General features: G+C 40.1%; 1 protein-coding gene and 5 non-coding genes across 6 annotated transcripts in view; 2 read left to right on the top strand and 4 right to left on the bottom strand.

Moving 5' to 3' along the window:
* Positions 1-24,641, bottom strand: part of LOC135215478 (denticleless protein homolog) — a 43,604-nt gene extending 18,963 nt beyond the window's left edge. Inside the window, exons 1-6 of the mRNA XM_064250226.1 lie at positions 24,487-24,641; positions 20,770-21,015; positions 17,746-17,937; positions 6,762-6,866; positions 6,339-6,465; positions 5,900-6,105 (exon numbers count right to left, since the gene is read on the bottom strand). Coding sequence (XP_064106296.1) covers positions 5,900-6,105; positions 6,339-6,465; positions 6,762-6,866; positions 17,746-17,937; positions 20,770-21,015; positions 24,487-24,550 — 940 coding nt within the window. The 5' untranslated portion in view covers positions 24,551-24,641. The remainder of the gene's footprint in view (positions 1-5,899; positions 6,106-6,338; positions 6,466-6,761; positions 6,867-17,745; positions 17,938-20,769; positions 21,016-24,486) is intronic.
* A 14,936-nt stretch (positions 24,642-39,577) lies between these two features.
* Positions 39,578-39,744, bottom strand: LOC135219354 (U1 spliceosomal RNA). The gene has a single exon (XR_010315420.1). It is a non-coding gene; the product is annotated as a U1 spliceosomal RNA (small nuclear RNA).
* Positions 39,745-40,748: 1,004 nt separating this feature from the next.
* On the top strand, positions 40,749-40,911 carry LOC135219321 (U1 spliceosomal RNA). Its single transcript, XR_010315409.1, has one exon. It is a non-coding gene; the product is annotated as a U1 spliceosomal RNA (small nuclear RNA).
* Positions 40,912-46,153: 5,242 nt separating this feature from the next.
* On the bottom strand, positions 46,154-46,316 carry LOC135219320 (U1 spliceosomal RNA). The gene has a single exon (XR_010315408.1). It is a non-coding gene; the product is annotated as a U1 spliceosomal RNA (small nuclear RNA).
* Positions 46,317-47,516: 1,200 nt separating this feature from the next.
* On the top strand, positions 47,517-47,679 carry LOC135219315 (U1 spliceosomal RNA). The gene has a single exon (XR_010315407.1). It is a non-coding gene; the product is annotated as a U1 spliceosomal RNA (small nuclear RNA).
* Positions 47,680-55,521: 7,842 nt separating this feature from the next.
* On the bottom strand, positions 55,522-55,684 carry LOC135219312 (U1 spliceosomal RNA). Its single transcript, XR_010315405.1, has one exon. It is a non-coding gene; the product is annotated as a U1 spliceosomal RNA (small nuclear RNA).
* Between the last annotated feature and the right edge of the window lie 16,405 nt (positions 55,685-72,089).

Raw genomic sequence — 72,089 nt, 5'->3', positions numbered from 1 at the left:
TACGAGGGGGAAAGACATCCCCAACGGCAGAAGGGAAAAGGGTTGGAGCCGGGTGGTTGGGTGGATCCGTGACCGGGTAAAACCGGTCCGGGTCCGGCCGCGAGCGGCGAGCTCCGCTCGAGAGCGGGAGGGGCCGCAGCGAGGCGAGCTGTAGCGGGGAGAGCCGTAGACGAAGCGGGGAGAGCCGTAGACGAAGCGGGGAGAGCCGAAGCGGGAAGCTCCGCAGAGGGGAGGGACGGGTCCCCCCCCTGCACCGATGCCAAGAGAGAGGACCAGGACGGGGAGCCCTGGAGCTGCAACCGCGACCAGCAGTCCCTCAGCACCGCGGAAGCCTCCGGTACCACCTTGTTGGGGGAAACGACTCCATCGGGACCCCCCCTGTGGGAGACCCGGCAACGGACTCACCTAGGCCCCCTCGCTGGGAGGGGGCAGGAGAAAGAACCTGTAGCAAGGCGGGAGACTTCCTCTCCGACGATACCGAAGGAGAAGGGGCGCCGCCGTCTCTGCTGCTGCTCTCACTCCTCGATCCCCGCGAAATCTTCGCAGAAGAAGATTTAGACTTCTTTCTCTTCTTAGTGGAAGCCAAATCCCACTGATACGATGGCCAAGAAATGCACTCCAAGCACGTGTTGTCTTTAGAGCAAGCGCCCCCCCTACACGAATTACACAAAGAATGAGGATCAATCAGAGGGGGCGAGAGAAAGCTCCACAAGCCCGTCCTTCAGGACCTGGGGCAACGACGTTGAGGCTCCGAGGCCGACATCGCACAAAAACACGATACACGCACACAAAGCACACACACGGACAAAGGATAAGGGCCGGACACCGGACGAGCAGGGGCGTATTCACGCTCCTGCGACCAGAGAAGGACTGACTATAGGTCATTAGGATGGCTTGGTCTTCGACCCCTGGGGCATAGGCCTGACCTGGGTGCGGCATATAACCAGAATTTTCTGGTCGGACCCGGATCGACATCCGGGAATCTCCTATGAAATGGTTCGAGGTAAGTATCTCGCATCGGAACAAATAGATAAACAAACGTAAAATGGAAGAGAATGTCAAGAGGTGAAACTCGAAGGCGTACTCTTTTTTTACAAAGACAATTTAATAAATCATGATTATTATGAATTTCATATTCCATTTTGGGTATTGAAAAACCAAAACTTTGTTATTTATCATAAATGAAGATCTCTTTGCTCAAAGATCGTAGCCTTGGGCATAGTGTGACGTGTGCTGTCAAGCAAGACGGGGGCGTTACTAAGCAACCCTCCCCTCTCTCTTCACTAACTACGCATATATTATGATATTCTGTAATAATACTTGAGCGTTTTTCTTCGTCTGTATGTTACCGAGATGTTTTCCTTGTCTTTTCCTCATTGGCATGATGAAATTCTTGCCGAAACATACATAAACATACATAAAAGCGGGCGAATGGCAGAGGTGAAATGGAACGTGTAGACTACTAGAAGTCTGTGATCGCACTAAATCAGGACTGGACTTGGTACCTGAGCCTGAAGTCTCCTTCTCGACTCGGGGAATGTCTACAGATGCCATTTCTCCCAATTTCTTTGACAATAATTATCAAAATTTACGATAATAGAAGAAATATTGCATTTTCTTGTACGGATCAATGTTTTAGGCTTATTGAGTTACGATAACTAATTACCCTGTAACTACGAAAGTAAGAGGAATTTTGACAAAATATTTCGTATACGTATTCTCAATTGCCATATGAAGCTCCATGAATTTTTTCATGACTTTGCATTTTTCGCCCTATACCACCATATATAGGGGTTCCGGCCGGCCCCCTTAACACTGTTAACGTATAATTTTTTGAAGTCTCACAAGAAGGTGTAACAGGTAAAACGTGTGTCCATATGTACAAGGGTGATTCCTATGAGTAATATTTTCATAGTTAAACCATATACATATCTATTTGAACATCCCTGAAAGTTGTTTTTTATTTTGAAATAATCTAGCCACCTTCCAACTATTGTCTGTTTTAGCATACAGCTTATCTAAAATTATTAAGTATAGGAAAAGAATAGTACTATATGAAAGGTTATGTTATGGTTTAAAAGCATGACTTCATGTAACTCTATGTACGTATATTATTTCTTAATCTGTGAAAGTAGACTGCCATTACAACTTAAAAAAATATTACTAATATTAATATTACTGGCATTTCTAATTGGATTTTGTTACTACCAGATCTGTTGAGTAAGAAAAAAAAAAGTTTTGCAAGTGTGGTCATTTTTTCCTGTATTAAAATTTCTCAATACAGTGTGCCATATGAATACACAACACAATGTAGCTGCTGTACATTGTTAAATTGAGTAAAAAGTAATTTTTTAAAAGTGAATGTCACTTTTGTTAATCTGGCAATCATACCCTTTGAAATTGAGATATTTGGTTAATAAAGTGTAATGACAATTATATAGGTTCTGTACCTGTATTTCAGATTAAGCAATCATACTACTGCAATTCACTGTTAATCAAATGTCAAAAAAGTTCCTAACATGAATTTCATTATAGTAATTTAATTTCATTGCTGAAGCAGAAGCAACACATTTCAGGAAGCAAGTCTCCAACAATAACTTGGAATACTCTACACACATTTTGCAGAGCAAGCAAAATTGAAAGGATATGGAACAACACCCTAAATGGTATTAGAGAATATAAACCTTATCTGACACATGAACAGAAACTTGTGCAAACAAGTCAAGAATTATCATGACCATTTTAAAATGCATTAGGATTTTCCCTTTACAGTCAGACATAAAACATATAATATGCTCTCTCAACTCTTCTGTTGATGGCCCTTTTTTGCTTAAAGTCCATTCTACTTTAATTATTTAACTCGGATCTACCTCTACGATTTTCTTGGCTTTACAACTGGTCCTTGACCTGCTCCTCCAATACCTACAAATTTTCTTAGTACTCTCTCTCTTTCTCATCAGTGCCAAAACAATCTCATGGCAGCCTTGAACACCAACTTCTCAGCAAACCCCCCTTCCCCAACCTACATCATCTGCTGCAGAGTGGCACAAGCCATTAACACATAATTTTTAACTCTGCTTTCAATGAGATATTTTTCAGGAGTTTGGCAAAATTTCAATTTCATCCATGCTGCTGTTATTTTTCCCCCCATTGTACTGCCAAGACCTACTTCATTAAAAAGTATAAAAAGTATCACACTATTCAAAGCCAAACTAAGAATTATCTGCAGTCAACAAAGAATGTTGATAAAACAAACTTTATGAGTGAACACTTATTCCAAAGGCTTCAAAAACCCTCCTTCAAATATCTATGGTTGTGACACTCAAATGAAATTCACTTGACTCAAAATATCAAAGGATGTCTTCATTGCATAATGTAAAAATTTTCAGCATATAAAAATTATAAGCTTAACCCTCTTACGCCGAAGCCCTCAAAATCAAAACCTCTCCTGTATGCCGGCGCCGGTTTGGAGTGAGCGCGGAAGCGGAAAAAATAATTTATTCAAAAAATCACAGCGCTCTTAGTTTTGAAGATTAAGAGTTAATTTTTGGCTCATTTTTTTGTCATTGCCTGAAGTTTAGTATGCAACCATCAGAAATGAAAAATAATATCATTATCATATGTAAATAATGCAATATATGGTAGCGAAAAAAAAAATTCATAGATAATTGTATTCAAATCACGCTGTGCAAAAAACGGTCAAAGCTAACAAGTTACTTTTTTTTCATTGTATTGTACACTAAATTGCAATCATTTTGATATATAATACATTGTAAAACAATAAAAGCAACACCGGAAAAATATTATCACAAAATGATGTACGAATTCGTAACACACGTACGTAAAAAAATGTTATTTTCAAAAATTCACCGTACATCTAAATATTGTTCTAGAGACTTCCAATTTGTTTCAAAATTAAGAAAAATGATTGAATATTACAATACTGTAAGATTAGAATTGCAGATTTCGACCATTTCGGAAGAGTTAAATTTGACCGAATGACGAAATTTTTATATATATTTTTTTTTTATATGCACATATTTCGGAGATGGAAAAAGCTACAACCTTCAATTATTTTTTATTGTATTCTTCATGAATTTGCGCACATTTTGATATATGAAACTCTATAAAAACGGCTAATATGAAAAGGAGCAAATATTAGGATAATGCGATGTACGTATTTCGGAGACTCGCGGCCGCGAATCGGCGCGCGGAGGGAAGTTGAATATATTTTTCAAAAATTCAGCATAAATACACAATATTGTTCTAGAGACTTCAAGTTTGTTTCAAAATGAAGAAAAATGACTGAATATTACTAGGCTGTAAGAGTTTTAGCTTACAATTGCGTTTTTCGACCATTTCGGTAGAGTCAAATTTGACCGAACGTGGTTTTTTTTCTATTTATCGTGATTTATATGCAAATATTTCGAAAAAAGAGAGAAGCTACAACCTTCAATCATTTTTAGTGTATTCTACATGAAATTGCGCACATTTTCATATATAAAACTTTATGTAACTGCTAATTTTAAATGGTGCAAACATTTCGACAATTGCACAAAAAAATTCTGATTTTTTCGGAAGAGTTACCGTGCGGACGTAAGGAAAATGTTTTTTTTTTTTTTTTTTTCATAAATTCACCATAAATCGAAATATTGTGCTAGAGACTTCCAAGTCATTGCAAAATGAAGGTAAATGATTGAATATTACTAGAATATAAGAGTTTTAGCTTACAATTGCGTTTTTCGACCATTTCGGTAGAGTCAAAGTTGACCGAAAGTTGAAATTTTTGCACTTACGCAAATTTAAAAGGGTGCAAAAATTAGGACAATCGCACGAAAAAGTTTATCGGAAGAGTTACCGCACGAACGTAAGGAAAAAGCTTTTTCATAAATTCACCATAAATCTAAATATTGTGCTAGAGACATCCAATTTGTTGCAAAATGAAGGCAAATGATTGAATATTACTATAATATAAGAGTTTTAGCTTACAATTGCGTTTCTCGACCATTTCGGTAGAGTAAAAGTCGACCAAAGATTTAAATTTTTGCACTTATCGTTATTTATATGAAAATATTTCAAAACTGATGAAAGCTACAATCATGAGTATTTTTTTGTTGTATTTTACATGAAATTGCGCACATTTTCATATATAATACTTCATGTAAAGGATAATTTAATATGGTGCAAAAATTATGTCAAAGTGACGAAATAATTTTTTAGATGTGTCACTGATACTTTTTAGTGCGATAAGAAAGAAATTCGTGCTTGCGCGCCTGCTTAGCGATTGTAAACAAAACAACGCCTTGATCCGTGAACTCCCAGCATCCCCCAAGGCGCGTGATTCAAAAGTTTTCGGCTGGTATGCCTATAAGTATTTTTCCGCGAATTTTTAAAAAAACTTTTTTGAGTCAACGTATGATACGTCCATTCGGCATACGGGAGACATTTTGACTCGACGTTTAATACGTCCATTTGGCGTAAGAGGGTTAATAACCAAGTGTAACTTTATCAAAAACATTCCTCCTCTCCTACTATCACTGAATAAAATGTTTATTTACACAAATTACACACCATTACTTTTTTTACCTTTGTGAAAAAATAAAATCATCAAAAACTTTTTCTAATTCTTACACTTTCAAACTAAAGCTTTAGTTTGAAAGTGTAAGAATTAGAAAAAGTTTTTGATGATTTTATTTTTTCACAAAAGTAAAAAAAGTAATGGTGTGTAATTTGTGTAAATAAACATTTTATTCAGTGGTATTAGGAGAGGAGGAATGTTTTTGGTAAAGTTACACTTGGTTATTAAGCTTATAATTTTCATATGCTGAAAATTTTTACATTTTTACATTGTCAAAAAAATCAAGTCCCCCAAAACATACAGTGCAATTAGCAAACTTACCTGGTTTTTGAGTAGGATTAGCTAAATGATACGCATAAATTATGTTATCCATACAGGAAGTGTACAAGACGTCACGACTAGGAGAGATAGACATACAAGTAAAGCCTCTATGTGATGACTTCCCAGAATGCATCAGTACATTCTGACACTGAGGATCACGTTTCACTCCTGAATGTGTCTTGCGCAAATCCCATATTTTTATTAGCCTAGAAGAAGCCAAGTTTTAATGAAAACATTAAAAAATTTTATATAAACTTTCAACATAAAAATATATATCAAGATTTTGGTTATGTATATCATAGTTGGATAGCACTTTGCTGCCTGTTTGCTCTTTAGAATATAAATTTCTTGGATAACTGGAGATTATTAAACATTTATTGTTCATACATGCCAGTGCATTAGAAGATTATTTACACAATTATTGAAAAATAAAACTAACCCATCTGAAGCTCCTGAGGATATCAGTGTGTGCTGCAACTGGAACACAACTCCTGTTACACTGTTGTTCACTGAAGACCCATTCTGTGGAACTTTTCGCACAGTTGGGGAAGCAAAAGTCTTCATAACTGTAAATAGTACAATTTAAATTGTAATATGAGAAGTGATGTGAGTAGCAGTGCATAACATATTTGACACTGCTCAAAAAGTCTTCAGTTAAACAGTGCCCTAATTCAATTTGAACCTCGACATAACTCTTGAAATAAAATTCAAGTAAAACCCAGTTATGAATATATTGATCAAGCGCTGTAAACCAAAAATGCCAGTAACCGGGGGCATACCAACTTTGTCATCCAATGAAATAACCATCACACTTTTTATATATTATAATGTATATGTTCAAAAATCTTAAACAAATAATAACCTTGATTGTAGTGGGCAGGAGCAATATCATCTGCTCGATAATGAGGCTTGCACCTCTTATCCCATATAATGATAGAGCCATCTCGCCCGCCAGTTGCAATCACACCTGTGGAATTGATATAATTATAGTTACATAGTTAATTCTAATAATTATAAAACATGGCTACTCTAAAAACAAAATTTTACAATGATCAGTAAACTTGTTAAGCATATGATTTTCAAATGATCAGATTTGGAAATTTTCTGACTTAAAAAGAAATTCTCAAATAAACTTGATGATCCACTTCAGACCTTTTTTTCCATAAAAGCACCAAACCATCAAACAAAACAATTATATAGTAAAATTATATTTTTATAATAAAATGAGATTTTATATATACTACCCAGCAATTACTTTACATAGAGTTTCTCCTCGATGGCAGCTTAAATTTTGAAAACTAGAGGTAGCGATAGTCTTTTATTTACGTAGGTGAATAGCCCCTCCCACTCCTTGGGTAAGAGAGGAACAACTAAAGCCCAGAGACCAATTTTGTTTATGCCCTAAGCCCTAGTCCATGTGAGGGGTTTGTAATTATTAGACAATTAAATATAAAATCTCATTGTATTATAAAAATATCATTATTATATATAAGAAACTAACCCAGTAATTACTTAGCTGTATCCATATTGACTGGAGGAGGGATTCATGGACAAAATGTATCTCAAACCATTACAGTAATTTAATGTAATCTTAATTTGTAAGAGAATTGAAAAATGGACTAGCATTTAAACAAGATAGTAGTAGTGTGGCGGTATAGCCAGGATCGCCTCTACTGTAGTGGGTACTACGCAGCAAAGGAGTACTTCAAACGCTAACAAAGTATACATGTTCTTGTGACAATGGAATTAATCAATCGTCAACAACACATACAAGATTGAACCTGCCCTAGGTGTGGTACAATCACAAAACCCGATACAAACTATTTACCTACACTAACATTAAAGTAGACAAAAAATTTACCACCACCACCACTAACACTAAGAACTGGTTGGCAACCCTAGTAGTACATCATAACCACACCCCCCCTCCCCAAGGACTCTTAACATCCTTGATAAGGCGAAGAGAAAAATTTAGGAAGGACTGCTTCCTGCACTTCCTCACCAAACACCTCACCAGCGATGGACATCAGTCCTAGTGTACCGCCCTTTTCATAAACTGTCTCTACATCAAGTAAATAATGCCTTGTGAATACAGATCTGCATTTCCAGAACGTGCACTGTAAAATAGATGGAAGGGAGAGATTGCGTTTGAACACTACCGATGTAGCGACTGCTCTAATGTCATGTGCTCGGACCCTCAATACAGGCAAGACATTCTCCCCAATCTGAGAGCGAGTCTCTATTATTAAATCTCTCAAAAAGAATGAAATCAAATTCTTGGATAGAGGTCTTAAAGGGTTTTTTACAGAGCACCATAAATTACTTGTTGGGCCTCTTGTCTGTTCTAATAAGAGATCTGAGAACTCTCACTGGGCATACAGCTCTCTCATCACCTGTCCCCAGAATCTCTGTTAACCTTTTAATGATAAACAACCGAGGCCAGGGGCATGTCTGGTTTTCATTTTTAGCTGGACAGTTAAGACCATGAGAGGAAACTGTATCTCCATTAGATAAAGCAATCCTTTTATTCATTGCATGGATCTCACTCACTCTCTTAGGCGTAGCCAGAGCCACTAAAAATGTTTTTCTAGTACCAACGTCTCTCAGCAAAGATAAGCACATTGGTTCAAAGCGTGCACTCTCTAGTCACTTAAGTAGTACTACATTTAAGTTCCAAGGGCATGGATCTTCCTTGATAACCTCACAAGTGTTGAAAGATTTGACCAAGTCAGAGCTATCATGACCTTCAGAAACATTTGCACCACTATGTCTAAAAAATGACCCGAGCATTGCCCTATAGCCCTTAAGAGTAGATGATGAGAGGCCTTTCAATGATCTTAAATATAACAAAATATACCAATTTAAAAACAAACCACTTAGTCTGATAGACGCTGTCCATTTACTTATGTCTGCATCTTGTGATGGCATTCACTGCTTCTCTAGAAAACCCTTTCGCTCGGACAAGTTTCACAATAGTTGAAACCCTGTCAGGGCCAGAGCGAATAACCCCTCATGGAAACTCCTGAAGTGGGGTTGTCTGAGCAGTCTCGGAATCATGGGAAGGAGTCTTGGAAAGTCCACTAACAGACTGAGAAGTTCTGGGAACCATTTCTTTTATGGCCAGAATGGCACCACCAGGGTCATCCTGACATTTTGATGGGACTGGAATTTCCATAAGACTTCCTGGATGTTGCAAACAGGTCCAACATCAGTCTTCCCCACAACTTCCAGCGTCCACTCCGTGGGAAGAACTTGATTTTGGCGACTCAAATCGTCTGCTATCCTGTTGTATTTCCCCCGAATGAAGTGGGTCATCAACGTGGTATTGTTTCAGTCTGCCCAAAGCAGTTCCTAAGCTGTTTCATACAAGGAAAATGAATGAGCTCCCCCCTGAAGTCTGATATAAGTCAGAGTTGTAGTGTCTGAGAAAATCACTACATTTTTGTTGCAGACTCCATTCGAGAAATGCTGTAAGTCCAGATAAATCACTCTCAATTCCTTTATGTTGATGTGCTGGTTCTTCTCCTGATGAGACACCACACCCGACTCCTCTTCTCTCCAGAAGAGCTCCCCAACTTAGATCCGATGCATCTGAAAAGAACTCTAGGTTGAGGTTCACAATGAAGAGTGCTTTTCCTTCCAAAAGCCTGTCGGCAGAGCTCCACAATCTCACATCTTCTTTTACTATCTCCTCCGTTAATAGAAAAATACTGAGATCTTGGTTCGTTTTCCAATCCCAATTGATTCTTAGAAAGAATTGCTGCAGTCTCAAGTGCAACCTTCCCAACTGTTCTAGAGAGGTTAGCACTGTGCCCAACAGACTCATCCACTGAGTGGCCGAGCAGATTAGTTTGTTTGTTTTTATGTTGCATGGAACCAGTGGTTATTCAGCAACGGGACCAACGGTTTTACTGACTTCCGAACCACACCCGAGCAGACTAGAAGAAAGAAATAAATTCACTTCTTTATGCCATCCTCCACTCCTTTGGGGGAGGGAAAAATCTGAGTATCTATCTTGATCCCCAAACAGATGATCTGTTGAGATGGCGTCAGTTGCGATTTCTCTAGATTCAAAATCAATCCCAGACCTTGAGTCATCCAAAGTCTCTTGCAGGTCCTTCATGCATGTAAATTCTGTAGAGGACCAAAGCAGCCAGTTGTCCAGATAGAGATACTATTTTGATTTCTATCAAATGAAGCCACTTCTTCAAAGGGGCAAGCACTCGTAAATACTTGGGGGCTGTCGTGAGTCGGAAGCAGAGTACTGAACTGAAAAACCTCTTTCTTGAACATAAACCTGCGGTACTTCCTCGATTCCTGATGCGACCCAGGGAGCGATGATGATGACGATAGGGCTCCGCAAGGTGGCAGCATGATAGATCCAATGTAGAGGAGTCCAGGGGGAGGTGGGACTGCTATAGAGGGGGGGACGTGTCTCTAAGAAATGCGATAGCAGTCCATCCAAGGAAGGTGAACCCCGTAGCCCCAGTGACGCCCATATCACCGCCACCTTGGATGACTCTGAATCTGAAAACAAGGCATTAGATACCGTACGTAGCCTCCTCCCTCTCAAGTATAACATAACATTATCCTGTGGAACTCCCTATACTTCCATCGATGAATCAATGGAAGAAAAGGAAGGAGACAGGAACATTCGCACTAGTCACAGGGAAAGTTATCGCTGGAGAGGGAGAAGCCGAATCATCCATCTGAGGAGAAGAAAAATAGTCTCAAAAAGGAAGAGTTGCAACTCTATGATGTTCCCTCTTCTTATAAAACACTCCACAGTGACTTAGGCCAGGCACAACATTCCTGACAAGGATTAGTTATTGTACAATAACTAGCATGGCACCTACTGCATGTTATACATGGATTCGGAAGAATCCACATCCAGAAATACACACACAAGCACTCTCTAAAAAAAAAAAGAAAAATGGGCACAAATCAACCAGCTTAGAAGGAGATCAAAGCGATAGTGTCTTACTCTCCAAGGTGGTTAAGAAAAGACTAAAGACGTCACAAGGTAGTGCACGGTCTCTGACCAGCTATCACCTCGTATGCGCAGGAGTTGCCAGATCTCACAGATTCCTTGCTTATAATCTTTGATGTTTTTAACTGGTTACCAGCTGGCACTTGGAAAATATCCTATTGTTAAGATCGAAGGTTTGTTCCGCATATGAACAAAAAGTATTTAATTTTGGTGAGTCATTATATAGGTGAAAAGGAGTAATAGAAATACCAGGATATTGAAAAATAGGAGTAATACAAATACCAGGATATTGAAAAATAAGAAGTTTTATTTGAAGACAGAAATCCTACAGGGTGATATATACTGTGGCTAATAGTAAGAAAACCATGAGCAAAATGGGTAAGACCATAAATTTGAAAGAAAATTGTGCTATAAAAGAAGTATTAGGGGAAATGAAGGTCAAGTTAAGAGAAGACAAGCAGGGTCATTTAAGATTACTAATAACAAGGAAGGTAAAAGAATTATTACTGGAGGGTTGGAAGCAAAAGTGTCTGGGGGAAATTAAAGGTATACAATGATGAAGTGACATCTACAGTTTGGTCATGCAAGTGGAAATAAAATATGGAAGCTAACAGAGGAAGCACAATTATTGGAAATTGTGAGGTATGTAAAAGATACAAAGAACCCCAGCTAGTGAGGTGTGTAATAGATACATAAGAAACCCAGCTACCCCGTAGTAGGATTTTCTTGGAATAAAACTTCTAGTGAAGTTGTAGCAATGGAAGTGGGAGACAGAAGAGAGGAAGTTCTTGGTAATGGTAGATATGGCAAAGGTATTGTCAGGCTTTTTGAATAAAACATAAGAAACCATAAACTATAATAGGCACTTTTTGATGGTTGATTTGCTATATTTGAAGCACTTTCCAAGATATTGTCAGTCAATGGGGGAGAATTTCAAAACGAAAAAGTAAGGCAGATGGCAGAAAGTTGGAATATTAAGGTATTATCCACAGCATCGGAATCTCCGTGGAGCAAAGGATTATGTGAAAAGACCATAGGCATAACCAAAGAAAGTAAAAGATTCACATTCAGGTGACAAGGGATGGGTTAACTTAAGGGATTATAGTCATGTAGAAAAAATTGAAGATGAAGAGGATGTGTTGCTAGGATTTGAAAACAGAAGCGTAATGGAGTTAAAGATACAGAACTACAAAGTTGGAGAGAAAACAAGGAATATGAGGAGGTAAATGACGCTGGACAAAAGCTATATCTACAAGATGGATGGTAACTGAAAAGGCAAAAGGGAGGGGGAAGGATATATAAAGCAAGATTGGTAGCTAGAGGTTTTGAAGAAGAGATGGCTGAAGAAGAAAAAGACGCTTCTACATGCCATGCTGAAATTTGAAACTTTTGTTTGACAATAATAAAACTGAGATTGGAATTGTTATACATTAGATGTTAAAACTGCATATTCACAAGGAGACAAAATACAAAGAGAAGTATATTTAAAGCCACCTAGGGAAGATGGTTGGAGTGGATTATGGAAACTGAAGAATACTGTTTATGTGTTCAAGGAGGCAGCAAAATATGAAAATGTTTTAATCAATTTGTATTTTTCATAGCTAACTAACCTTTGGTCTTAACAATAGGATAATCTTGTTGCGCCAGCTGGAAACTGGTCAAAAACAATCAAACATTGTAAAGCAAGGAATCTGTGGCATCTGGCAACTCATACATATACGAGGTGGAAGCTGGTCACCCACCAGGCATAGGACCCCGTGATGCATCAGTCTTTCTTTGACTGCCTTGGAGTGTAGTTGCTTGTGCTCTCCTTCCCAATCTGGTTGCTTTGTTTGCCCGTGATTTCTTTGTTTTAGTGTTTGTGTGTGCTTTGTTGATTATCATGGAGTCCTCCAATTCTTCTAGGCCTTGTCAACGCATATGCCTGGGCATTCAAGGATTTCCGTGCTCCAGATATTTGGCTGCTACCATTACAGATCCCCATACTTCATGCAGTAGGTGCCGATCTAAATTCTGTACCATTACTAATCCTTGTCCGGAATGTCATTCCTGGCCTGTATTGCAGTGGAAGGTGTTCTACATGAAGAAGGAGCATCTTAAGGTGGTAAAAGTAGTGGAGCTTAAAGACGAGAGAAGTAGATTAGAACCTAATATATTCTCTTGGAAAAAGACTATAAATTGAATGGTATTTTATGTACAAATGTAGATGATTTTTGCTACAGAGGAACAGAAGGATTTTTAAAGGAAACCATTGGGAAATTGAAAGGGAAATGGCAAGTAGGAGAACAGGAAAGTAAAAGTTTAAGTATACAGGAGTAATAGTAGAGCAGGAGAATAGATTTTGTCTTAATCAATGGCAGTATATAAATTCTATATGAGAACCAGAAGCTAGAAGATTTACAGGTAATAAGTGTGTTAGGACAAAAGTAATTAACAGCGTATAGATCAGTGGTAAGACAGTTGAATTGGGTTTCACTACATACCATGCCAGAAATATCATACGATGTTAGTGAATCAAGTAAAGCCTTTAAAGAAGGAACGACTCAAGATATAAAGAAGCTTATTAAAATTGTGAGAAAAACTAAGACCATAATGGGAGAAGTTACAATAAGTGAACTGGAAGAAGAAAAGATTTATTGGAAAGCCTATGCAGATGTTTCATTTGGGAATATAGACGATGGCCATACTTAACTGGGTTATGTTATATCCTTGACAGATGGTAAGAGGAGAAGTCCCATATGGTGGAAATCTAGGAAATCCTGGAGTAGCAAAATCCACCATTGATGCAGAAGCTCTGAGTATGGGGAAGGCTATAGAAGGATTGATATATTTAAAACATTTGTGGGAAGAGGTAGTAGGAGGGAGAAAATTGTGTTGGCTAATAATGATAGTAAAAAACTAATGACTGCAATAAAATTGAGTATTGGTGTAAGTAGTAAGATTTAAAATAGATATTGCAACAATAAGGGAAACAATAGAATCTGGGGAAATATATAGGAAGCAAGACTGATAAAAGGAAAGGATCAAATAGCTGATGTATTAACTAAAGCAGGAGTTTCAGGGGAAAATATTAAGACATCATGAAAAGGGTAGAGTTGGAGAATAAAGGAATTTAGAGGGGATTAGGTTAGGAAGAGGTTGGAGGCGAAGGAGAAAGAGAGAAGTGTGATTATATATCAGTTTAATCAGTTATTTTATTTTTATTTTCTGAACTGGTGAAATGAGGGCAGTGTTCAGTGTATGGGAAACATGTGTTTGATTTTAGAAAATGTCTTGATGTATTTAAGTTGTGTTGTGACGTCACAAAAGACAAGATGGCGACGGTGTGAGGTGGAAAGGTAAACGGTAACAGAGCATGCAGTAGAGGACACACTGAACTGGTGTTTGGTAGGGTAAGAGAGAGCTCTCTGTCTTATAGGAGTGTGGGTTATAAGTCATGTTGTCGTGTTGTTCAAAGTCTTAAGCTGGAGTACACTGGGACCGAGGAACATGAACAGGTGGGTAGACTGCACATTTGTGGCACAAGGAAATATTATGCTAGGAAAATATTCAAAGTTAACTCACTAAAACAATGCCTGTCCCCTGCAAGCAGTGCATAAGGTATGAATCAACAATCACTAATCCAATTATTTGAATTCCTGACTAAATAATAATCAATGCTGAATGCTACCAAGTTAAAATACTTCACCTAGGTCAAAATTTCCTGCAAAATTCAAAACTTAACTGCAATCTTAAAACCGGGTTGGTCTTAAAACCGGCAAAAACAAAATTGGTCTCTGGGCTGTAGTTGTTCCTCTCATCCCTGAAAGTGGGAGGGGGCTATTCACCTACATAAACACAAGACTATCACTACCGCTAGTCTTCAAAATTTAAGCTGCCATCGAGTAGAAACTCTTAGCTAAGTAATTACTAGGTAAGTTATTTATATAAAATTATAAACTGTTTTGCACCATGAAAACTTCATTGTAAAAGGACATTTTTCATAGGGGATTCTGATGGAATCCAATTTTTCCAGTGAATCACTTATTAGCACCTTTGTCTACCTATTCTTATTCTTTAAAACTAAAGAATAAGAATACTGATAACTTGTCAAAATTATGTCAAATATAATGTCTCATGTCTTGCATCTTAGGTCTACTCAAAACTAACAAATCTATTTCCTATGGTCTTTAGATTAGTCTTACTCTAGTTCGCATTCCTCAATAAAAATCATATCCTCAGGGTTAGCTTTATAAAAGCTAAAAATGAGACTTTCCATGCATGTTTTGGCTAAACTATTTTATCCTGAAAAGTACAGTTTTTGTCTTTTTGTATTTTCCGTTTACATACTATTCAGTTCTGTTTGAAGATACTGCCTCTGCATAGTATCTCCTGAGGTCATTATTATTATGATTCAGAAGAGAGGTTGAGACCTATTTGTATGGAATAAGCCCACAGGGGCCCACTGACTTAACATTAAAGCTTCCAAAGAACATGGTGTTTATTAGGAAGAGGTGGTCAAGGAAAATACTGAAAAGATAGAGATCTTGCTTAAAAAAAAATTTTATTTACATAAAAATGCAAGAATAATAGTATTAGGGTAGTAATGCAATGCATATTCACTGGAACTTCTAAAAGTCCCAATTGCACATCCTCTGGGAGGCCGTTCCACCGTTCAACGTTGTGAGGAATAAAGCTCCTCTGGAACTGAGAAGTTCAACAGCAAGGGACATTTACTGCATATTGGTGCTTAGCCTTTAATCTTTGTTTTCTTTGTTTAAGGTCTTTTAGGTTATTATCTCATTTTTCACATTCTACATAGCATAATTTTCCATTCCTTCTTCTGTAAACATGAAATTTCTTATTTTATTTTAGTAAATTTCTTGGTATGGTTACTGTAGCTCTGTATCTTTTATTCTTTCTTTGCATAGCTCCTAGCATTTATGGGCAGGCAACTACTGATGGTCAATTATAAACTCTATCCTCTCTCATTTCTGTTTCCCATTCCATATAGATTACAAAGGTACTCTTACTGTTTGGCTATACTACCTTCATTTCTGGTTTTTTCTTTAACTTGTTTTCTCATTCTCCTGAGTATACTTTAACCTATTCCTCTGTTAATTTCCTCATCATCTTTCACTTTTCTTACTCACTTTCCAGCAAACCTTTTCTCTCTCTTCTACAATCTTCATAAACTATAGTCTTCCACTTATTATTCTCACTTTAATTTTGGACTTCCAGAAACCACTAGCATTTTCATTACTATACACCATTTTCCTTTTCCCTCCTTTGCAGCTTTCTATCTGTGTCACCAATATTCGTCATTGCAGTACCATATAGTAATGATGGTAGAGGTATTCTTTTCCAATCAGATTTTTCTATCGATATACTGCAGCATTTTGCTATAACTAATTATACCATGTTGGTTAATTTCTCATACATTATCTACCATTAATCCTAGATATTTTAATTTTGTCTCCTATCTCCTCCATATCATGCTTTATATTACATACTATTATACTACTTCTATTAAAAAAAAATTCTTCTCAAAGGATTAAAGAAATGTACATACTTCCTTTCAATGGTTATTGTAGTCACTAAATACATACTGAAACGTTTTTGCTGAAATGACAAATGTTTAATTAATTTGTACTTTTCATAGCTAACAAGCCTGAGGTCTTAAGAGTAGAAAAAATCTTCTGGTGCCAGCTGGAAAAGTTAAAAACAATAAAAAAAAATTGTAAATGCAAGGAATCTGTGGCATCTTCACAACATGTAGTTGAGGTGGAAGTGAGTCAGAGACCGCACCTGAATCCAGTAATGCATGTCTTTCTTCCAACCCAGGATGAAAAATAAGAGGGGTGGCCAGAGGTGGGCGGTTGATGTTAAGACATCAGGTTTCTTAGCCATCAAAAATAAAAATTATTTAAAAATTTGCTATTTATTCATACACGGAACAAACTTTAAGTCTTAACAGTCGGATAGACTTACACTTGGTGGGAGGTATGAGCCCTGAACCGACTGGAGATTCAGCACACCTGATCATTCTTCTTGAAATTGAATTCAAAAGAGGACCTCAGTCTTTGAGATGTTAGATATGTGGATATCTAACAATCAGTCCACTGGGTTTAAATACAATGAAATATGTCCAGATTCACTGCATATATGGAAGTCAAAAAGAACTATATCTGTTCAAGCAACAAACCATGTTAGCCACAAGACAGGCTTGTTACCACTTCTCACTCCCCTTGCTGGAGAAAGAAGTTGAAGCTACAGAGAAGCAGATTTGTATGTTGTATGGAACATGAATAGTGCTGTAACAGTATGGCTGTAATGTTGCATGAAGCCAATTCCAGCATATGATGTGTCTATTCTTCAAACCAGCCTTAGGGCACTGGATGAGTGCATTTGTTGCACAACCCCCACTGGACCCAAGGAAAAAGTGTCCAAGGATCTGTGGGCAACATCCTTCAGGCAGAAAATAAAGTGGTCTGTGCAGTCAGGAACCAGCATTCAAAATCCTATGGACAGATTTCTTCTTAAATGCCTGGGATGAACCTACTCCTCTGGTGTCATGCGCTTCTGCATGCACTTAATTGGTGACAAAACTTGACAATGTAGTTAAACAAAAGGGTATTCTAGGACACCTCTCTCTTGACCTAGCTCGTGTAACAAAGTCTATGACAAATAAGCTCTAGGTGACGAGTCCTTCAGATAACAAAGCAGGGTTTTGACAAGTCAAAGCAGAAGCTCTTGAAGGTTGCTGATAACAAACTCCACACCGCAAGGAACGGTTAAACATCTATAAGTTTTGACATGCATATTACACTACGTGGAACAAAAATAACTTAAATTCATTATAATAAAAAATACATACATGGATCAAATGGATTCACATGAACAGTCTTGACTGAACGAGAATGTCCCTCAAGTGAAAGAACCTTCTCCAGACTTCCATCATCCCTAACTGCTAAGATGGCTGCTGTCTGGTCTCCAGAAGCTGAAACAAACTCTGATGTTCCTGGTATCCAGCACACCTCATAAATGGCATTCCCATGAATATGGTGTCCTGAGAAAATAAACAAATAACTGATTAAAATGCTACCTACGTATAAATAAAACAATAATCCAAATGTCAGCAGTGCAGTTTCCATTTGGAGGTTATGAAATGAATAACTACATATATACTTCATTTGAAACTGGTGGTGTGAATAGTAGTTACTTTTATTCTTAAAAAAGATATTCTCTTATTTTGCAAAATGCAATGTATCTAATTATCCCAAATTATAAACATTAACCCATATCATTGGACAGAGAGAGAGAGAGAGAGAGAGAGGAGAGAGAGAAGAGGAGAGAGAGAGAGAGAGAGGAAGAGAGAGAGAGATAGAGAGAGAGAGAGAGAGAGGAGAGAGAGAGAGAGAGAGAGAGAGAGAAATATATTTAATGAGCTACGAAAAACAGAGTGCAAAGCATTAAAAGATTTGTTGAAGTTTTTTTTTTGCCAATTTCACTGTTTAAAAAACAATGCTATGCTGGGGAGCATTAGACAGGGAACCTTAGACTTACTGAATAACAATCCATGACAGGGGGCAAATGGGTCACACTGCTTACCTTTGCAGGTATATGATTGAGATTTCTTCCTATATATTGCTACAGAAAACTTAGGACTCATGATGTGGCCTAATCCTGGCACCTGGGTCCAAGGTTTGAACCTATTTAAATTTACATCACAAGGGGATAAGAATATTTTGACATACTGCTCTACAGAAAACAATTTTCAAAGATGCTTCCTACATACGTAATGTATTGTGAAACTATGGACCTCTACTGTGTTCACATCCTGGCTATGGGGGTTTGTTTTGAATCAACTTGAACCTACAATTATGATAAAGCTCTCATGCATGCATTGTTATTCCTGGCCCAAAAATTGTAGACAAGTCTTGAATAATCATATCCTGTTTTCCTTATTTTTTTAATCTCCCCCTGGAAGGGCACACTTTCCTACAACATGCCACACCCTACAACCCAATTTTAATCCCATTTACCCAGGGATGCTTTGGCCCAACTTTGGTTGAGTGATGTCAAAAGTTTCATTGCTTCAAAATCTACAATAAAAAGAACATCATGAAACTAAATACAGGCAGTCACCAGTTTACAACGGTTGTGGCTTATGACATTCCAAGTTTATGATGCTTTTCAATTATCTTCATCAGAAATTATTTCCATGATGAAATATGCAGTAAAAATGCAGTTCACATAGTTTTCAATACACCCAAAGCATTAAAAGCAAGTTTTTCTTAGGACTTTTGACGATGTCTCGGCTTGCAACGTGTCTCAATAATGGAAACCCCTTCATAAACCAGGGACTGCCTGTAGCATACTTTGTCTATAGTTGGTTTAAAAAACTTTTATAACTGGATGTATATAAAATGATTCTACCAAATTTCTTTAACTGATCTGCTTCCACAACTCAACTTTTATTGGTGATTATAATTTGGACATTCACATAACAAAATGTTTTAACTTTGTGTTACCATAAAGTGTTCAGAACAGATAAAAGGAGAGAATTCATTCAAGCTAACCTGGCAAAGGAATAGCAATGCATATGTTAATGATGATAAAGATACTGTGTATTCTGTTCTATTTATCCATTTACTTAATTAATGCACATATGGTATATAAACACGGAAGAAAACAGTATCTATAGTGCGTTTACTTTTCCAAGATCGCTCTGGTGGGGCCAGGTAGAAAAGGTAGAGTTGTCATATCTACGGGTATGTACTAAGTCCTATTAAATGCTTCCTGCAGAGATCATCTTTCTTAGGAGGATTAGCTTTAGACCTTGGGAGTCGAGGGAAAGGGTTTGCTCTTCCCTTCAACTTTTTTAAAAATGTTATTTTCATTCCCGATTCTATTATGCTCTTAGAAAAGAGAACCACTCATTTCTTCTTTGCATAACATTTTTATCAAAATCATCCAAGTCTCTTTTCTTTTTTGAAACACTGGAGATTCCACTATATTTCCCGCCTCTCTTGCTTCCTTGTTAAGTCTACGAATAGTCATTTTTGACACTTTTGTTGCTTCAGATGTTCCCTGGATAGCCTTCGAAACATCAGTTATGGACCTTCATGATGTTTTTATAAAATGAAGTATTTCAGGAAATTATAGAATATTTCCTTGGCCTCAGGTGGTGGGTGAAGACGTTTACGGGAGTCACTTGGGCTGGGCTGTCCATACTTATCACAGGTGATCGAGAGCGAGTATCCATTAATGATATTGACCATGACCTTTTAAATCCTCTTAAAAATCATAGGTCCCCTAAACTCAGATCTGGCATCGCCGGGGAAAAAATATACCATATCTCCATTTTCATTAATGAAACTGAGGTTTTAACAAAGAATAAACGAAATATGATATATTCAAAATATGATGCAAACAAAGAACCACATTTCAAGAAATGAAAACTATTTCAATAGACTCCATGAAGCTAATATTACCATCAATTGAAATTTGGCAACGTATGATATCTGTACAAGCCACACCACAGCGATCTTAGAAAAGTAAATGCACTATAGCTCCATAAAACATTTGCAATAGAAAAAGGAAAAACTTTCCACTGTAAAAGTAATTATTGCTATGTTCATAGTAATATGTAAAACCCAGTAACCACAGATAACAATAGAATAAAATAAACAAGGGCCTAACAAGCTTTCCATTCTTAGCAAATCAAAGGTGAGTTATAGAACTATCTTTTACAGATTTACACCATCAATAAATCACTACATTTTACCTTTGTACAAATTGATACAGCACTGTAACAAGCTAATAAAATAGTCATTATTGTAAAGTATATGTGCAACACAAAATGATTTCCTTTGAACCTCTACTTCCATGCACATACCTTCTACTGCTGCTTGACTGCTCCTGTCCCTTGTGTCACGCAAAGCCAATTTCCCATCTTCATTAGCTAAAACCAAAATATGACCATATTTTCCATCACCAAATTTACAAGCATAAATGGGAGCTTCTGATGGTGACTGTCCATTCGTTTCATTTAATTCCACAGCAATTCCATCATATTCATCCTCTTGATAACAACGAAAACTGCGTGCAAACAAACTTTTCAATGCTTTCCTTTCTTGAACTCCTGAAATAATTAAAAGATCCTAAATAATAATTACAATGCACATTGTAGTAAGCAGTCACAAAATTTCAAAGAAATCATAGTATGCACTACAATTTTCAAAGTAATCTGTATTTTCATAGTATTCACTCTACAAATTTCAAAGTAATCTGTATTTTTTTAATGTATACAAACCACAGCCTTTTTTAATGTAAAAGTATTACTCATCCCCAGTGGAAACAACTGATGAAACTTGTAACAAAGTGGTTAATTTGCGGTGGTGGGAGCATTAGATCCCCAACCACCTGCCATAGCCAGCCTTATTTTTGTTCTACTTCTGGGATTATGCAATGTGATCATGATAACAGACTCTGGTTTGTATCTTCAAAGCAACAGCAAAAGTCATGACTGGAGAATCTGATGTTGAATCTGAAACTTCATTTGGGACGCACATGACTAGGATAAGAGCTCTTGGCTGCAGTTAAATGTTCTAAGAAGGCTACCCGGGATGGATACCTGAATATGTAACCCCAAAGCTACATAAGCTTCAGTAAACCTTTAGCCTCAGTAATAAACCTCAAGAGGCATCAGCAATTTGTGGGCCTTTGGAAGTCATGGGTAGAAAGCAAAGAGCTGATAACTGTAAAGAGGCCATCCATCAACATTCCCATTTTGTCTCAAGCAGACTGGATGAATCAGTTGTCAGCGTACCTTTTGGAACCTCCTCTGAACTGGGCTACCAGAGGGGAACATCCTAGAATGGTATTAACTGGCAAAGCATGAGTCACAGAAGTTGGAGACCATAAAAGAGGACAATGGTGAAAAAGGATGGAGATGAACTGAATATATAATTCAAGCCAAAGACCAAGTATTGGGTCCATTAAGGTCATTCAACACTGAAATGAAAATTGACAGTAAGTTTGAAAGGAGTAACAGGAGGAAAACCTCGCAGTTGCACTACGAATCAATTGTTAAGAGAGGGTAGAAAACACGATGGAAGCAAGAAAATATGAAAGGAGGTACGGTAAAATCAACAAAAGGCACACTGCAAAGAACTAAAGTAAAACTTACACTGCACCGCAAGAGATGCACTGCCGGCACTACCTTCCTATGGGGAAGTGAATAAGGAGTATATTACCTTTCAATAACACCTTCTCAACAGCCTACTTTCATATCTTCCACTTTCTCCCATACTTCATGTAAAATACTGAGACCATGACCACTAAGCTCCTTCAGCATGTTACAAGAGAAGAAACCTGACCCCTACAAAAACAATTGATATGGAAACCTATGGTTAACATATATAAGCAGCCATAAACCCTCTTTCCACAAGGGGAACCAACATTCAACATCATTACCACAATCATAACCATGGTCATAAGAAAACGTACAAGTCAGGAAAAGTTAATTCTATGGGGAATAGAATCCTTGTTGCCCACAGAATTTCATGAAAGAAGATACTGCTGTGAATCCCAGTTTGACCACCCAAGTCTATAAATCAGTGAATCTGGCCAACTTTTTGTTAGCATGGTTATATGACTAACTCCCAACTTAACAAGCCTTAGCTCACTGAGTGGATGGAAGGATACTTGTCCACAGAATTTTGAGGAGGGTGAGTTTTCTCATCCCAGATCTCCCCAGCCTCATCAATATCCCTACAATTTTGGCTATCTCCCAATTATGGACTGCTGAATGATGATGACGTTGATAATTCAATGTTTCCAGCATGAATATTGTATGGTGAAGTTGAAAGTGATACAAGTGCACATCATGTTAAGGGATGATGCAGGAAGACTCATCAAAAGAAAGTCTTCAATGATAGGATACTTTTTAGTGCTTCATTGAAGAGGCTACATACTAGGCCTACTCCCAAACTTCTACACAGTAGTTTCACCATTAAGGCCTGACTTAAATGCTATACTGCCCAATCTGGGGGCTAGGCACACAATTTGCCCACAAGTGGTGGTGAAGAATACTGTCCAGCAGCATCTTCACTGCAATACACAAATAAAAAAATATTTCACTAACAGCTAAGTGAATGGGTGACACCTCCACCTCCTCCTTAACCTATGTTCCTGTACCTATCTTGAGAAAGAAAGGTACTAGTACAGTGTATTCCATATAAAGATCAAGGTTTATATTTCTATAAAAATACACATTGTATATCAAACCTCTGAAATTTGTGTTGACTTCAAGAATGACATTTACGTTGCTGAGCATGACAAGGAAGAATAAGTGGGTGTCAGAAAGGAGTAGACTGCATTGCTATGAAAGCCCACCAACAAATGATACATTATCAGCTGCCAACTAATAATTTTCATAATGTAGTGTTTAAAAAAAACAAATGTTTCACCAAGAATGCCCTACTGGATCGACAGAAACTGCAAATAAATCTATGAAAACCATTCTCTTCCTTGCAATATTTTTATAACTAAAATCAATTTACTACACATAAATTATCAATATTCTAAACCTTTACCCTTGTCTAAGAATATTAAGTTCAACATTTATAGCCTAGACATCAGATGCTGGGCTGATGTGAATCTACTACAGTATAACAATTGTTCATAGACAAAGGAATAGCATAAGTTCATGAAACCCTAAAAGAAAGAGACTGAGGATGTGCTTTGTAGCCTAATATGACCACAACTTTGACACAATCTAAGCTGGTTTGCTGCGGAATACGGGCTTAAATCAACCAAAATTTGGAAATAGTACCTAGTACCTAGGTAGTATAATCTTTATTACATTAACTTGCATACTAGGTAGGCTATCTCACACTCATTAGGTAATACTAACTTGCCCCTCCTTTTCTTTCAATAAATAGCCTAATAGGTAGGCTATTGCAGTCATCATCACTGGCATTACTAGCTATCTTTTTCATAGCCTTATTAAAAAAAAAATTGGTAACAATTGCTCCAGACTTCAGCATAAAGTACTAGGTAGGCTATAATAGAATTAGATAAGCAAAAAAAATAGAACATAGGCCTACCTACCTATAGTAAAGTAGCTAGCCTATTCCCGACTTAGCCTAGGCCTAGCTTAATAAGCCTTACTCCTATCTGGTAGCTTACCACACTATCTACTACTAAGCAATAGAAAAAGATACGGCGAGTAAAACCACACGACTATGATGAATTCTTAGGTCTATGCATTTCTGAAAATTCACCATTTTCTCTAGAGCAATGCTCAGCTGATGATCGCTTACTAGCTGGGTACTGCTACGCATAGGCGATCATAAAGTGTCTTTGCAATGGACTCGGACAGGACAAAAGAAATTTCTTTGATAACTTGGGCCTAGATTGTCACAGGATTCTAAATTACGCTAAAGCCTAATTCTATCAACTCTTGAAAGAACGTAACCCGCGAGACTGGGCCTAAGCTCCCTCATGCCTATGACAACATAAAACATTTAGGTTTACGATAATTTCCGACTCTAACGTTACCAAGATAACATTTTTTCAAATTTCGGCATCTCCCACATCCTTTACTTACGTGAATATAATATATCTCTGGAGAAAAGTTCTTGAATAACGTGACTTCTGGATTCTACAGGCATCGCGATTCACCAAAAATACATTAGTGACGATACGTAGTTCCCGGGAACTGATGAAAGCAGCGAACTCTTCTTCTTCTTCTTATTTGCTCGACCTCTTCTGCGTTATTTTGAACAACATTTACAGCTACCAAAACAGTTTTCAAACCAAATACCTCTAGTGTTGACTAAGATATATATATATATATATTATATATATATATAGATATATATATATATATATATATATCATATAAAGACCAAAGGAAAAGTTTAAGAAACTACAGGCCCTAGTACTTTTGTGTCATTAACACGAAGCGCTGATACTCTAATATTTGTAAATATTAAAATATTTTGTTTTGTGCATAAGTGATGTTTTTAATATTCATGGTCTGTAATTTTCCAGCCTTGAGGATAATAATAAACTTGATACTTGTGAATGACATGCCTTTACCTTTTCAACCTGATACATACATACATACATACATACACATCATACATACATACATACATACATACATACTACATACATACACACACACACACACACACACACACACACACATATATATATATATAGATATATATATATATATATAATACATACATATATATATATATATATATATATATATATATAACAATAAACTAAAACTTCACCATTTGCTGTTTCATACACCAACACAGAAGACTCATCAGCATCATGTTATGCCCAACTATCAGCACACGAGATATCCACTCGATTTTGCATTCACCCCATCACTTCAGTAAGAGGTATTCAAGGTCCCTCTTTTCCAGTGCCTCTTTACAGTATCCATCCTACACTTTCTAAGTTCCTCTCAGCCTCCTTTCCCAGACCACCTCAAGTCACTCTGACCTGTCCTTTAATCAACGTGAACCTTTAACCACATTTATTGACATATCTTCATATTTCTTCCCTGTAGTACTACCTTTCGAGTTTTTCATATATCACATAATACACAACAGTTTCCACTTTCTTTCTCCTCATCCACACTTCACTTCAATAGTGGAGAGATGGGCCAACAATCCATACATTCAAACATTCAAACCTTGACTATCATACCTACCACAAACTTTACCCAAATCTTTTACCAGCATTGTGGTATCCTCATTGCTTCACCAATTTTGGAACTTCCCTCTTCTAATATTTATCTCTCCGATATACTTATCGAAATTCTTAAGAATCTACTAGTTCCACTCTTAAAACATCCATTCAAACATTAATTGCACGTTTTTCTTGATTTCCATTTGCCCTTATAAACTTTGTTTTGCTTACACTAGCACTCAACCTTTTCGTCCTGCAAACACTTTCAAACTATTTCATTAGTCTATGCGGTTTTCTTCGCTATACCCAATCAACCCTGTGTTAATGTTATCTACAGACATCAGTCATACCACAATGCCACGAGCATACTTTCCTTACTCTGACTTATTGCACCCATATCTAAAACTTTCTTTACTTCCATCATAAAAACTTTATTTTAACACCTTACTTTCTATTCTGTACATCCTCAACACCCTCCAAATTGCTTCCCTATTAGTACTACCACTAGATTATTCTGTGTGCATGCTAAATACTGCTTTGTAACCTTTAATTTAAGAGCTTTTCACGTGACTGTTTCACAACAAATACCAGATCCACATTCCCCCTTCTATGTCTAAAACAACCATGGTCATGTTTTCTACCTACCAATCGTACCGTCATACTTTTCTCAATGTGTTTTTGTAGAAAGGGCTCTTATGTTGTATGTAGTTCATAGGTTTTACCCCTTTTTAAGGAGGGAAGGGTGGGGAGTTATTTATCTTGTACAGTACTACTTATGATTAATGCTGAAAAAGAATATTATAGGTTAATGAAGGGTAGTAAATTCAGGCAACAAACAAGTTTATTTAGTGTACAAGATATGCAAAAATCGGATAATACTGTATTATACCAGTAACCAAGTACGTACTTCATACACAACATACATAGGTGAAAAATACTTATCTTTTCTTTTAAATACCAAGCAAAAGTTGAATAAATATGATCACTAGCACTTGAAAAAGTTCATCACCTGAAACACCAATGGTGTTGTGTGGCCTACCCTCCACAGCCACAAAGGATTTAATTGATGAGGAAGGTTGCAGGCAATCATGGAGTACTCTGTTGATCACAAGCATGTGGATCACTGACATCACCTGAAAAACATAACTTGAGACACTATGTTACCATTCACACACTTTCAAAAGCTGATCAAATCTTGACAACAAACAAGTATATTTAAGGCAACCTGTGTGTGTCACTTACCTTTACTTTGATGACCCCTTGACGCAAGCAGGGAGACAATTTGGTTCCCATCCATTTCCTACTTGGCAATAACAGCCGCGAATGGCCTAATTACAACACTTTTACTCTGGCCTGCTTTCCCCGAAGAGCTCTTGGTAGTCCTCCAAATCAAACAAAATCATGGTAGCACTCGCAAAACACTCCTGGAGACTAACAGACTAAAATATTCCTGTCTATTGAAACAGTCATTGAGTCTAAATATGGTGCTCAAATCCTGGCTAGCTCTCCCTCACGAACGTTAAAAAGATTATTTCTATAGCATGGTAGATATGAAACTCAGTTCTCACACCAAACCCTAAGTACTAATGAACTACATACAAGTGACTCTATATTGCTCAGAAATAGTCCCATAAATCACACACGAGACATCATCGGACAAAGTGTGTGCAAACATAAATGCATAAAGTTTCTGTCTGCCCTCTTTCTCAAGTGACTAAACCACCTTTTTGATTCCTGAGGGCAGAGACACAATTCTACCCATTCCTAGAGTCACTCCCAGACACACTGGTTTGATGCTTAAAGAGCAAAGGCTCGCCTCCAGAATAATTCGCCAATTTTTAATCAATGAGCTCTCCTTCCTGCTGCCTACCTGTGCTATCAAGCTCATTATTTCGTCAACACCAATGGGAGACATATCAAGCAAGGGCATTCTGGGACGAGGCATGAGACCCTCCTTACACTACCAAAGCTCAACATGGAAGCAAGCCTTATAAGATTGACCTCACCACGGAGATTTGGCTGACCCATCTCCCTACCAATGTCTGAGCCGCACTTCCCAATGCTGAAGGGACATCCATTGTAGACGGCCGCTGGAAGCCTCAGGCCATGCAATATACTGCCGATGAAATTTATGAAACTAGAGCGGCCAACATAGCAAAACAAACGTGGCTGCACAAAACCTGAAATAGGGGGCAACCCCAGCCCATGTATTGTGATTTTAGAACCATAAGTCTGGAAAGACTGCCAAGAGCTGCACGTCTGGATGCATACAGGGACATTCAAATAGACATTATTATTAAATTTAAAATAAAACCATCAATGCCCATCAGACACTACTCACCTTATGCAGATTTTGGCAAAACCATCAGTGACCAAGTTATTACTTCTCACCAACGATGGCAGTCATCCAAACAAAGAATTAGTAAGGCTTATACCTGTGGGATGAGGAAACTCCTCCCCACACACCAGATTTGGCCGGCAAATTCTATAACTAACTACATCGAACCTGCAACAAAGAATGAGTGGATTTTACAATTAAAAGTGAAAAATGCATATGTAGCAAATTATTTAATTCAAAATCACATGTGCATTTTTGTAACCTGCCCATTGAAAAATGTGTACATTCATATTTTTCCAAACCACATTACAAGAAAGACATAAAACTGACCACTGCAACAGAAACCTAACAATAACAACACTTATCAAACCATGCGAGTAATAACGCACGACTTTACAATACAATGTTCATAGACAACGATTTACATGACTATGTCTGATCAGTGGTATACAAATTCTGTTAAATTGTTGCATGCACATGCACCTTTGCTCATCGAAATCCTAATTGCTACTGGATTTGGGATTTTTTTTTTTTTACCTGAATATGAGTTTTATTTTTTAACCACTCGCCTGCATACAGTTTCTTACTTTGTATAATTTTTACATCGTTTTCAAACATTTTCACCAATGTTGACTCGAATAATTTAAATATGCACTTATGTTTATGTCCCTTACTATTATTTGAACATAGTCGACAAAACCTTCTGCAGGGATTTTGCTACCATATACCTCTTATATAGTAATTTTAAAATAAGATATCAGTAGAAAAAGCAGCCACACGAACAATTGGGTGTCTAGCTGGGCTGACGTGGAAGTTACGAGATGGTTCTGAATTATTGAAAAGTGCTATTGTTGTTTCTTTTATTACATGTTCTTTATTCCTGGAAAGTGTACTTTAAGTTGCACTTAGTTAACTAGAGTTTTGGATATGAGAAACTTGCTTGTAGTGATGTGATTGTAAATTTGGAAATTTGTAAATTTCTGGAAAGAATGCTCGTATCAACGCTGGAGCGCGAGCGCACACGGCCGGCACACCATGCGGCATGCTCAGTGCTCACTCTTCTTTTAGTGATAACAAATGCCAACATGTAACACGTGTGTTCTTGATTAGAAGGCAGGACACTGGCTAGATCTGCTTGAAACAACAGGTATTTGTATCATAATTTTATTCAACTTATTCGAGGTCGATCGTTGCTTTCTATCGACACGTAGTAAGTACCATGTCCAATGGTCACGCTACATTCGAGCCAGAATTTACGTCATTTTTGTATCTTGATTGCCGGACTGCAGGTGGTCCAGAATTCGTTTTCGTCTCTTGATTAACGTTAGCATAAATTTAGATAGCTTTGAAATTAACACAAGTTTAGGTAACTCAGTAAGTTTTTGTGTTAGTCTTTCTTTGTATTAAAATTTAGAATATATACTTCTCTTAGTGTAGCTACCACCTGTTTGTGCTGGTGTCTTTTAAATTATGTATTAGGCCTAGAACATCGGGCAAGAGCCCATTAACTGAGTTATCATCGAGAAATTCTTGACAATTTAAAAGGAAGATATACTCATCCTTGTTTCTGCCCTCATCTCTCATGACCTGGCACCATATCAGCAATGAGAACACACAGCTTGGTAACTGAGTGGAATTGCGAATACGTCATTGTCAAAACAACACGTAATGACCTCCATGACCTATCACCATTTTTTCTCATTCTCACAGTTGTTATTTACCTACATATTACAAATTCAGACACTTACAGAATCGTAAAAACTGTCCATGTTGCATAGAAGCAGGTGTACCTTACAAGTAAACCCTATTCTTTGCCTTTTTTTTTGAAACCTTCATATCCTCCTTGGCGGTGCATTTTCAAATCGGCAAATATTCCAAAATCAGTGAGCTGATCTTGTGTGGTTTCCAATTATTCATAGTATATCCACCAGTTACGAATTGTCCAAATTACGGTCGCACTATTCCCAGAAACAAACCTGACTCTGAAAATCCTTGAGCTTCGGAAAAGGTAGAAGAATGATGATTGACAGATGACAGTGTGTTTACGCACCCCGGGGCCCTGGGGACCAGTGGTCTGAGTTAAGAACCCAGCTCTTTCAGCTGCCTACCTCCCTGCTGTGTGCTCGGCTAGAATTGTCCCTTGGCAATGCTTCCAGCTTTTGATTTACAAGTATTCATATTCACAAGGTTCTTTCTTTCAGCAGTTATGTTCTTTTTGCTTTATCAAGGTTAATTAAACTTTTTCCTAAACTTTGAGTAATTAAAAGACGCTATTTTACAGGAAGTTGCTTTTGCTGGGCCCTGTAAATATAATCGTATTCACAGTCATTGCTATGTTGTCATTTTCAATTTTATAATGCTAAATTATTTTTTACTGTACAGCATATGCTTACCTGTCACAATGGATTTAATTGGTAAGGGCAGCAGGCAATCTTGGAGCGCCCTGTCGATAATATATTTTTGCAACCGCAGCATCAGTCACCTGAACCAATTTGTCTGAGACACCCCTCTTCCATCTATACGCTGTATGAAAGTAGATAAAATCGTATCGAAAGTAGCTCAAATCTTGACAATAAATCAATATACTTCAGGCATCTCCTGTATGACTTCCCCTTCCCTCATTCGAGACCACATGGATCAAGTGACATTGGTGATCTCAAGTAATGTCCAAAAGGGTGTTAAGCGACTGCCTATCAACCTTACGAATTAACCGGCCGGTGGTGCATGGAGAGCATGGGCTGCACAGTAAAAAGTTAAACACTTTACTGAATTAATCACACGGTAGTGAATGAAAATGGGAATTAAGACAACTAAAGCACAGTGACAAGGGATTACCTGGCGCGTTATATGGCCCTATGAGCAAACTGCCTGCACATCATAAACAAACGGCCAGTATGATAATGCCCCTTATTACTTACTTCAAAGAAAAAAGTTTAAGGTGATAAAGGAAAAAGAACAAAAGCAGTGAAAGAAAGAAGCATATGAAATACATGTAAATTGAAAGTTGGAAGTACAGCTGGCAGGTAATTCTAGGTTCTTACTTATGACCACTGGTCCTCAGGAATGCATGCACACCCTGTCAATCATCACTCTGTAACCTCTTCTGTAGCTTAAAATGTCAGAATGAGAGAGCCTGGCAACACTGCAACTGGAATATGGATTATTCAAGACTAGTGGATTTGCCATGAAGAAATGAAAACCACACAAAATCATCCTATTAATTTTGCCAATTTTCAAAATGCAAGTTTCATAGGACGGTGGTCAGACCAGCAATGTTATATGGAACAGAAACAGCAAGTATGAGGAAAACAGAGGAGAAAGTGGATGTAGCAGAAATGAGAATGTTGAGATGGATGTCGGGAGTAACAAGGGAAGATAGGATTAGAATGAGTATATAAGAGGATCAACAAAGGTAGTTGAAATATCAAAGAAAATACAGGAGGGAAGGCTTCGATGGTATGGGCACCTGTTATGAAGAGAGGAACATCATGTTGAAAGACATACGATGGAAATGGAAGTGCAGGGTAGAAGGAAGAAGGGAAGACCAAGAAAGAGATGGCATGATTGTGTAGGGGAAGATATATTATGGAAAGGTATTATCGAGAACGATGCCCAGGACAGAAATCGATGGAGACGACTCATGCTAACAGGATGCTAACAGGAGAAAGGCCAACTACTGGCAAATGAAAAAAAAAATGGGGTTTGTTAAACCTAATCATTTTTTGAGGCACTGATTGCAAGAATGCCGTGCAATGAGAGATCATATTCAATTGGAAATACCAGTAATACTGTACAGAACATTTTTTTTGCAGGACTAACAATCTAGTGTCGGTGGAAAGCTCTATAATATGTAGAAAGTACAGTGGTACCTCAACATACGAAATTAATCCATTCCGAGGCGGCCTTCGTAACATGAGCTTTTCATATCTTGAACCGCATTTTACATGTAATTGCCTAATTCGTTCCAAGCCCTACAAAAACAACCCCAGTAAAATTATATTTCCAGGCTTACAACACGTTCTAGGGTTACGAACTTACACACGTTCTAGGGTTACGAACTTACAACACGTTCTAGGGTTACGACTTACAACGCCGATCCGACGGAAGAAATATGACTCCAAAAAGGCAAAATACTGACATACTGAGTAATATTCAACTGCATGTAATGTTCAACCCCTTTTTACTGCATATGTCCCTTAGCAATAAGCCTAGCCTATGTTAGCAGTTGCTACTGTAGCCTAGTCTATGATTCTGACATCTAAACCTAAGAAGCTAAAAGCTTAGAATATGCCAATAAAATGTATAAATAATCAGTATGTACTCATTTCAAATAATTATTAATTAATCAATAACTATAATACACAAAAAAAAGCTTCCAACCTTTTGTTTACATTCAGCACTTACAAGTATCGAACGATTGCCAAGCAGCCACTTTTCCTAGCGCACACTAAGTCATAAATTTTCATTATCTCTCTTCAACTAATGAAACTACAAAACAGTGTAATAACCATTCATTTCTATTTTTTATTCTATCTTTACCTAATGGAGATACTGAGTTACTGACAGCTATAATGAAACATATATTAAACAGAAGAAGAATTCTAGAAAATATTTGTTGGCTTCGATGATAGCAGTCTGATTTATTTTATAGTTTATGATATCTAATTTACAATTTTTTTTTAAATGTATTGCATGTACTCATTTCAAATAATTATTAAGTAACCATTAACTAAAAAAAAAAAAAAAGCTTCCAACCTTCTGTTTACGTTCAGCACTTACGAGTACCAAATGATCGCCAAGCAACCACTTTCACCTAGCACACAGTACGTACAGTAATCAAATTTTCATTATCTCTCTTCAACTACTGAAACTACCAAACAGTATAATAAACATTCATTTCTTCATCTTTATTCTATCTTTACCTAATGTTTTTTTTATTAAATGTGCATGAATAAGTTTTTCAATTTACAGCATCCTTTTACCAATAGAATACATAGAGCACATGGGGTAGATGCTGACCAATAGGAGAGCAGGATCTTACGGCGGTGACTAGCATCAGGAACCAATGGGAGAGCGGGAGGATGGTGGCGAGTCTACTCAGTTGGCGGCACGCGAGTTTTAAGATTGTTCGGGTGGTTCGGGCGAATCTCGGGACTTTACAGCATCAACCTTTCGATACTTGAACTATTTTCATATATAGAGCCAAAAAAATCTTTGTATTTGCTTTCATGACTCGAATTATTTGTAAGTTGAGCCTTTAGTATGTCGAGATACCACTGTATATTAAAAGTTACCTTCTTCTAGGATAGTACTGTGAGGACAATCAGACAAGGAGAGAGCTCTAACTTTTAGCATATAATAAGAAAAGGACATATACAGAGATAAAAAGGTATTTATGAGAAAGGGCGGACATTCAGTACGAATGTCGTCCTTACAAATACTCCCCCACCCCACACCCAAGACAGTGATTGAGTGGTAATCGTTGGCTGATGGTCAGTGGAATCTTGCAGGGGGCTGGAGGATTCTGTGGGTCCGTGATGACATTTGTCGGGGAACATTTTCCGGGTCTTTGTCATATGGCAAGTCAGGAGGCAGGATGCCGCCCCTGGTGGTGGACCTGGGGGTTCAACTACTTTCCTTGGGCGGCCCTGGCGACGTCTAGGGGCACTGGAGGGCTCTGGCAGTGCTGTGTTACGAAGTGGAGTTCTGCGAGGGCCTTCTGCGGGGTCTCTTCATCAGGAATGAAGGCGGGTTTGAGGCGGTCAATTGAGATCCAGTCTTCGCAGCCACCGATCGAAACAAGGAACGCCTTCTCCTCCCGGCGGACGACGTGATGTGGTCCCTGGTAGGGCCTCGTCAAGGGCGGGCGAGTGGGATTGTTTCTAATGAAGATGAATTTGCAGGAGTCCAAGCCACTCGGACAGAACTGCTTCCTCCTGTCGGTATAGGGCTCCCGGCAGGGGACAAACTTCTGGGCGGCTGCCTGGAGTCTTGCCAGGGGGAATGTCGGGGTCGTGGCTGTCAGCAGGGAAGAATTTGCCTGGCACTGTCAGGGCCTCACTGTACACTTTCTCTGCCAAAGACGGGTCACTGTTGTCTCTTGAGGCGGTGCAGAGGCTGGGGAGGACCCACGGTAGTTGTGCCTTCCAGTTGGGGCCTACTCAGCGTGCCATCAGGGAGGCCTTGAGGGAGCGGTGGATTCTCTCAAACATGCCGTTGGTCGCGGGGTTGTAGGACGTGGTGGTGTGGTACTTTAGTCCCATTAGGCGTGCCAGGGCGGTCCAGAGTTCTGAAGGTGAAGGCGGGCGTCCCCCGGTCTGTCGTGATGTTGTCTGGGCACTCTGAAGCGGCTTGGATCCAGACTGGACAGGAGGGCTTCGGTGCAGGCGTCTGCAGTGGCCTCTGACATCGGAGTGGCCTCAGGCCACCTGGTAGACCGGTCGATCACTGTCAGGAGGTATCTGGCACCATCGGATGGGGGGAGGGGCCCGATGATGTCAACATGAATGTGTTCGAATCTTCGCCTGGGCTGAGGGAAGGAGTCTATCCCTGATTCGGTGTGCCTTCCCATCTTGCTGCTTTGGCATGCGATGCAGTTCCTGGCCCACTCCCGGGAGTCCCTCCTGATGCCATGCCACACGAACTTCTCAGTCATGAGACTGGTTGTTGTGCAGGGCGACGGGTGAGAGATCGTGGATCATGTCAAACACCTGCTTCCTACGGGAGGCAGGTATCAGGGGGCAAGGGCAGCCATTGCTAGTGTTGCAGAGGAGTGTCGTTATGGAGGGGCCGACAGGGATTTCCTCCCAACAAAGGGCAGTAATGGTGGTCCAGTAGGCTGGTACTTTGGGGTTGGAGGCTTGTTCATGGGCTAGGTCCTCGTAGACTATGCCAAGGTGAAGGGAGTTTATCTTGGCCCTCGAGAGGGCATCGGCTACAGGGTTTCTTCCGCCGGGGACGTATTCAATGGAGCACCCGAACTCGGAGACGGCCGCGAGGTGACGTTGCTGTCTTGCAGACAAAGCGTCACTCGCCTTGACAGAAGGCGTGGACCAGTGGCTGTGGTCCGTCCTTATGGTGAATGGGACGCCTTCCAGAAGATACTTGAAGTGGCGGACAGCCTGGTATACAGCAAGGAACTCACGGTTGAAGGTGCTGTAGCGGGTCTCAGTGGGTTTCAGCTTCCTACTGAAGAAGGCTAGCAGTGTGGGTACCCCGTTGACCTGATGTTCCATGCAATGTTGCTGGCATCGGTAGTGAGTGTCGGGTGCGTCTGGGTCCTGGTGAGCCAGGGTGGTGGCTCTGCTGAGGGAAGACTTGGTGTGGTCAAAGGAGTGCTGCTGGTCTTCTCCCCACGCCAGCTTCTTCGGACCTCTGCCAAAAGGCGCATGGTGCGGGCGATGTCCGGGATGAACTTTCGGTATAGTTCACCATCCCAATGAACTCCTGGAAGGCCTAAACGGTTGTCGGTGTCAGGAACTCAACTGAAGCCATCTTGATGCCAAGGGGCGAACTCCTCCTGGAGTGATCTTGTGGCTAAGGAAATCCACCTTCTCTGCACCAAAGGTGCTCTTATAAAAGATGACAAGTCTGTTCTCCTGCAGGCACTTGAGGATTGCCCGGACGTGGTTCAGGTGCTCCTCTGGCGATCTGGAAAATATAAGGTATATTCTCCACATAGTGGTTGAAGAAAGGTAAATCACCGAAATGCTGTCCATGAGGCATTGGAAGGTGGCTCTGGTGTTCCCCAGAGAAAGGTGGAGAAGGGGAAACAAAGGATCTGAAGGGAGTAATGATCGCTGTCTTCAGGATGTCACTGGGATGGACGGGAACTCGAAAGTATGATTTTAAGAGATAAAGTTTTTGGAGAAGATCTTGACTCTGTGGAGAGGCCCAGTGAGGTCCTGCATGTTTGGCAGGGGATAGCTATTGAGCGTGGTGACGAGGTTCAGGTGACAGTAGCCATCGCAGAGCCTCCACATACCGTCTCCCTTCTTCACCATGTGGAGGGGGGACGCTCATGGGCTCGTGGCTTTTCTGCAGAAACCCATCTTCTCTATTTCTGTGAATGTAGTCTTGGCTTCCTGCAGGAGATTCGGCAGAGGCGGTGGAACTTGGGGTGCATCGGGTGCCCTTGGTGTCGATGTAGTGATATACACCGTGCTTGGGCATGGCCCCAGCCACCTGGCAAAGCTTGGGACGGAAGAGTCTGGGAACTCTTGTAGGAGGGAGGCATATTTGTGGGAGAAAATGGAACAGATGGTGGGCGCCCTGGTCCTGTAGCGAGTGGGCAGGAGAGGCAGGTCTCAGTGCCGAGGAGGCATTGGTGGGCCACGTCTACTAAGAGCCCATGGTGGGCTAGGGAGTCGGCCCCATGAGAGGAATCCATACGTGGGTGATGATGAAGGGCCAGGTGTAGGTCCAGCCAGGAAGGTGATGGTCTTGGTTCTGGTGCCGTAGGAGCGGGCGGATGGGGGTTCCGTTGACAGCTACAAAGGTGGTTGGGGCATCCGGGGCACGGCTGCAATCCTCTGCCAACGGAGGGAACACGACTGCATGGCACCAGTATTGATCAACATCCTGTGGCAGGAGATGGTGTCCGTGATGTAAAATCCTCAGTGGCAGGAATTCATTACTGCCCCTGCCAGGGCAAGCAGCATTGGGCGCTGCCTCCTTCGTTTTCTTGAAGGCATGAAGGAGCAGGTTTGCTGGCACTGCTTCTCCTCACTCCCGAATTTGCAGTGGAAGTGGCACCAGCTGATATCCTGGCAGGGCTGTGGGGTTCTCCTCAGGAGAGCTGTGTTGTTCCTGGCCTCCTCAGACTTCTCCTGCTGCAGGCTTTTGGCTGACAAGGGAAGGCGAGTCTCGCAGCCCGGGTGGTGGTGTACTGGCAGTGGGCCCACTCCACCAGGCTCTCCATGTCCCGGTCATCCATGTTGAGAGCTGGCGGAGGAAGGTCTACCTCCTTCCTGCGGCCTTGGGGGTCCACCTCCGGCAGGAGTGCCAAGTCCTGGAGCTTATGCCAGGCTAGTCTTGGGTGCCTCGGTGGCCATTGGGCTTGACCACCAGGTCAAGATGGGGGCGGCCCTCTTGGGGACCGGGAGGGAGAAGGCCTGATGAACTGGGTCTTCAGCCTTCATAGGCAGCTCACCGGGTTGGCTGACCATCCATGGGGCGAGGTGGTTAAATATGTCTTCTGGGAAGGCTGCGGTGATCCTGTGGATTCGGAACTGGATCTCTGTGTGGTGTAGCCAGGCTGCGACGTTCTGTCTGCAGAAGGGCAGCAGCTGGATGGAGTGGGGCTCCGACGGCGCGGCAGCAGCAAGCAAGGAACCACTTGAGGAGGGCATGGATCGAGCGGTGGGTTGGGACATCAAGGAACCTGAGAGGAGGGCAACAGGCAGCTCCCGATTTCGAGGAGAGTTCTCCAAGTCTGACATCTCACATTTACAATCAACAGATGTCGTAAATGGCGGGCCAAACCGTGAAGACAAACGGTTGGGTACAGTTACGCACTTAAGTACGTTACACTCAATCACAGACAATCTTAACTGAGTGGTTAACTTAACATCTTGATAAGATGAAAAACCAATTCAGTATTCGAGTCCACCAATTTCCATGGGTACTGTCATAAATTTTAAATGGAAGTTTTTCATCTTTACCTGAATGTGAACAGGGGTTGTCCCGGGGAGAGCAAACACACTCACCTTAACTTATATGGAAGCTATCCAGAGGGGAGCAAGTCCATTCACGTGAATATGAGGGTGGACTGCCCCTTGGAGAACATTTGCACACTCTCCGGGCAAGAGTGTGGGCTGTCCTGACACATGCTGCAATCTTCTTCAAGGCCGTGGTCTCTACATGCAAAGAAGCCTGAATGGGGAACCTCCTCGATGGTTGTCCAGATGAGCGAACTTGAGAGTTGGCATCATCATCACAATTAATTAGCAAATGGAAAAATGGGGGTGTTTTGAACTTCTCTCATTGTGTTCTACATATCTATGGGGGTTTCATAGTTGGGTTGCAGACCAAGTGGAAACTAATTATACAAAAACCTGACCCTCCACTCTACATGCAAAAGCACATGGCTAGCCTAGGCTATAATTCCCCACATACCTGTGACATTAAACACCTTCCTCGTTATTGCAGACTAACCTACCACTTTACATGCAAATGGCCACATTATGCATGTACCGATGTGCCCATTATGGAGAATATAGATCTTGTTCAAACATATGCTTCGGCACTGGCTGTGATCTAACCAAAACAAGGCAAAATGTAACTTACCTAGCACATCGTGTCCTGACCTAAACTAACCAAACCAACGTAACTTACTTAGGGCACCGTGCCCTTACCTGGCCCTAGACACCCCAAAGTTGAAACAGTAACCAGAAAAATCATGCATGTCCCGACATTTAGCTGGCTGGGACTAAAGATCTGTTCGAACATGTGCTTTGGCACTGGCTACAGCCTAACTAAACAAACTCACAGCACAGTTCCATATTCATAAAAGTTGGGAGAGGATGACATGAATTGGTTACACTAGGTTATCATCTTATTGTTTTCGGCTAGGAAAGTAAATAAAAAACAAAACGGGGGATTCTGGGCAGCTTGATTAGATCCAGAAACGCCCAAAATTGACACAGAAATCTTCTATCCAAATTAAAATTGTTTTGCGGGCACTAGATTGGGGTCAAAAACTTTCAAGACTCAACATCGTGGCAGTTAAAGCACTGAAAGAAAGTGTGTATTTAAGTCAGGGCATAGGTGTGTGAATCATATCCATCAGACAAAATTTTTATTGGTCCAATGTATTTAATCCAAGCCTTTAGGGAATGACCTAGGACAACCGACGCACGACTGGTTGGATTTGAAACTCCCATGATGAGGCCGGGGTAGCATACAGTGCCTCACTGTGGCCATCTTAAGAACTATGGGAGCACCATGGTCCGAGTAACTATTCATATCAAGCTATGTTCTGTAAGAAAAATTGGCGGATGGCAAATTAGTGTATTTTGGGCGAGTGACTTCAGATAAATTTCAGCATGCTGAACAACTTTGATTTTGAGCAATTTATCATTTGCAGTCATATTTTAGGAGCTGTAGGCACATACCAAGGATATACAAACTCCACCTAATTTTCAATATGGTAACCAATTAAACTGATTAGGGTCAAATATTATCTATCTCTTTTAAGAATTTGTCCATACAATCATTTGCTTCACCTAGAAATATTTCTAACATTTCACAGGATGTCTAACTTGATTTAAGTATATATTTAATGTATTTTTAGACTTCTGGTGTAATACAGGATAAATGTACACTACATAACACATGGTTTGGTTGTTTCATTTTCTATTAAATCTACAAGATTATTATCATTTACTTATCTCCCATCCATGTGAATTTACTCGTGTACCATACATCTACCAGTATTGTGGAAGTAAAATAACAAATCTAGATCAAAATAGTAAAATTTTCTGAACAGTTTAAAATGGTTTTCATATATTTCATAAAACAGTATTTTTTAAACTGCTAACATTTTCATTGTAGGTACCACCAATATTTGTCCAGTACCTCATGGGTATATATTTCATTAATCTTACACTCATTTGCCTGTTCAGTTTCCTTTAATCAAAGTATTTGTAGGGGGATAGCGCGAACGCAGTCCCCGCTACCAACAAAAAATTGCGCACCCGAGTTGACCACATTTGGGTCAATCGCAAGGGTCAGCACCGCCGGAGTGCAATGGTTGAGCCTCACCTTGGGGGAACCACCTTCGTGATCATGGTGTCCCCTGTGCCAGGTAAGTATGCTTCTCACCCACCCAACTGAACCCTAGCTAACATGTCTGAGGACAAGTAGCTAGCAAATAAAGTGTTTATGCAAAGAAATTCATTTGAATCGCATGCAGTAAAGCTTTGCCTTCATAATTAATTATTAACCATTTGAAACTTAGCTAAAAATCATTAGGTATTGGAAAACTGCATTAGAAAATTAAAATCAGTCTTATCACAGTGCTTCCTAATGTTGTGATTACTTCAGGCAGCTACTTATGGAACTGCCCAAACTGTTTTAATTTTTTTATGTTAAAGTCTAGACTGCCGAAAAGCTCTCTCATGTTTTGAAGTCTTGCAAGTCTTCCGATTTTTCCAATAGCAGTGAATAATTTTGCTCTTAGTATCATCTTGGTCATATGTCAGAGTCGTTTTTTATAAAAGTGCCAGTAGCAAAGGGCAAACTACAGCAAATAAATTCTTTCTGATAATAATAAATAAAAATACACCAGTGCTAACTGAAACATCAAACTAACACTGAAACGCGAGAAAGTGAGATTTAGCTGTAGTACTGTTATATGTATGTGATCTGTGACTAACATTGGTAATTCTAACTAATCACTTCCTGCTTACCATTAGATAAAGTTCTGGGGGAAGTGCTCTCGCTCGGAGCTATGACTTAGTTCTACCCTAAACTTAACATGCATTGAAAACATTTAAAACAACCTGAACAATATCTGATATGAAATACATTCAACATTAACTGTTTTGGATGAACCCAGCCTTGTGTTAGCAGCTCGTTCTTATAACAGGCCTTATATCTCAAAGAAGTAACTGCAGTATAGGCAAGTATGATGTTCTAATAAGCTTTTCCAGTTATTCTAATTTGATACTTTGAATACAAAGTTAGCTAAATATTGGGCATTAAGTTAATGCTGTATTGTACACCAGTAAAAAGTATTCACTTGTATAAAACCTTCATTCGCAGGCCACTTGTCCTCAGAACATGTTACCTAGGGTTCAGTTGGGTGAGCAAGAAGCATACTTACCTGGCACAGGGGACACCATGATCACGAAGGTGGTTCCCCCAAGGTGAGGCTCACCATTGCACTCCGGTGGTGCTGACCCTTGCGATTGACCCAAATGTGGTCAACTCGGGTGCGCAATTTTTGGTAGCGGGGGACTGCGTTCGCGCTATCCCCCTTCAAAGACTTTATTCTACTGAAAATCATTATTCTACTAAAAATGAACTTTTACAGAAATTTGCATAGTCAGTTAGAATTACTGAAAACAGTGGGTGGTTGCCAATGACTTGAATTATTGGTTAATTATCCATTTGATGAAAATTAAATATTTGTTTCACAAAAGAAGGATACACACTATATACATCAGAAATAAATTCTGCAACATATGGAGTGAATAGGTCTGCCTAGATAGTAAGAATCCCAGATTTCCATGACAGTTGTAACAAATCTGAGTTTCGTGATAACAACAACAGTTAGTCCTGATCTTTATACTAATTTCTGAAATATTAACCACATTTCTTGGGCCTCTCACGCAATTATCATTTTTTTCTTTCCAACCTTTCGTACCTAAGGCTGTAATTAGCTAAAGTTCCAGTGAAATCATCCAAAAACAGAAAATTGATACTTGTGATATCCAAGAAAATTAAGGAAATTTCGATACTATTAACAACATTCTGACCTTAACATAGCATCCTATAATGTGAAAAACTAGTTCGGAGTCACCTTGCACTTTTAAGAGAAATTATACAGCAACCCATCAATTATAACAATCTGAATAAAAATATTCAAAGCAGATATTCTAAAAGTTCATGAAAAAAAGTTAATCAAATATGACGTCCTGTGAAATGTATTGTACAAAAAGCATTACCCTTTTATGTTGAGAAGATGAATGTATTAACCCATTGTTAATGAGAAAACTTATCCCTTGATGCCAATCAGTTACACAAGTGACTATTATCTATTATATTAATTTCCTTTTGCGTCTGTGTGTGTCCACCTTGGCTGCATTTCTGTGTCTGTGTGTGTGTGCCTTTCTGCGTTGCTGTGTCCACCTTGACTATTTTTCTGTGTCTCGTGTGTGTCCATCTGGGCTTGTTTCTTTACATCTGTGTGTGTGTCTGCCTTGGTGCCTTTCTACATCTGTGTGTGTCCACCTTGGCTGCCTTTCTACGTCTGCGTGTGACCACCTTGGCTGCCTTTCTACGTCTGAGTGTGTCCACCTTGGCTGCCTTTCTACGTCTGCGTTTGTCCGCCTTGGATGTCTTTCTGCATCTGCGTGTGTCCGTCCACCTTGGCTGCTTTTCTAAGTCTGCGTGTGTCCACCTTGACTGCCTTTCTATGTCTGTGTGTGTCTGCCTTGGATGCCTTTCTACGTCTGTGTGTGTCCGCCTTGGATGCCTCTCTGCGTCTGCATGTGCCCACCTTGGCTGCCTTTCTACATCTGCGTGTGTCTGCCTTGGCTGCCTTTCTGCGTTCTCCCAGGTTGTGTTGGGTCCAGAGGCTTCTGGGAATTTGGAAGGCTCCATGATCATGGCATCTTCAAGATTTAAGACGACATTATAATCCAATGGTGTTTTTTTCCAGGAGATGGAAGAAATGAGATTCTGGATTTCTTCTCTGAAGGGAAGTGGTTCTGACAGGAATCCATTTAGAAGCTGAGGACGCTTCACTGGACCTGGAGTCTTTAAAGAATTTAAGATGATGTTATAATCCAATGAGCGTTTCTCCAGGAATGCTTCAAGAGCTGAAGACTGCTTCAAAGGATCCTGGAAAATAAATTTATGTACAGTTTTTAACTTTCGATGATGTGACCATAGTGACCAAACACTTCAAAACATTCTGTTTTGTTTATTTTGACAAAGTTGGGGTCTACCTACACATCCCTGTCTTCACACATGGGCAATCTCCAGGCTCTTTAAAGCCTTACGTCTCCTATTATTTCTACATAAAACTATGATCTTTAGTATTGTGTGAGAACAGAGGAAGCCCATGTTCTTGAAGATGAATTCAAGAGGCTTTGGTCCTTCCTGGAGATGAAAGGTTTCTAAGAATTCTTAGGGGGAAGCCAGCGTTCTTGAGATGTAGATCTAATGGGTGTTTCTCCAGGAATGCTTCAGGAGTTGAAGAGGACGTCTTCAAGAAGATGTTATAGTCCGATGGGAGTTTCTCCAGGAGTCCTTCAGGAGGTGGAAAAATTCTAGGTGGAATGATTCTGACGTCAGATTCAGGATTTCTCCATGAAACATTTGCTTTTTATTTTTTTTTAATGCACACGAGATTCGCGAAGTTGCAACAGAAGGAGCCGAAAGACGTCTTCAAGAAGGCATTATAAACCAATGGGTAGTTCTCCAAAAATTCTATAGGAGCTGATGACAGCTCCACATGATCCTGGAGTCCTTGAAAATTCAAGAAGACGCTCAACTAGGATTGCCGTTTTGAGGAATTTCATCTACTACTGTGACTTTCTGGTGACATAATGGCAACCCTCCGTGGGCTGTCCCGACCACAGGCCAAGGCACTGAGGAATAAAATTCTTCACTTTGCCATTTTATGTTTTATTATAAAAATAAAGTTATAAAACATATCCTGCTTACTTCTGCATGTGACAGGTCTAAAATCAATGACAAAATGGATAATTTACTCTATATCAAGCTACAATATAAGTGACGTCATAAGTATGTGACAAAAAAAATCGTTTGTTGAAAGTTTGTGAAGCACTCGCCTAAAAAGTGCCTTCATGTGCCGAGATGAACAGCTTAATTGAAGTTCACGAACGTTCACTTCCAACTATGATTTCTTTGAAAATCATAACTGCGTATGGTAACACTACTAAAAGCCACTGATGTGAAGAAAAAACGGCGACGCTGCGCTCAACACTAAGTGACCCAAAGGTAGATATTAAAGGTTGCAGATTTTTGGCTGAGCTTTGTTATTTTAATTTCGAAATGGATTCAGCAGGTAATTCCAGAAATTCGGACAAAATTTTGGAACAGCAGGAGGCACTACTGGTGATGGTCTAGTGATTTTTGTAGCAAGGGAAAACTGAAGACCATACTGTAACTGACAACATCGTTATTAAAGAGCTCCTGTAGATATTTCATTTTGATTTGGCCATATATGTGTGCGTTTTCTTGCTTTGAAGTTTCCATGTTTTATGATAAAATATGTTAAGATTAAGTATATTAAAAGAATGTGTCTAGACTTGTAAGGACATGCATTATGAGGACCACAGTAAATACACAGTTATTCAACTTCAATAGTACATCATTTAACAAGAAACTGGCAAATGTGAGCATCTGCCAGTATCAAAGTTAATTTGATGAAAATTAGTGACCAGTCATGAATCAGACTGTAGGTAATAAAGTACTCTAGGTTGAATTTCTGCATTAGATGGCATAAATTAGACAACCCTTTTTCATGTATGGTTCAGCTTACTCTAGGAATATATTAAAATATATAAGTATAAACTATAAGCCAATCACACTGAGTATTAGAGCATAATTCACAATGCAAAATCAACTGGATGTAAATGAAATAAACTAGTTCAAGTTTAATTTAAAAAATATGCTGAGAATAAATAAATTACAATAACTGAATAGTTTGCTTTGCGTGAATTTCTTACCTTGGGATAAAAATGACTAATTGCACAAATACAAGAGTAACAGGAATAAAAACTAAATCACCATAACGAGTGTAGTTTCTAGTTACATAATAAACTGTGGCTGGAATAACGCTTTTCGTTTGGACAGAATAAAGTTGAGGAATCTTCCTCTGCACCAATTTCCTCATTATACAACACCTGAAACTAGAGCTTATACAGGAGTGCCTCAGAAATGATTCCCCATGCTGTTGATTTTTCTTTAAAAAAAAAAAAAAAAAAAAGCAACTGCAAGATTCCTCAACTTGATTCTGTCCAAAAGAAAAACGTTAATTCCAGCCACAGTTATTTTGAAACTAGAATTACATTTGTTATGGGGATTTAGTTTTTATTTCCTTTCCAGCCCTCTATATGTCTAAATAATCGATACATACAAGGTAAGATTTTGTTACATTTAATTAATGGATGTGTCACCAAATTTTCTAGTCCTCACAGTAAGTGAAATGTGGTAGTTTATCCTGCAGAGTTTTGAGCTTTTGCTCCTTACTCTTACTTTCCCTTCTCTCTCTCTTCCCCTTATTCCCACTTCTTTTCTTCAACCCACTTCTTTTCTTCAATCTCGTTATCAAGGCTCTCTCAACTAGAACTTCTTAATGCAACTGTGGGGGTTTCTCCCAATTCCACTTTCAGGTCCTTGAACTTCATCCCTTCTGGATTTCTATCTTGCTGTCTAACCACTCCAACTCTCTCTTTTTAGTGTCATAAAATCTAATCACATCAAACCAAGATTCTTCTCTTAAGAATTTCTCTCACTGAGTGATTTGTTGTAATCCCACTTTTCCTTCTTCATTTTCCTCTTCAATAACAGCTATTTTTCCTCTTGGCAGAAATATCCTCGCTTACAGGCTGTTCTAGCACAGCTTAACAACAGCAACAAATATCACCTGGGCCACAAAACACCTCAAGTGTAGTATACCTTTGGTCATTTAATGTTTCCGACTGGAAACATCATTGGGTCAGGAACATGATTTGTTTATAGCAATTTATGACAATGTAAACAGTTGCAATAAGTTTAATGAAAAAGAATTATAGAAACAATAAGCATCGGTTCCTTAATGTAATAAATTATATGGCAGTGATATAAACTACTGTTAAAGAATAGAATATCTGTACATTATAACAAAGACTCTTGTTCAGTTCATTTCAGAAAAGCTGCTTTCTCTTGATTTGCCACCCAACCGACATAAAAGACAAACAACGGGAAAATCATAATAATGGTTTTGACTGGATATTGTTCCCAGAGTATTGAGATGTTTGTGTAAGCGACGATCATGCCGGCAAAGAGGAAAAAAATGTTATAAAAAAGGAAAGGAAAGGTCAAAAGGGGTTACAAACCCCTTATAACCTTATGGTACCTGTTACAACGTAAGTAAGATTTATTTTCACAGTAGGGTTGCTGGAGTAAGAAAAGACCGGGAAAGACATAAAGACAAAAAGCACGAGAATAAAGGCATATTTCCCGAGAATAAAGGCATATTTCCCGAGAATAAAGGCATATTTCCCCTTGGTTGATTATTAAATAAACTGCTCCGAGAAAGAACAGTGGTTATTGAAGTTTACAGCCCTGGACAGTACCTAGCTGAGATATCTTGGAGCTCTATTTACTGTTTTTTTATTTTTTAATAAGGGCTCCTCCATTTCTGATATTTGTCATAACTGTCACTATGCCATTCTCTCATGCATACTCTTATAACGTCATATGCATCAATTCAAGCATATGAAACTTCTTGTGTATCAAATTCCTACATGATTGAAGTCTTAGAAGGGGGATAGCGCGAACGCAGTCCCCCGCTACCAAAAATTGCGCACCCGAGTTGACCACATTTGGGTCAATCGCAAGGGTCAGCACCACCGGAGTGCAATGGTGAGCCTCACCTTGGGGGAACCACCTTCGTGATCATGGTGTCCCCTGTGCCAGGTAAGTATGATTCTCGCTCACCCAATTGAACCCTAGCTAACATGTTCTGAGGACATGTAACCTGCAAATGAAGGTTTTATACAAGGAAATTCGATTCAGTAAGACTGCACCTTCGTTTTACCTCGAGATTAGATTTCTGAAACAATTTACAATTCAGAAAAAAACCAGATGAATTGGAAAATCGCATTAGAAAATTAAATGTAACCTTATTAAAAAGATGCATCCGTGATTTCTTCAGTAGTTACTGTTCTTAGATGTTCTTCAGATTTCTTTTTATCACTATTTATAAAATCTTGATAGTCATAGAACTCTCTTTCTCTCCTGTTTTGGACAGGGTTGCGAGAATTCTTTTTGTTGCCCAGTTGATTTTTTCCTTGGTGCTGAAATAATTTCAGTAACTAAAATTCCTTTGCTTTGTGGTATCATCATTGTCTTATGCTAGTGTGCCTTTTATAATTAAGAGATTCTCTGATAGACGAAGATATATATATATATATATATATATATAGATATATATATATATATATATAGTTTTACTATCTGGAGTAAAAATCATGTCTTCTTGTTCTTGCAACAATCTCTTGTCACAGCAGAGACAATTAGACTTTTAATTCAACACGTATTACTAATGAACAACGAAGCAACACCAAATTTTAGCAAAATAATTCTTTACAATAAACAAAACTGTACCATTGATAACGGAAATATCAACTTGAAATAATGTTACTATAAAAGCCTATGGCTATCATCTAAAATGTGAGATAAAGAGGGCTTTGAGTATTTTTAAACATACGTGTATGTGACATATGATTAAAATTCTTAAAAAAATTTGGAAACAACTTAAACTAAAAGCCAATCCATTTATATAAATATGCTTTTATAAAAGTCAAAATAACCCAAAACTATAGAAATTGTTAATTATTTTGGATTAACCCAGCCTTGGATTAGCAAAGGCTCTCTTGCTCTTAGAGCTGCCAAAAAGTCGCTTGGATCTCTGTAGTTTAGAGAAGTTTGAATTTTAAATACAATTGCTTTATAATTCCATATTCTTTTGTAAATACAAAATAGTATAAATATCATTCACTAGGATAATGACTGTAGTCTATATTCTGCACCAATAAAGAGAATTTCCTTGCATAAAAAGTTCATTTGTAGGCTACTTGTCCTCAGAACATGTTAGCTAGGGTTCAGTTGGGTGAGCAAGAAGCATACTTACCTGGCACAGGGGACACCATGATCACGAAGGTGGTTCCCCCAAGGTGAGGCTCACCATTGCACTCCGGTGGTGCTGACCCTTGCGATTGACCCAAATGTGGTCAACTCGGGTGCGCAATTTTTGGTAGCGGGGGACTGCGTTCGCGCTATCCCCCTTAAAATTTCACTCATACAAGTAATACTGATTAGTCTGCTCAATGTAGTAGATGGGAGAAGTGATGACAATGTCTGAAGCAGAGTATTCCTCGAGAAAATATCAGTAGTTTATCTTGACTCCAACCTGTTGTATATGTAGGAAACGTTAAATTGTCTTAGTGTTCAGAAACTGGCACGAGTTTGTTATTTAACTGGATGTTTGTTTGTATAGTGTTATGTTGCATGGAACCAGTGGTTATTCAGCAACAGGACCAATGGTGGCTTTACGTGACTTCTGAACCACGTCGAGAGTGAACTTCTCTCACCAGAAATACACATCTCTAACTCCTCAATGGAATGCCTGAGAATCGAACTCGCGGCCACAGAGGTGGCAGGTCAAGACCATACCGATCATGCCACTGAGGGGCTCCATACTGGATGGGTATACAGGTATAATAACGGTGTTATAGTAATGCATAATATTCTTATTTACAGATGTTTACAAACTGCCGTTATGTTTACTGTATTTAATATCTGCCTTTCTGTGACATTCTAGTTCTGTGAGCCATGAAAGCAAATGTAGAATCATATTCAGGAATAAATGACTTATGTAATTCTTGAGTATTTATTTTACCCCTGATTAGTATATTACATGGTGCAGTGACTTATGGAGTCATTGCAAGATAAAAAGGGCCTTCAGCAGTACAGTTACACATGGGCAGGAAAGGACTTTGATGGATGATTTACATAATGAAGCTTTGACTTTTAGTGAGGATGATACATGAAGCCTGACCCATGACGGAGTCAACGACAGCACGACCAGCTTGATCAGATTACTCAAAGCTGCTATTGACAAAGCTAAGACAGCAGAGTTACACAGGGAACAAATGGTTAGAAACTCCTACATTTCTGACTGCTGGGAAGCTAAAGGAAAACCACTTGTACAGGTTATCCTGTGTTGGTTATTGTATAAATGTTACAACACCAAGAAGAGCAATTCTGACTCGAACAGTAACAACTAAGAATTGGATGAAAATGAAGACAGATGACTTTGCAGAGGGGCCAATATTAATGCAAGCAAAACCTAAATTCTGTGAGAGAAGTCAGAGCAGGAACAGAAGCAGAAACTGCAATACCCTAAAACAGGAAACAGAAAAGAAAATGTGGTAGATGTGGATTCAATATTCATTTAAATGTATATCTTTTCCAGCTGAGGGCATGTGTGTTACAAAATGGATGCCGTGGACACTATAGTAGGGTTTGTGGAAAAACTAAATAAAGGTTTTGTAACCCATGCAGAGAAGTCTGGAAATGCAAGTACGATTACTGATTATTCAAGTTACTTGGATAGACATCTATTATTACTTACTGATTTTTACCTTCCAGGAAAGGAATATTTAACAAATAAATTTATTGCTAACACAAGAGCTGAAATGACAGTTGTTGGCATACAGGTGATGTCTGACCTAATGCTAAAGGAGGAGGATCTTTGAGACTTTGATGAGAAACTGCAAAGTATTATTGGAAGTTATTAGCTGTAATGGGCCAGATTGAATTGATCCTGAAATGCAATGGATATGAATGCACTGAAAATGTAATTTTTTGTAATGACATAAGAAGTGATGACATTTATATCCCCCTCAGCAATGTATAAATCTTGGTACTGCATGAGACTTCCTATTTCCTTTCAAAGAAAATCACCTGGGAATAAAGTATCTGAAGTTAAAGAATCAGTAGGAGTAACAGAAACTGCTTACAGTACAGAGCAGGAAAAGTGTTTCTTTAAGAAAGAGTATCCAGAAGTTTTCCAATGCAATGGGAAACTAAAAGTGATGAAAGGTGCACTGATGAAGATAGAACTCAAGGGCTATGCAAAACCTTTTGCTAACCCACTGTGACAGCCAGTGAACAGGGAGCTCGATGAGAGGATCCAACAAAACGTCATTGTACAAGTTGAGGATAGGCATACAAAATGGTTTCATCCAATTGAAGTTGTACATAAACCTGAAGAAGGTATCAGAGTGACAATTGATTTGAAGAAGCTAAACTCACAGGTACACAGACCTGTACATAATTCAAAGATGCCACAGGATGCTATAAATGAGACTGACCATGGTGCTAAATACTTTACATTTTGTGATGGTGTTTAAGGATACTGGCAAGTAGAATTACATGAAGAAGCAAGGGATTTAAGAGAGCACCAATGGGTTTTAGCACTGGTGATAGCTGTAACTTTATAGGGAACTTTGCTACTGGTGCTTTAGAAAGGGCCCATAAGGTTGTAAATAATGTATTACTGTAATACACAGTTGCACACACAAGGAACATATAAGAGACGTCAAGGCATTTTTAAAACAATGTGTTATTACTTTGAAACCCATAGCAATTTAAATTGCCCAAGTGCTGTGCAGTATGCTGGATTTGTTTTTTCTTAGAAAGGCATGGAAGTAGACCCAAGAAAACTGAAGGCTATTGCAGAGTTAGAAACTCCGATTAATACATGCACATGGCGAAAGAAAAAAAATGCTAAAAATTTTTCTGTAAGAAAATGAAAAAACTATTTTCAACCCTGTAACCCTCTTTTACAAGACTCATAAAAACATACTAAGTTTCAATGTTATACATGCTTTTTTCTAATAACTTTTTTTTATTTTACTTTTTTTGCCCTTTTCTTTGCAAAATTACAATTATAGCTGATAATCATGAAAGATAAGAACGTGAACCAACCGCAATTCCTGGGTATATTTACGAGCAAGTAACTAAAAAGACGTTATGGGAAAGAGATGGGCACTACAATCCCCATCAAGTGCCAAGGCACACTGAACCCCCCGCTGTCCTGTGCTGAGCTGCTACAAATGCCAGAAGTAATTTATGGACCACTGAAGTGAAATGAACATCTTTCACACTAAATTCATCCAAATCATACGGTGTGTAATATTATTACTCATATTAGCTAGCCTGTCCATCGCTCAAAACCTATTATAGATCATCATATGAGCATGCCCGTCCATTAAGGGTTAATCCTCTATTGGTGCAGAAGCAATGCCACTGAAAGACCTTCTTAAAAGTAGAAATAAATTATTATAGTTGCCAGTTCATGAAAGTCTTTGCTAAAGTGAAAAACTTCTTACAAACCCCCCAATACTTGCAAATGGTAAACCAATGGGATCCTGTAGTTCTCATATTAGCGCAGAAGCAATGCCACTGAGAGACTTTCTTAAAGTAAAAATATTTTTTATTGTTACCAGTTCATGACAGAGCATTTGCTAAAGTGAAGAAACTTCTTACGAACCCATAATTCTTGCACAGTCTGATGAATTAGGGAGACTTGACTTTATATGGATGCAAAGCAGACTAAAAGAGCTAGGTTTTCAGCCTAATGCAAAAACGGCATGATGAAGTATGGAAACTTATCACATGTGGAAGTTGATTCTTGGATGATGTGGAGACAAGGTATCCAATGATTGAGTTGGAGGCATTAGTAATTATGCTATTACAAAGCGCAGACTTATTCATCAGGGCTCCCACACTTCATAGTTTATCACAAAATCACCGACCTTATTACCACTTTTTAACAGTTATTCGATGACTCAAACAGAAAATGTTAAGGTACAGAATTGGAAAGCACAACATCAAAGTAAATTTCAATTTAAAGTCGAATGGAAAAAAGGGTAGGAGCATGCCACTGCTGTCTGTCTTAGCCATGCACCAGTTGTGGACCCAGAACAAGCTGAGCATGGTATACAACTGTGCAGTATTTTGATAACGAGAATTTGTACACTGAATGATAGCAATTATATGAAGCTTGTTGATGCTGTAAAGCATAATTCTGTTGGATCTGAAAATGCATCAGCTTTTGCGAACCAGTTAAAAGCTATCCAACATGAATAAGCAGCCGATGATGACATTGTTCTGTACAGACACCTCTTGTAATTTGTAGTTAGAACGTTTGCATACAGTCCATCAAGGAACCACAAGGACCAAACAACGCTCTTGGATGTGTGTATATTGGCCAGGAATTGCAAATGATGTAACATACCTGACAGACAAATGTGAAGCATGCCAATTAACACTATTTTCCATGTTTAGGAAAAAAAAAACCTCTGGAATCAAATCCATTTCCCAGTAGACCTTTTGAAAGTGTTTCAGCTGAGCTATTTTATTGCAAAGGCAGACATTTTCTAATTTATGTTAATTGCCTGAGTGGATGTCCATTGGTGCATGAATGGAGAGATGATCCCTCAGCGAAACAAGTCATAGATAGTATGATAAAGATGATAGCTATTATGGGTAATCCACTAAGAATACATACTTCTGGCAGACCACAATTCAAAGCAGTGGAATTTCAAAGGTGCCTAGAGAGAAAAGGTATTGTATGGGGAAACCAAGTTCATTCCATTTTCCATGCAACAGACATGCAGAGGTGTGCATGACGAAAGTAAAAACTATGCTGAAAAAAGTTGACAACTCAATGGGGGATGGAATATTTTCATGAGGCTACTACGAGAAATACACCACGCATGGATAGAAGAACGCTGAACCAAGGTTGTTTTCAGAAGAAACCTCAGATCTACAGTCCTGACTCATACCATCACATAGGAATTCCAGGCAACGAGAGGGCTGATGAGCTAGCCAAAAGTACAAAACACATTGACAGAGTGCAAATACATATACAACCTGCACTGCAACAAATCAAGAATGCAATGAAACCACTCTGCAAAGAAAACTTGCTAAAAGACCATCGTGAGTGGGTAGAAAAGAACTCACCGTCTGACAGATGGTATAAGACATTGACTGATCTAGTGCCTCCTCCCATAGACAGGCACACACCAAGAAAACTTGCTGTGATCATCCACAGACTCAGGCTAGGATATAAAGCCTGCTGGGAAATCGTGGAAAACAGTGTCAGACCATGTGAAAACTGTCAAGAAGAAACACAGCAACCACTCCTTCACTACCTGCTGGAATGCAGAGAAACAGCACAGCTAAGAGGTGCAGCACAAATTGAATTACTTGCACAAGATGCTGAGCATGCAGCTGCCACAGTCACAAAGACAATCATTGAAAACTTAGAAGAGCATGCCCAGATGCTCTACAGCCTACCTCCACCAAAGTAAATAAACTAAAAGTGAAATCAACCACCCTCATCACATCCCCTCACTGTAAGGCTCTATCCACATCATCCAATATCATTCTTTTAAACTTTACCTACCACTGAAATCCTCCTGCAGGGACCCAAGGGAGTAAAGGGTTGGACGGTTAACCCCACCTGCACCATTTCTCTAATGTTCGAAAGCCTTAAATTCTTTCAAACTTCTACTATAATATGACATGATGGCCCTCTCTTACTGACACCATCATCCTTCCCCTGTTCACTCCTATCTCTACAACTAAAAATATTTCCAATTTCATAAAACTAACCATGAACCTAACGAATCTTTTCAGATCACCTACAGGCCGAACAAGGAAAAGGCCCATGCCAACAAGAAGTGTTGGCTTAATACAACAACAACAACATAATAAGGCACTGATTTCTGATGAAGAACCAGTAAGGAGAAATATTGTTGAGAAGGTTAACACAAGATATTAAAACTTCAAGCAATAGTGAAAATGCCAAAGACCTGAAACACTTTGCTGTAGATCAAGTCAACCATCCAAAAAACCCAAATTATGAGAGAATGGGAAATAACGAGCAAAAAACCGTTATGGTATGACTAGGGAACAAAAGCTAGTTACAGTAACTCCAACCAGAGAGTTATAGTGGAGAAATTGTCAATTTCTTCGTAAGCATGATGGACGATCAGAGGAGGAGGGTGTTTCCTTACTGCATGATATAAATACAGAACCTTTACAAAGGCAAAGCCAGAGATAGAGGAAGACCACAGTACCTTTTGTACCCTAAGTCATGGAAACTTTTATATATATATATATATATATATATATATATATATATGTGTGTGTGTGTGTGTGTGTGTGTGTGTGTGTGTGTGTGTGTGTGTGTTTTAACATACATCGTCGAGACTGACAATTTAGTAATATATATATATATATATACTGTTATATTAATGATAATAGTTATTTAGAGATATTCATAAACTCTATTTTACTTTAGTACCTGCCTTTCTGTCTCATTCTAGTTCAGTGAGACGTGAGGACAGCAATTTTAGTGTACACCTTAAGTACAGTTTTGGGAAACATTGGTGTATACCTTAAGCACAGTTTGGGAAACATATCTCGTATATAAAATGACTGTTTTTAAATGAAATCAATGAATTTGTAATACAAAGTCCAAACCAGGGATATTTACAATTAATTCATTTATAAATGCAACAACATTACAAGACAAACTATAGTCATTTTGTTTTCATTACTACCATGTCCATAGCCAGAGGCAATAAAGTAATATTTAAGTTTGGACCAATCAACAAAACACACCACTAAGAAAAAGCAACTTGCATAAGTCTGATATAGATGCCAACAGGAAAGATTTTGCAAATTAACTCATCCTGCCAAACCTCACCTAGGAGTCAAGGTGATGTAAAACGAGGCTGGAAAAAAAGTAAGCTTGAGGACACAAAGCTCAGATAACTGTGGATAAACCACCACATTTCACTTAACATGAAGACACTAAAAGATTTAGTGAGAAATCTAGTAATAGAATCTATGCAAAACTGGATTAAACTGGATTAACTTAAATTCTGTCACTTTATTTTCTACACACATTGTCTTTTACTCTATCAACATGAAAACATATGAGAGTTCCCACAGTAAAATCAACAGCATGTGGAATCAGGTCTGAGCCAATTCTACTTAGTATTGCGTAACTGTTATTTGAAGAAATTGTTGAATACCTTAACATTGTCAAGGATCTGTTAATCTTTTATTTGTGGAACTAGCAATCATTTTGGTCCCAAAGTAAATACTGTTAACGTATTTCTATCATGTGTTTTCAATGATAAACTTGAAACAGTACATTTACATCCTATTCACATCACTTTGGAAGTTATATTCACATGAAGCATATAGTCACAGCAATCAATTAATGTATTCTTATGATAATCTGAACCAGGCGTGAAGCATCAGAACTCAACCAGAGAGTACTTTCAGAAATTAAATACCATCTGATTCATGTGCCACAGGTGACTACTCAAAATTTTGAAGCAAAATGAATTCTTTCACTCATCTTTCAGATATTAATTTTGATATAACAATCATCCGTGTAAACTGATTTATCTTCTTTAAAACTCATCCCATACAGTTAATTCACTCCAAAGAAGGGGCTAATGATTTTCACAATATGTTTTAGAAGTTGTCTTACTTGATTTAATACTTATGACAGTGAACTTTTAAGACTATTTTCTATGAATTAATATATCTGACTTGATGGGTTGTTACTTTCTCTTAAAAGTACAAGATGACCATCAACTACTTTTTCCTGTTTATAGGATGTTATTTTGGGGTCATAACATCTTTAAAGGTATTGGAATTGCCATACTTTTCTTGGCTACCATTCACATCAATTTTTCTGTTCTTGGGCCATTTACTGAAAATGTAACTAATGACAACCTTCAGTATGGAAGAAAGAATGATAAAAACGTGAAACATCCTTGAAATATGGTTACAGCATATTTCAAAATTAATATAAGGACAACATTAACTGTTGATTATAGTACCATGGATGATTGGAGTTTATCTTATTTTGGTACCCGACTAGTTGCCACTATACAGTGAAAGAAAGGAGGGCAATGGGGACTTTCATCCTAAGAAGACTTCTCGTTCACTTCTTGAGACTTACACATAATATGGAATGTTACTGTACCTAGTATCATTATTCATCAACATGTTACGTTAATTGTGTTTTGTAGGGGGATAGCGCGAACGCAGTCCCCCGCTACCAAAAATTGCGCACCCGAGTTGACCACATTTGGGTCAATCGCAAGGGTCAGCACCACCGGAGTGCAATGGTGAGCCTCACCTTGGGGGAACCACCTTCGTGATCATGGTGTCCCCTGTGCCAGGTAAGTATGCTTCTCACCCATCCAACTGAACCCTAGCTAACATGTTCTGAGGACATGTAGCCTGCAAATGAAGTTTCTATACAAGGAAATCCTCCTCATTAGTGCACAGTGTAAACTACAGCCATTATCTTGACCATTTGTATTGAAACTAATTGTTATTTATGAAAGAAATTTAGAACCATCAGAAAACTGTATTATAAAATCAAACTTCTCAATAATACAGAGATTCTGGGCAGCTCCGAGCAAGAGAAACTGCCAATACAAGGCGCTGGGTTAAGAGAAAGAAAGAAAAAAATAAATTATCTTTGGTTCTCTTGAGTTTCATAAAAGCATATGAATTGGTTTTAAATTTTAATGAAACTTTTCCAATTCAAAATGTTTATCACATGCCATAGGATTAACAACAATCAAAAATAGGAAACAGGATGTAGGTACTAATTGAATTATACTAAAACTTCAAGCAATAAGTATTAGATCTGCTTTAAGAAAAGCAGATAACAAATCTACGAAAATGTGCCGTTATTATTCCATAAAAAAATTTCTGATCACAAAAAAATATGATTGATTATGCAATATAAACAACTTCCTCTGCAACTTCTAGACAAAGAAAACGGATTTCAAAACAGTAAAGTTATGGGTAACTATCAAGAAAAATGATCCAAACACTTATCCTTCTCTATGTCCTTGCTTGATTTCAATTCTTGATTGACAATGGAACATTGTACAGAAGAAAAATATACAGTATATGATTGTCAGGTAGCTATCAGATCAAATTATTCATCATTGTCTGAGCTACTGAGGTGAATAATGAGCTACATGATACTGAGGTCACATGGGTGATACTAATAATGATATAGGTTATACTGAGGTTAACACGGGTGATACTGAGACTAATATGGAGGTTATTGACGCTATATGGAGGATACTTATACAGATAATATTATGGGGGATATAATGAGGATGTGGATCATGAGGTGAATAACTGGTTAGTGGAGGATTGTGAGTATAATAGCCAGGGTTACAATATGTGTGTGTGTATATATATATATATATATATATATATATATATGTATATATATATATATATATATATATATATATATATATATATACACACACACATATTGTAACCCTGGCTATTATACTCACAATCCTCCACTAACCAGTTATTCTCATGATCCACATCCTCATTATATCCCCCATATATTATCTGTATAAGTATCCTCCATATAGCGTCAATAACCTCCATATATATATATATATATATATATATATATATATATATATATATATATATATATATATATATATATGTGTGTGTGTGTGTATGTATATATATATATATATATATATATATATATATATATATATATATATATATATTATTATATATATATATATGTGAATAACTTGATCACGAAGTATATAAAACATGATGCTATGTATAAATAAAGGTTTTTTGCCACGAAGGAAAAAATGAAAAGCGAGATAACCAAGTACTTTCGGTCCTATTCGGACCCTTTACTGAGGGTCCGAACGGGACCGAAAGTACTTGGCTATCTTGCTTTTCCATTTTTTCCTTCGTGGCAAAAAACCTTTATATATATATATATATATATATATATATATATATATATACATGTATATATATATATATATATATATATATATATATATATATATATATATATATATATATATATTATATATATTTACGTATGAGCCCGGCCTTGAAAGAGCTCCGATACGTAAACAGGAATAGTTGAAGAAAAAAAACAATAAATTACTTGAACTTACCGTAAAAAGGATTTATAGTGATAATTTACTCTAGAGGAAAGGTCGCCAGAAACTCAGCCAATTACTTTACAGCTATTTATTTACAAGAGGCCCTTACTGGCCTGGAGAAAAGTAAATGCAGCGTCCACACGTTGGGACCCATATATCTCTCACAAATAGATAGCTGGCTAAAATGTGATTAAAGTAATGAAAGCTAGGTTTCATAATTTTGCGGTAATGCAACACTTGCGGGCAGATAGACTTGACACGTGGCTCAGGGTATCTGGAAAAGAATCCCAGATTAGACAAGATAAAAGAAAAAGGATTTATTGCCCAATTTCAATTGTTTAGTTCTCTAACACTGGGGAAAAGGAACTTTAATGTTTCACTGAGGTATGCAATGACTTCATTTGTCTGGGACGATCACACAAGGGGAAGCATGCGGCCATGAGGCAGTGAGAGGAAACAAAGGGATGAGTTCTTCTGATATAAAGTTTGAATTGGGAAAATGGGGATCAAATAGATAATAGGATGTAAGGGACTGGCAATATGCTGTTTCTCAAGACGTACCTGGATGCCGTGTTCAGTGGATCTTTGTAGAAAATGTGGCGCCCGGCTTTGTCTTAGGTCTGGGTCTCTTGGCGCGCCAGTACGCCATGGATAGGCCTAAATGTGGGAAGGCTGGCTGCGGACATCCGTCCGAGGTCACGTCTGGAGACGACTGGGACAGTTCGCAGGTGTCTTGCCTGGGTGTTGGGGGTCAGCTTAACCCCCCACGAGCAGGGCAAATCCTGGAAACAGAACATACAGCCAGCAGAGGGTTCACAGGAAAAAGAGCTTAAGATATAGGCCTAAGAAGTACCAGTCTGCCTACATCCTTCCCTTCAAGATACGTCCCTAAAGCTGACAAAAGACTATATTCTCCCTTCTCACAGGAAATTCTTAACCCTGGATGGCTAGCGTTGGTTTCCCGCCGAAATCAGCTGATATTTGGAGGAAGATGGCTGCCGTTTTACAAAGCAAAATAATGAATTAATTACTGGTAGACGAAGAGATCTATAAACTGTAACCAAATATATATATATATATATAATATATAGATATATATATATATATATATATATATATATATATATATATATATAACTGAATCATGAAAGTTAGGAACGATATATGCCACGAAGGAAAATAAACGACGGAGTATCCGCGAGACCTTTCGACATGCAAACGTCCTTTACTAAGCAGATGAACTGACATACACGAGGAAAAAGACAAAAACTCCAAGAAGATTCGTGAAAAAGACAAAAACTCCAAGAAGATTCGTATAACTGACAGATAGGGATTATAAAGAGATTAGTATCTAGAATCCGACACACCTGGAAGATGAGTAATCTTCCCAAACAAGCATAAACAATGTGTGCAATTAAAAGTTTAAGACAATCATCTCAGATACAAGGACAAAACAATTAAAGGATTATAGGTGACAGCTATTCAGAACTTTGGTAAACAAAACCATATTCACAATATATATTCACAATACATGTTAGGCATACATTACAACGAAGATAACTCTAAGGCAACTAATTTTTATTTAAGTCTGTAATTATACCTTTGAAGTCATTCTTAAACATGTTACAAATACAAGGGTCTAAATAAAAAAGGCCACGACTAACACTGAAATTACAATGAAAAGTAAGTTGTATTAAAGCAGATCCTAAAAGATTTCGTGATAAGACATCTCTTGACCTTGCAATTACTGAACTACCAACCCAATTTATTCGGTGGTTGTTTTCACTTAAATGAATGAATATTGCATTAGATGTTTGCCAAGTTTTTACAGAATATTTATGCTGGCTTAGCCTTACTTCTAGGCCCTTGCTAAACTATCCGAAATAAAATGAGGGACAATCCATACATGGAATTTTATATATTATGTTGTTGCTTTCTCTGGGGCCATTTTTTATTAACATTCTTTTATAGTGTTACTATAGGAAAAAACAAGGTAGACATTAAAAGCTTTTAACAATGATTTAATGGTTTCAAATCCATTAAAATAAGGCATTCTAGATACTAATCTCTTTATAATACCCTATCTGTCAGTTATAAGAATCTTCTTGTTTTGTCTTTTTCCTCATGTATGTCAGTTCATCTGCGCTTATTTTTTTTTTTTGTTAAAAAGGACGTTTGGACGTCGAAAGGTCTTGCGGATACTCCGTTGTTTATTTTCCTCGTGGCATAAATCTTTATATATATATATATATATATATATATATATATATATATATATATATATATATATATATATTAAGGGCAGGAACACAAAGAATTCACATTATTCTTAATCCTACGTTTTGTGACAACATCGCCACATCTTCAGGGATTTTCTTCAAAACAAAATATAATGTATTAACATAAAATAAAGAGCTGTTACAAGATCCAATAGTTGAAAATGTTAAAACAGTTTAATGGTAAAATTACAACTCTCACACTTAAATTACATGCACACTTGACTAAAACTGAGACTAGAAATACAAAACAACTTACAAATGACGAGAAGAACATTAAAAGATTTCAGCTAAATTACATATATACATAAAAAGAACAACCCATACAATCAAAAGCAAAGTCATATATTCATGAAACTGCAGCCACAAACAGCTCAACAAAACTTAAACCAACCTTTCAGCATTCAAAGATAAAAACACACTAAAAGTAAAACAACGTCAGAGGCACAAGGAATGACAGAAAATCTAGGCTAAAAACAAGGGGACAGCAGAGGAATGTTGTTTAAGGTTGGAACTCGTAGTTTGATGTTCAGAGTTTCCAAAATCATGGTTTGTTGAGTTCCCTTGTTTGGCCAATAATTTTAAATCTTCGTATTTGATTGTATTTTTACATTTACTGGTGTGATCCCTTGTATAAAATGTTTCTGGGTTAGATAGCTTACACCCAGTTCTATAACTAACGCCCCAATGGGAATCAGCCCTGACCCTGAGAAGACGCTGGGTAGATTCCACATATTTCTCCCCTGAAGATGTGGCGATGTTGTCACGAAACGTAGGATTAAAGCATAATGTGAATCTCTTTGTGTTCCTGCCCTTAAGCAACCTTGGTATTTATTAAACTGTAAATGCGTGTCCAATTAAAGGGACAGCTGTGAGTGGTGTTAAAAATTATATCAATATCACAGAATAAACACCTTTTTGTTTGGGCCATTTTACTGTCAAAAAGAAAGTTATTCTAAAACTGTCTTACTCGACTAGTACTAATTTTACCAGTGCATTAAGATTTAATATAGAACTGAATAAGGTGCCTTCAATCGCCTTGCTCTCTGTAAGCTTACCAGCAAAAACTTGAGCGACAACTGTAGCCAAATAAGAATTTCAAATCTATGGTTTGTAACTAAAATTTAATGTTTTCAGTCTGTCCGGCAAAAACCGTGAAACCCATAAGACTAGATAAGAACAGATGTAATAAATATATTATAACAATTCCCAGTATCAGTCTCTACAGCATAAATCATGACATCTTACTTGGCTATGTAAAGTTTCCTTGGGAACTCGGGCATAGACGCTCTCGAGCTGCGATGGTTTATCTGAAAGTAAACGAGATAACTTAATTTCTTACACTTATATTCTGCAAATGACTATTTTAAGAGAGAGAGAGAGAGAGACAGATTTGTTAACAGTTCAGTTATTTCATCGAAATATAAGCCATAGAGTATTTAAGCAAAGATGCAAGGAAAGGGCAAAATTGAACAGTAGTAGACAGTGATTTAAGGTAGACTATATCTGGGAATAATAAAAAAAAAATACCTTTAATTTTTCTGATCATAACCAATTTTTAAATTTCTGTACAAATGTAGTTACTGGTTTTGTCTGGGTTGAAATAGTAAAGAAAACAAAGTGTGCAGCTGATCCAATGACAATATCTGAATTGGCTGGTATGGAAAATTCCTCATGTATAGTTGAAATAATGTTGTAAATTCCATTTGCTCATGTGCATTGCATGCGACTGAACTGCATCCTACACTTTCTGAGTCAGCTAAACTACGCTTTATAAGAAGGCTTGCTTTTTCTCACCTTTTTCATAAACAGTCATTTAGCCACGTGCAGTATTTCGTAAAGTTGCATCAGCCATTCATGTCCAGAACGTAAGTGTTGGTTGCATCGTGTTTCGTCATAACTTCTAGAATGTTCGATGGCCAGGACATTTTGCGTAGTTACTAATGACGTCACTATCTCGGAAGTGATGTCACTCTTATTTCGATAGTTATTTATAATAATTTCTTTCATGTTTAGAGAATTATGAATAAAGGTATAAGCCACGAGGGAAAAATAAACAACGGAGTTTCCGCAAGATCTTTCGACGTTCAAACATCCTTTACTTAGCAGATGAACTGACTTACACGAGGAATTGACAATATGTTCTGAATTCATGTAGCTGACTATAATCATAATCTCACTCTCTCTCCCACTTGTTTTTGAAGTGACTTAATCGTAAGATTGAAGAATGCCAAGTTCTCAAAATGTTTTGATGTCATCCATCCATTTTGGGGTCAAGTTTCCCTGATCTATTGCTCCCATAGGAACAGTTTTACTCTTAAACTTAATCACGTGCTGTAGAGATATACTAAAGTTATCTCTCTCTCTCTCTCTCTCTTACCGACCGAGGGAAATATAATTTTTTACAAGTAATTGCATAAAGAGATAAATGGTCACTTGTACTTTGAAAAATTTCGTAATGGCATAGTGGTAATTTGTGGAATTTAAAATGATGTTGTAAAAGTGGGTAACAGGCCAATTTCAAGTGGATTTGGAATTTGGAAGCTGCAGCAAAAAGGAAAAACTGATACCAGGTAAAGTGAGTTTATTTTTTAACCATTGTTAAAAGGATTTTTTGAAGACTGAATAAGGGATATTCAAACTAGTGTACTTGGCATATTGTTTTTCATGTGTGGGTTTTTTTTTTTTTATTGTGTGTGTTTATCTTAGTGTTAAAATTGGTACTTTTCCACATTGTGTGTTTTCATGTTTTTGCAATAATTTGTTTGGTTAACTTAGGAATTTCCTAATAATTTAAATTGCATACTTAATTTCCTTATATTTCTTTTCATTTCTTAATTATTTCTTGACAGTTTGAATTCTATTTGATCAATTGAATAATTCAATTTCTTGATTAATTAATTTTCTTGCTAAATTAATTTTGATTGGATTTTGTTTAATAATTCAAGAATTAATCAAACTTTGTGTTATTTGCAAGTAACAGTAAATTTTCCTGAGTTTGGGAATTTCACTTATAAATTTTAAGTGAAAAAATCTTAAAATAAGTAATGCATATTTGGAAATAAGGGGGAACATTAAAATTGCTAATAACAACGGTTTTAGTTGACCCGGTGAAAATAAACCCTAGAAAAACATCAAACGGTAAAGGGGGACCCAGTGGGAAAATGATATTGTTATGATACAATAAAGTTTCATACATACTTACCTGGCAGATATATACATAGCTGGGACGACGGAGTCTTAGCTATGTATATATCTGACAGGTATGTTGATTGTATGAAACTGGGGTTTTTGAGAGGGGGAAAACGGCCTCGGACTTTCACGGTGGCCGGAACTCTCAATTCCCGGTTTCAAGACATAAATGTATATATTTACGGTTTTGTTACGGTTGACCCTTTACTCTGAATACAAAAGTTTGACCAGCCCTTACTCTGCATGCAAGTTTGACCTAGGCTAGCCTAGGACCCCTTAGGCTAAGGCCCCACCGAATCCGTCGAGGCGTGTCGCGTGAGTCCAACACGGCTATCCGTCTACAAGCGTGTCCGTCTTCTGCGGGTGTGGCCCAACCAGACAAACGAGTGACGGTTATAAGACGGACAATTAAAACTTCAGCAGTACTTGCCGTTATGAAGGGAGAGCGCAAGGTTTTCCTCTGACTCGGTGCTGTCAACCAAATTAGAGGCGTTGAACAATAGGAAAATCTGGACTTATGACATAACTTGAGATGAGGAAAGAGTGGAGAATATGCAAAACTCTTTCATAAGTTACGATAGCGTCCAGAAAAGTTTTTTTTAATATTGTCGGATGCCCCCGAAAACCTTTGACTTAATTCACGAGGGCATTATATCTCGAATATCAAAATTTGATACCAATTACAGAAGATCTGTATCAACGTAAGAAACTTGTAGTAACTCTGAGAGAAGGATTACTGATTTCGAAATTAAAGTTGCACTTCATTTTATTTAATACAAAAATTAAGATACGTAGAATTGTGTGTGAACTGAACACTTTGCTACAGAAACTTCTGCAACAAAGATATTTACATAAATGTATCCATTAGAATATAATAAAAAAATACTTTAATCCTTTATCATAACCACAAATCATCACATTTGATTATAACTCAAAGTTGGGTAGGTGGTTCAAATGCAGGTTGTTGTAGGCCTACCACAATTTCTTCCTTCATGCGGACCCCAGCTCGGAGATGCACGTCCACGTGCGGCTAAAAACAAAATGTTTTGTTCCTTGCGCGTCCAGTCCGGTAACGCACCTGACGACACGCACACTCATGCGCCGTGTGGGGCCACTCGTGTTTGAACTATGACAGTTGATCGAAACGCACAAAACGCGTAGCCGTGTTGGACGCACGCGACGCGCCGCGACGGATTCGGTGGGGCCTTAGCCTAACTTTGCAGAACTTTGAACCACTAGCCTACATGTAAAACAGCAGACTAGCCTAGGCTACCACAAACCGACATTAAATTAGATGCTAGGACCTCTTACTTTGCATACATAACTTTGAACCACTACTTTACATGTAACAACAACTAGCCTAGGCAACCACTAACAGGCATTACTGATAAATTAGTTGTTAACGCTGAATATGTTTATGTGTGCTGTCAGTAAGGCCGTGGCGGAACGACGCTTTGTGCCTTATCCACATATTTAAAGATTCTTGGCAAGGTCCTATGTTCTGGCAAGAGGTAATGTTGCGCTGTGCGCGCTAGCCACAGGGGTTACAGTAAGGCCGTGACGGAACAGCGCTTCGCGCCTTATCCGCATATTTAAAGATTATTGGCAAGCTCGGTATGTTCTGGCAAGAGGTAATGTTGCGCTGCGCGCGCTAGCCACAGGGGTTACAGAGAATTAGCCACAGTACATACAAAAAAACACAACTAGCCTAGGCTATAAATCCCCTCATAACTGTAACATTAAACACCTTACTCGTTCCGCCACGGCCTTACTGTTCGAACACGAGCTTCAGTACTGGTTTCGAACTAACTGAAAAACTAATGTACATACAAATGGTGGCATCATGCATGTTCCTACGTGCCCAATGTCAGGCTGATAGATCTGTTCGAACACGTGCTTCGGTACTGGCTTTGAACTAACCGAAACACTAGTTTAGGATAACAAAAATTAATATACAACTTACCTTATTTAATTTTCAAAGTCACAGCTGTCCGACGACCATAAAGGGGTACATGAAGGCATCAGTCTCGGCCTCTTTGAAACGGGTGGGGGATCACGTGCCTCGCTAGTAGAAGGTCCTGGTATTATTGTTTCGGACCGGGAAATCAAATCTGAGATGGGGGATGTCAGGCAGCTTTTGAGCGGATAGACACGTTTGATCAAATTCAGAAATGCCTGAAATGGACACGGAACATTTTGAAGATACCGCTTCTGGATACAGTTCATAGAAAAATAGCTTTCGTAAAGTTCTTTCTGCATACCGTGTCTCGGTAGCACGCTCTGTTTAAGAACACGCCACTGCAATTCCGCCACTGTGATTCCATAGTGTTCGTGTGTACATTCGGGTCGTCTGGGCTAACGAAGTTAACGCTGTGGTTCACGACATTATGCGCAAAATAATGATCCCGGACTTTGCTGTACGCCTTCCAGCAATCAGATACGATTGTGGTTTCTGGAAGTACGTTATCAAGCAACACTGGGAGCAGAGTTTCAGCAGAACTGTCAGGAACCACCTTGAAAAAGGTCTCACGTGTCTGTCGGTCAATGCCACCGAACACCCAAGATCCTTCCACCTTTCGGCCACGGTTGTACTTCCGTTTCCCAAATTTAGATTCGTCGATCTCAACAATGTGACCAGGACCACTGATTTTCTTATTATCAGCACACAGGATTTGGCAACATATATCCCTACAAAAATTATACCTATCCACCATGGCGTTAGGTGCTAGAGGCATAACAAAATCCCTTACAACACACTGTGGGGTTTTCTTAGTGAAACAAAATATTAATATAATAATTGTTTCTAGGGACAAACGCGACTTTTCAAAAAATGACCCGTGCCGAATTGATACCTTCTTCCCGCACTTGCTGTTTGTACAGCGCCACATGTGTATGGGTTGGCCTGTGGCCTTGCTGGTCCCATCTTTCATGAACCGTCGGCTTCCTATGTTGCACGTTGTACATAACCCCGAATTAATAGTTCGCAAGTAAACCTTCTCTATACAACCACTTCATAAATTTGTCGGTGTTGCGTACAAACTCGATCACAATACTAAAATGACAATTTGTCTAAAATTGCATTTTTCCTAACTATACAAACCTGAGGTCCTTTTACAATAGGAAGATACTAGCGGCAGCTGGATAGGTCGTAAGCTTTCGAACAAGGGGTTCGGTAGTTAACTGCTTGTCCGACAGGCGCGCGCGCGCGACTGGGAGGTAAACAAATCACTTTTGCTTTGGCCCAAGCAAAAACTGCAGAGTGAGGGGTGGCATGAGGTGGGGCTATGTGTAAAAGGACCTCAGGTTTGTATAGTTAGGAAAAATGCAATTTTAGACAAATTGTCATTTGTTCCGACACGGCATACAAACCTTCGGTCCTTTACAATAGGAAGACTCACTTCTTGGTGGTGGAATCTGAGTCTTTTGTGAACAGACTGGTGTTCGCCCTACCTTGGAAGCTTCCCTGGTCGTAAGAGCGAGGGAGGGATCCAAGCCTCTGTCCGATTGATCGGGGTGTGCACCGCAGGATCAATGGTCAGACCTCTGGACCGAGTACTAAGAGAGGGGCATGCGCATCTCTTAGTACCAGCAATGCAAGAACTTGTTCCTGTACAGGAGCAAATATAAAGTCATGGGTTTGACTCTTGTAGGCATCCACTTCCCCCCCTTGTAGAAGGAAGTGGTGGATATTCTGCTCCTATCCCTAGTGAAAGGGATAGGATGGGGCTCTGTCATATAGCTCACCTGCATCTCGTCCTCATCCAGCGTAGTGACGACCATGGCCCTCTGCCCACAGGTAGAGGGGAAGGAAAAGAGTGGGAAAGAGAGAGCCAGTCACTCACTCACTCACACATCCATCCACACAGTCACACCAGGACTCGATGCTGTTCAGCCTGCGAGGGTCTGGGTTAGCTACACAACTTGTTGAGCAGCCACCACGGGTCCCAAGGAAAAGGTATCCAAGGACCTGTGGGCAATATCCCGAAGGAGGTAGAAGGACGTAAAGGTAGTCTGGTTAGACCAGACCCCTGCCTTCAGGACCTGCGCCACGGAGAAGTTCTTGCGAAACGCCAACGAGGGGCCAATACTTCTGACTTCGTGAGCTCTCGGACGGGACGTACGGATGTCGTCACTACCATCAGCCTCATACGCCCTCCTGATGACCTCACGCAGCCAGAATGAAAGAGTGTTCTTGGATACTTCTTTCTTGGTGACCCCCGGTGCTAACGAAGAGGCGTCGACACTCACAGGCCTGAGGTGACGAGTTCTCTTCAGATAGCGCCGTAGCGCCCTCACAGGACAAAGCAGCATCTCATCCGCATCATTATCGGTGAAGTCCAATAGGGAGGGAATCGTGAATGACTCGAACCTGTCATCAGGGACTGACGGTTTCTGAGTCTTCGCAACGAAGTTCGGGACGAAATCGAGCGTCACGGATCCCCATCCCCTGGGATGTCGTACATCATAGGAAAGACCATGAAGTTCCCCTACTCTCTTCGCCGATGCAGGGCCAGCAAGAAGAGGGTCTTGAGGGTCAGATCCCTGTCTGACGACTCTCGGAGTGGCTCGAACGGTGTTCGAGTCAGACTCCTAAGGACGAGAGTCACGTCCCACGCAGGGGGCCTGAGTTCCCTGGGTGGGCAAGACCTCTCGAAGCTCCTCATCAGCAAGGAGATCTCGAACGAGTTTCGAGATGTCCAACCCCCTCAGTTTCAGGACGAGCGCCAAGGCGGCTCTGTATCCTTTCACTGTGGGGACTGATAGGAGCTTCTCCTCGGCGAAGAAAAACGAGGAAATCCGCTACCTGCTGAAGAGTGGCTCTGAGAGGAGATAGACCCCGTCTACGACACCAACCACAGAAGACTGCCCACTTCCCCTGGTACACAGCTGCAGAGGACTGACGGACGTTTCCAGCCATCTCTGTTGCTGCGCTACGAGAAAAGCCTCTCGTTCGCAAGAGATGGTGGATAACAGCCAGCCGTGAAGACGTAGGGACTGGACTGCTCGGTGGTACCGCTCGACGTGTGGCTGGGCGAGAAGGTGCCAAGGGGGAATCTCTCTCGGTTCTCCTGCGAGAAGAGCCAGCAGGTCCGGATACCAAATGGCCTGTGGCCATTTGGGAGCCACCAGGATCATCCTGAGATTCGGGGTGACCAGCGCTCGACTGATCACCTTGCGAATCAGGCTGAACGGGGGGGGGGGGAAAGGCATAGACGAAGAGGTTGTCCCACGGGTGTTGAAGAGCGTCCTCTGCAGCTGCCCATGGGTCCGGCACGGCCGAGAAGAACACCTGGAGCTTCCTGTTGTGCCGGGTGGCGAACAGATCCACGACTGGTCGCCCCCACAGGTCGAAGAGCCTTTCCGCCACGTCCTGGTGTAGAGACCATTCGGTCCCATATCAACCTGATCCCGACGGCTGAGCGTGTCTGCTACTACATTCCTCTTCCCTGGAATGTAGCGTGCCGACAGCTCTATTGAGTGTGCCTGAGCCCACTCGTGCACCTGCCGTGTCAACTGGTACAACGGGAGAGACACTAGGCCCCCCTGTTGTTGACGTAAGCCACCACCGTGGTGTTGTCGCACATCAACACCACTGAGTGTCCCATCAAGCGGTCCTGAAACTCTTGGAGAGCGAGGAACGCTGCCTTGAGTTCCAGTACATTGATGTGAAGATGCTTGTCGTTCTCGTCCCACACTCCTGAAGTCAGCAACTCCTCCAGGTGTGCGCCCCATCCCTCGGTCGATGCGTCTGAGAACAGCTGCATGTCCGGGGGGGGAGTGCGCAGAGGCACTCCTCTTAAGAGGTTCCTGTCGTCGAGCCACCAGGCTAGGTCCTGCTCACCTCCTGTGTCAGTGACACTGGAAAGCTTGGGGATCCGTCGCCTGTGACCAACTCTCCTTTAGTCTCCATTGAAGAGACCGCAGGTGGGAAGACGCCCGTGAGGGTACTAACTTCTCGAGTGACGACAGGTGTCCCGATCACGACTTGCCATCGCTGAGCTACCTGTTCCTGCCGAGACAGGAACTGGTTGGCTGCCTCTCTGAATCTGCTGATCCGCGAGTCCGCGGGGAAGACTCGCCCTGCTACCGTGTCGATCAGCATACCCAGGTACTTCATCCTCTGCTTGGGCTCGAGATCGGACTTCTCGAAGTTCACAACGATCCCCAGATCGCGACAGAACTCGAGCAGCCGATCCCTGTCCTGTAGCAACTGCGAGCGGGAGCTCGCCAGGACTAACCAAGCGTCGAGATACCATTCAATCATGACGTATCCCGTGCGAATGGGCCCAAGCAGGACACCAGAGTGAACACTCGCGTGAACACCTGTGGGGCGGTTGAGAGACCGAAGCACAGTGCCCTGAACTGGTACACCGTCCCGTCGAGGATGAATGCGGAGGTACTTTCTGGAGGACTGATGAATGGGTATTTGGAAATACGCATCCTTCAAGTCCACTGAAAGCATGAAATCGTTCTCCCTGATGGAGTCGAGCACTGAGCGTGCCGTCTCCATCGTGAACCGGGTCTGGGCGAACAAACCGTTTCAGGGGAGAGAGATCTATCACCGGGCGCCAGCCTCCCGTAGACTTTTCCACCAGGAAGAGTCGACTGTAAAAGCCCGGTGACTGATCCGTGACGATCTCTACAGCTCTCTTGCTCAGCATGGTCTTGATCTCCTGTCTGAGTGCTACGTCCTTCGGTGACCCGCCCGGGACGTACGACTGCTGTTGGACCGGGTTGGAGGTGAGGGGTGGCCGAGATTCGAAGGGTAATAGATATCCCTCCCGAAGGACATCTACAATCCAGGTCTCGGCGCCGTAGCGCTGCCAAGTTGCCCAATGGCTGGCCAGGCACCCCCCACTTCCGGCAGCAGGTGAGGGGGAACGCCGTCCCTAGCGTTTCCCCCCTTTCTTCGACTTCTTCCCAGAGCTCCACGGGATGAGGAGGGCTGGGAGGAGGGCTGGTTACGGCCCCCCTTGCCAGAAGTTGAAGAAGACAGAGTCATTCCTCGGGGCTTCGACGCAGCAACCGTCTTAGCAGCCGAGGAAGCGCTAGCCGAGCTCTTAGACTTGGCCGCAGTCCGAGGCTGCCCAGAAGCCTTCGAGACTGCCTGGTGAACCAGACGGTCACTGTCTTCAGTGCGCCGTCTGTCCACCGCAGCGTCGACCATCTCTCCTGGGAAGAGAGACGTGGAACTCCGTAGAGGTCCGTTTCGAAGCCCCAACGCCGCCTCACGCCCGGCCGCCCTGGAAACCCGAGTAAGGACAGCGTCCCTTCGTCGGAGAACCAGGTTGGCCCACAGGTTCACCGTCTGGTGGGCAAGGAAGGAGATGGCTCTTCCCCCAGACTGGCAAAGTCTCCTGAAGGCCGAGTCCTCTTCGGGAGAAATTCCCCCGGAGTTGGCTGCGACCTTTAGATACTGTGAGGGACCACAGATCTAGCCAGGAGACGGCCTGGAAAGCTGCCATGGCGGTAGATTCCAGGCCGAGTGCCTCTTGCTGCGAGAACCACAGGTTCTCGGACAGGAGCTGTTGCAGAGACACACCCGGAGTCAGCCTAGTAACTCCGGATTCACCTGTTTGGGCGGCATCGGGTCTTCAGATGGCACGTAAAACCGCCGCTGTCGTAGCAGAGGAGGTGGAAGCAGCTTGCTCGACCTGCCAGACTTGAGCGAACCGTCTTGTCCGGAGACAAGCGATTCAACCTGGTCTAGCACTGAGGTCCGCAAGCTCGGAACGCGGCAAACCCACCGTCGGTCTGGGTTCCCTCTTCGGGCCCCAGAACGACTCGAGCCGGGACGTGGGCTCGGATGGTGGGAGCGGCGATCCTTCCCCGAGGTCGTTGTGCTGACGGATCAGCGCAATAACCTCGGCAAAGTTCCTCTGGATCTCGGGTGTGATAGCATCCTGTGGAGTAGGTCGGACCGTCCAGTCCCTCGAACAGGAGTACCTCCCGAGACCCTCCTCCCTCAAGGAGAGGAGCAGCGACAGCCCCCTCTCGGTCTCCTCCAACCACCTGTGCGTACGACCTGGCTGGTCCGAGAACCGAGGCCTGGTAGTACGACGACGTGGCGGGATCCTGAGGGGCGCACCCCTCACGATCACTCCTCAATACCTCGCCCCTCCCGGTGTAACCGAGGAGGTTGAAGGTATGGGGAGAGGCAGACCTGACGCTCTCTCTCGCTCACTGGCAGAACCAGCTGGCTTGGAGGACTGCAGGCGATCGCCAACCCGCGGGTGGCGATCGAGCTGCAGACCTAGTCGAGCCGTCTCGCTGTGGAGAACGGCTGACCGAGAACAGCGGCCCCGTCTCGTGTGTCAGAGGAGCTGGTGCTGTCGCCGTACCCGATCGCTCTCTGTGAGAGCGACGGTCAGGCGACCGGCGAGCTCCACTGTCACGGTGAGACCGGTGCATATCCTCACAGGTGCGTCAGTTCCGCTGGTACCAGCCGTGGCTGGTGCCGGCGACGGGGGGGGCGGGGGGACCTCTTCCCAGCCTCAGCCCGTGGCCGGTCGTGGACCGTCACGTCCGCCCGGGTAGCCAGCCGCTCGCCGTGAGAGCGAGAGCTGGTCTGGTGAGAGTCGCGTGAGCGGCTGTCACCAGTCTTCCGCTCCGTGCCGTGAACCTGACGCTGAGCGGACTCAGAGGTCTGGTTCCTGGCTGCACGGTCGCTGGTAGGCGACCGTACACTCGGTACCTCTCGCGAACGAGCGGCCGAGACGGATCCTGCTGCCGTGGCCGAACCACTAACAGCAGTGAGGAAGTGCCGGTGTTAGCCGGCACCCCTATGGCCCCCGTTAGTATTCTTCACCTTGCGGGAGAAGGAGAACGTGGTCCTGACTCCCGAAGGAGCAGGGCGACCAGCGGAAGAACCCCCCGTCTCACCAGAGCGAGACGGGCCCTTAGAAGCTCCCGAAGGAGACTTCTTAGGGGGGGGGGAGGCGACCTTCTTCTTATTAGGAAGGGGGAGGGGGCCCTTAGAAGAAGAAGGGGAAGAGGCGGCAGACGACGACGACGACGAAGAAGACGATGAAGACGACGACGACACCTTCCTCCTCTTCTTCTTCTTCTTCGTCAACCTCCTCAGGACCGACGTCAGATCTGTCATCCAGGACGGAGCCGGGGCTGCTGTTGCCGAAGCAACAGGGCCCGGACGTACTAC

Source organism: Macrobrachium nipponense, chromosome 19 (assembly GCF_015104395.2).
Source record: "Macrobrachium nipponense isolate FS-2020 chromosome 19, ASM1510439v2, whole genome shotgun sequence".
NCBI classification, from domain to species: Eukaryota; Metazoa; Arthropoda; class Malacostraca; order Decapoda; family Palaemonidae; genus Macrobrachium; species Macrobrachium nipponense.
Note: the sequence above shows the minus strand (reverse complement) of the source record. Positions and strands in the feature narration are given on the sequence as shown.